Source organism: Manis javanica, unplaced genomic scaffold (genome assembly GCF_040802235.1).
Source record: "Manis javanica isolate MJ-LG unplaced genomic scaffold, MJ_LKY HiC_scaffold_25, whole genome shotgun sequence".
Taxonomy (NCBI): domain Eukaryota; kingdom Metazoa; phylum Chordata; class Mammalia; order Pholidota; family Manidae; genus Manis; species Manis javanica.
The window spans coordinates 1611615-1683703 of NW_027332171.1; the positions used below are offsets into that span (position 1 = coordinate 1611615).

Consider the following 72089-nt stretch of genomic DNA (forward strand, 5'->3'; position numbering starts at 1 on the left):
CAAAAGACATAGAGTGGCACAATACATAATGAAACAAGACCCATTCCAATGCTGCCTACAAGAGACTCATTTCAGACCCACAGACATACACAGAATGAGAGTCAAGGGGTGGAAAAGATATTTCATGCAGATAATAGGGAGAAAAAACCCCCAGGAGTACCAGTACTTGTATCAGACAAAATAGATTTCAAAAGAAAGAAAGTAGAAGAGACAAAGAAGGACATTACATGATGATAAAAAGATCAGTCCATCAAGAGAATATAACTATTATAAATATCTGGGCACACAACATAGGACCACCTAAATATGTGAAACAAATACTAACAGAACTAAAGAAAGAAACAGACCGCAACTCAATCATATTAGGGGACTTTAACATACCACTTACATTAATGGACATGTAAATGAGACAAAAAATAAATAAGGAAACAGAGGCATTAAATAACACATCATATCAGATGGACTTAATTGTTACATACTGAACATTCCACCCAAAAACAGCAGGATACAAAATTTTCTGAAGTGTACATGGAACATTCTCCAGAGTAGACCACATATTAAGACACAAAAAGACCATATAGGCAGATCATATATTAAGACACATACAACAAATAAATTAAAAAATCCTGCAAATGTGTTAAGCATATTTTTAGATCACTATGGTATGAAACTAGAAATAAATTACATGAAGAAAACAAACCCACAAACACATGGAGGCTAAACAACAATGTTTCCATATAATCAATGGACCAGTGAACAAATTAAAACAGAAATCAAGCAATACATGGGTACCAATGAAAACAAAAACTCAACAGTCCAAAATTTGTGGGATACCACAAAAGTGGTTCTATGAGGGAACTACATGGCAATACAGGCCTACCTCAAGAAATGAGAACAATCCCAAATAAGCAGTATAAACTAAGAGTTAAAGAAACTAGAAAAAGAAGCACAAATGAGTCCTAAAGTCAGTAAAAGGAGGGACATAAAAAGATCAGAGCAGAAATGAATAAAATGGAGAAAAATAAAACAATAGAAAAGTCCATGAAACCAAGACCTGGTTCTTTGTGAAGATGAAGAAAATAGACAAACTCCTTCCCAGACTTATGAATGAAAAAAGAGAGGGGACACAAACAAAATCTGAAACAGGAAAGGAATAGTTACAACTGGCACCTCAGAAACATAAGAAATGATTAGAGAATTCTATGAAAAATTATATGAGAACAAATTGGACAACCTAGAACAAACAGACAAATCCTTAATAAAGTACAAACTTCCAAGATTGACCCAGGAAGAAGCACAAAATCTGAACAAACTGATTGCCAATAATGAATGTAAACAGGTAATCAAAAAGCTCCCAAGAAACAGAAGGCCATTATCAGATGGCTTCACAGCTGAATTCTACCCAACAATTAAAGAAGAGCTAATACCTATCCTTCTTAAAGTATTCCAATAAATTGAAGAGGAGGGAATACTTCCAAACTCATTCTATGATTCCAGCATCATTCTAATACCACAACCAGGCAAAGACACTACCAAAAAAAAAAATTATAGATTGATAACCCTGATGAACATAGATGCAAAAATCCTCAACAAAATATTAGCAAACAGAACTCAAAAGTACATCAAAAGGATCATCCATCCTGACCAAGAGGGATTTATTGCAGAGATGCAAGGGTGGGACAGTACTGGTAAATCAATCAATTGCTACACCACATTAACCAAAAGAAGGATAAAAATCACATGATCATCTTAATAGATGCTGAAAAAGCATTGGACAAAATTCAACATCTATTCGTGATAAAAACTCTCAACAAAATGGATATAGAACATACACACCTCAATGTAATAAAGGCCATATATGACAAACCCACAGCCAACACCATACTCAACAGTGAAGAGCTGGAAGCTTTTCATCTAAGATCAGAAACAAAACAAGAATGTCCACTCTCCTCACTTTCATTCAACGTAGTACTGGAGATCCTGGCCATGGCAATAAGATAACACAAAGAGATAAAACATATTCAAACTGGTAAGGAACAAGTTAAACTGTCACTTTTTTCAGACAACATGATATCATACATAGAAAACCCCAAAGACTCCACCAAACCACCATTAGAACTAATAACTGGATTCAGTAAAGTTGCACAATACAAAATTAATACACAGAAATCTGTTGCATTATTGTATACTAAGAGTGAGCTGGCAGAAAGAGAAATCTGGAAAACAATTCCACTTATGATTGCATCATAAAGAATAAAATACCTAGGAATAAGACCAACTAAGGAGGTGAAAGACCTGTGCTCTGAAAACTATAGACACTGATGAAAGAAATTGAAGACACAAATCAATGGAAATACATGCCTTGCTCATGGATAGGAAAAATTCATCCTGTCAAAATAGCCATCCTGCTCAATGCAATTTACAGATTCAATTCAATCCCTATCTAAATGTCAATGGCATTTTTCAATAAACTACAGCAAATAATCCTAAAATTCATGTGAAACTACAAACGACTCCAAATCAGCAAGACAATAGTGAGAAAGAAAAACAACGTTCGAGTATTGCGCTCCCTGACTTCAAGCTATACTACAAAGCTACAGTAATCAAAACAGTATGGTACTGGCACAAGAACAGGTTCATACATCAACGGACCAGAAAAGAAAGCCCAGAAATAACCCCATGCATATGTGGTCAGTTAATGTATGATATAAGAGCCATGAATATATAATGAGGAAAAGACAGCCTCTTCAAACTGGTGTTGGGAAACCTGGACAGCTATGAGAAAGAGAATGAAACTGGATTACTGTCTGACTCCTTTCACAAAAGTAAACTTGAAATGGATTCAAGATCTAAATATAAGACATGAGACCTAAAACTCTTAGAAGAAATCATAAGCAAAAGTCTCTTGAGAATAAACATGAGCAATTATTGTCTGGACCCATCTCCCAAGGCAAGGGAAACAAAAGCAGAAGTGGACAGGTGGGACTACATCAAACTAAAAAGCTTCTGCACAGCAAAGGATGCCAGTAATAAATAAAAAGGCAACCTACATCATGGGAGAATATATTCATAAATGATTTATCTGATGAGTTAACATCCAAAATATATAGAGAATTCGTATGACTCAGCTCCAAATTAATAATAATAATAATAATAATAACTTAATAAATGGGCAGAGGACCTGAACAGATATTTTTCTAAAGAAGAAATACAGATGGCCAATAAACACATGAAAAGATTCTCTATATCCCTAATTATCATGGAAATGCAAAGAAAAAACACAATGATATATCACCTTACCCCAGTTACAATGGCCGCTATCCAAATACAAGAAATAGTAAGTGTCGGCAAGGATGTGGAGAAAAGGGAACAGTCCTACAGTGTTGGTGGGAATGTCAATTGGGGCAGCCACTGTGGAAGGCAATATGTAGGTTCCTTAAAAAACTAAAAACAGAAATACCATATGACCCAGTAACCCCACTTCTAAGAATTTAGCCAAAGGAAACAAAATATCTGATTTTCAATAGATGAATATAATTAAAAGAGAAAGTGGTACATGTATACAGTGCAATATTATTCAGCCATGAAAAGAAGAAATCCTGTTGTTTGTGACAACATAGATCGATCTAAAGGGTATTATGCTAGGTGAAATAAGCTAGGTGGAGAGTGAAATATACCATATGATTTCACTTACATATGGAATCTAAAAAAAACAAAGTGGACAAAATAGCAGTAGACTCTTAGACACTGAGAAATGACTGGTGGTTACCATGGGAGAGTTTGTGGGATGGGGTGGGTGAGGAAGAGAAAGAGACACAGAATCTCAGTCATAATATAAGTTTGTCACAGGGCTGGAAGTGCAGCATAGAGAATATAGTCAGTGGGTCTTTAACATCTTTCTATGTTGACAAGTAGTACCTGCACTAGTTAGGGTGAGTGTTTAGTAATATGTGTAACTGTTGAATCATTGTGATATATATTTGAAACCAATATAATGTTGTATATTAACTATTTTTCAATTAAAAAAGAAAGTGATAAAGAAGGCACCCCATTTACCTCAGTAGGAATGATATTTGGGCAGGGGTTTTGACTTCTATAAGGAAGACAGGTCAAAATATATGTGACCTTGTACACGTCTCAAAAATAGCTGGTAGAGAGGAAGGGAAAATGTGGCTTCCTTGATTCCTGGTGCCACTTTTTTTTTACCTGGGACCCACATGTGATCTGCCTTAGTGCCACTACATTTAATTCAGTGTAAAAAGTCATTTCCATGATAGACTCAAGTAGATAAAATCCTAGATTTTGAGAATAGAGGTTCTGACAAATGTCACATTAGAGAAACCACTAGAAGCTAGGAAGCCATACAGAGTCTTTTCTTCACTGATTTTCTTGATTGAGTTTTGCTGTTAAATGTGTTTATACTTTAATACAAATAAAATAATGTATAAAATTAAATGTCCAGATTAAAAATAATTTAAGAGGAAACACCTTATACCTTTAATCCAGAACAGAGATAGAGAGAGAGCATTAGTGAGAGAGGGAGGAGAGATGGAGATTGCTCTGTTTAGCCCTGAGTAGCCTGCTTCTCTCCTCCTTACTGCTTGAGCCTCCTTGTGGAGTGAATTGTGAAGAAGAGATGGGAGAGAGCAATGGTGGAAGGAAGCGGACATTTTTAAAGGTTGGGGAGATTTTCAAAGCTAGAAAGAAGGTAAAATCGCCACGTTCTGGGCACAGATGGGCCTGGAGCTGCTCCTAGTAGCTTCCCTCAGAAATGATGACTTTGTGGTGAGTCTAAGGAGGGGGGGACCTGAGTCCCAGAAAACTGAACCTCTGTGTTCCTTTTTAGAGCTTCAAGCTTTTGTTTGCTTCTCTCATTTTTATTTTATTTTTTGTTTTTTACTTGTGGTGTGATTGGCATACAACATTATATCCATTTTAGGTGTACGGTATGATTCTATATTTATATGTTACCAAATGATCATCACAGTAAATCTACTTAACTTTGGTCACCATACACAGTTACAGAATTATTTCTCCCTGGGATGAGAACATTCAAGATGTAATCTCTTAGCAACTTTCAAATATGCAATAGAGTATTACTAAGTGTAGTCATCATGCTGTATATTATATCCCCATGACTTATATATTTATTTATTTATTTTTATTTTGGTATCATTAATCTACAATAACATGAGCAACATTATGGTTACTAGACTGCCCACATCATCAAGTCCCCACCACATACTCCATTACAGTCACTGTCCATCACCCTAGTAAGACGCTATAGAATCACTACTTGCCTTCTCTGTGTTGTACAGCCTTCCCTGTGCCCCACCCCTATGTTATGTCTGCTAATCATAATACCCCCTTTTCCTCCTTGTCCCTCCCTTCCCACCCATCCTCCCCAGTCCCTTTCTCTTTGGTAACTGTTAGTCCTTCCTGGGTTCTGTGAGTGTGTTGCTGTTTTGTTCCTTCAGTTTTTGCTTTGTTCCTATGCTCCACAGATAAGTGAAATCATTTGATACTTGCTTTTTTTTCCACCTGGCTTATGTAACTGAGCATAATACCCTCCATGTTGTTGCAAATGGTAGGATTTTTTTTCTCATGGCTGAATAATATTCCATTGTGTATATGTACTACATCTTCTTTATTCATTCATCCATTGATGGACACTTAGGTTGCTTCCATTTCTTGACTATTGTAAATACTGCTGCGATAAATGTAGGGGTGCATATGTCTTTTTCAAAGTGGCTGCTGCATTCGTAGGGTAAATTCCTAGGAGTGGAATTCCTGGGTCAAATGGTATTTCTATTTTGAGTTTTTTGAGGAACTCCATACTGTTTTCCACAATGGTCGAACTAATTTACATTCCCACCAGCAGTATTGGAGGCTTCACCTTTCTACACACATCCTCGCTAACATTTGTTGTTGTTTGTCTTTTGGATGGTGGCCATCCTTACCGGTGTGAGGTAATATCACATTTGTGGTTTTAATTTTGCAGTTCTAAGATGATTAGTGATGTGGAACATCTTTTCATGTGCCTGTTGGCCATCTGAATTTCTTCTTTGGAGAAGTGTCTGTTCAGATCCTCTGCCCATTTTTTAATTGGCTTATTTGCTTTTTGTTTGTTGAGGTGCATGAGCTCTTTATATATTTTGGATGTCAACCCTTTATCGGATCTGTCATTTATGAATATATTCTTCCATACTGTAGGATGTCTTTTTGTTCTACTGATAGTGTCCTGTGCTGTACAGAAGCTTTTCAACTTGATATAGTACCACTTGTTCAGTTTTGCTTTTGTTTCTCTTGCCAGGGGAGATATGTTCATGAAGTTACTCATGTTTATGTCCAAGAGATTTTTGCCTATGTTTTTCTCTAAGAGTTTTATAGTTTCATGATATACATTGAGGTCTTTGATCCATTTTGAATTTACTTTTGTGTATGGGGTTAGAAATGATACAGTTTCATTCTCTTGTATGTAGCTGTCCAGTTTTGAAAACACCAGCTTTTGAAGAGGCTGTCATTTCCCCATTGTATGACCATGGCTCCTTTATTGTGTATTAACTGACCATATATGCGTGGGTTTATATCTGGGCTCTCTAGTCTGTTCCATTGGTCTATGGGTCTGTTCTTGTGCATGTACCAAATTGTCTTGGTTACTGTGGCTTTGTAATAGAGCATGAAGTCAGGGAGCATAATAACCCCCACTTTATTCTTCCTTCTCAGGATTGCTTTGCCTCTGCAGGGTCTTTTGTGGTTCCATATGAATTTTAGAACTATTTGTTCCAGTTCATTGAAGAATGCTGTTGGTATTTTGATAGGGATTGCATTGAATCTGTAGATTGCTTTAGGCAGGATGGTCACTTTGACAATATTAATTCTTCCTAGCCAAGAGCATGGGATGAGTCTCCATTTGTTAGTGTCCTTTTTAATTTCTCTTAGGAATGTCTTGTAGTTTTCAGGGTGTAGGTCTTTCAGTTCCTTGGTTAGGTTTATTCCTAGGTATTTTATTCTTTTTGATGCAATTGTGTATGGAATTATTTTCCTAATTTCTCTTTCTGCTAGCTCATCGTTAGTGTATAGGAAAGCAACAGATTTCTTTGTATTAATTTTGTATCCTACAACGTTCTGAATTCAGACATTAGCTCTTGTAGTTTTGGAGTGGATTCTTTAGGATTTTTTTATATACAATATCATGTCATCTGCAAATAGTGATAGTTTGACTTCTTCTCTACCAAACTGGATGCCTTGTATTTCTTTGTTTTGTCTTATTGTCATAGCTAGGACCTCCAGTACTATGTTGAATAACAGTGGGGAGAGTGGGCATCCCTGTCTTGTTTCTGAACTTAGGTGAAAAGCTTTCAGCTTCTCTCTGTTAAGTATGATGTAGGCTGTGGGTTTGTTATACATGGCCTTTATTATGTTGAGGTACTTGCCCTCTACATCCATTTTGTTGAGAGTTTTTCTTATGAATGGATGTTGAATTTTGTTGAATGCTTTTTCAGCATCTATGGAGATGATCATGTGGTTTTTGTCCTTTTTGTTGATGTGATGGACGATGTTGATGGATTTTTGAATGTAGAACCATCCTTGCATCCCTGAGATGAATCCCACTTGATCGTGGTGTATGATCCTCTTGATGTATTTTTGAATTCGGTTTGCTATTATTTTCTTGAGTATTTTTGCATCTATGTTCATCAGGGATAGTGGTCTGTTTCTTCCTTGGTCAGTCTTGGAAGGTTGTATTTTTCTAGGAAGTTATCAATATCTCATAGGTTTTCCAATTTGTTAGCATGTAGATTTTCATAGTATTCCCTAATAATTCTTTGTATTTCTGTGGGGACTGTCATGATTTTTCCTTTCTCAATTCTGATCCTGTTTATGTGTGTAGATTCTCTTTTTCTCTTAATAAGTCTGCCTAGGGGTTTATCTATTCTGCTAATTTTTTTAAAGAACCAGCTCTTGGTTTATTGATTTTTTCTATTGTTTTATTCTTCTCAGTTTTATTTATTTCTTCTCTGATCTGTATTGTGTCCCTCCTTCTGCTGACCTTGGGCCTCATTTGTTCTTCTTTTTCCAGTTTCAATAATTGTGAGTTTAGACAATTAATTTGAGATTGTTCTTCCTTCTTAAATAGGGATGAATTGCTACATATTTTCCTCTTAGAACTGACTTCTCTGCATCCCACAGAAGTTGGGTCTTTGTGCTGTTGTTGTCATTTGTCTCCATATATTGCTTGATCTGTGTTTTAATTTGGTCATTGATATATTGATTATTTAGGAGCATGTTGTTGAGCCTCCATATGTTTGTGAACCTTTCATTTTCTTTGTACAATTTATTTCTAGTTTTATACCTGTGTGATCTGAGAAGCTGGTTGGTAGAATTTCAATCTTTTTGAATTTACTGTGGCTCTTTTTGTGGCCTAGTATGTCATCTATTCTTGAAAATACTCCATGTATTTTGAGAAGAATGTGTGTTCTGCTGCTTTTGGGTGTAGAGTTCTGTATATGTATGTTAGGTCCATCTGTTCTATTGCATTGTTCAGTACCTCTGTGTCCTTACTTATTTTCTGTCTGGTTGATCTGTCCTTTGGGGTGAGTGGTGTATTGAAGTCTCCGAAAATGAATGAATTGCAATCTATTTCCTCCTTTAGTTCTGTTAGTATTTGTTTCATATATGTTGGTGCTCCTGTGTTGGGTGCATATATATTTATAATGGTTACATCCTCTTGTTGGACTGCCCTTTTTATCATTATGTAATGTCCCTCCTTGTCTCTTGTGACTTTCTTTGTTTTGAAGTCTATTTCGTCTGATACAAGTACTGCAACACCTGCTTTTCTCTCCCTATTGGTTGCATGAACCAACTTTTTCCATCCCTTCACTTTTAGTCTGGGTATATCTTTGGGTTTGAGCTGAGTCACTTGTAAGCAGCATATAGATGGATCTTGCTTTTTTTATCCATTCTATTACTCTGTGTATTTTGACTGATGCATTTAGTACATTTACATTTAGGGTGATTATCAATAGATATGTACTTACTGATATTACAGGCTTTGGATTCATGGTTTCCAAAGGTTCAAGGGTAGCTTCTTTCTATCTAACCATTTAACTTAACTGTCTTATTAAGCTATTATAAACACAGACTGATGATTATTTATTTCTCTCCCTTTTTATTCTTCCTTCTCCATTCTTTATATGCTAGGTTTTTTATTCTGTACTCTTTTGTGTTTCTTTTACCTGCTTTTTGGATAGTTGATTTTATTTTTTGTGTTTAGTCAGTATCTGCTTGTTCTATTTTCTTTGCTGTGATTTAATTTTCTCTGGTGACATCTATTTAACCTCAGCAGTGCTTCCGTCTAGAGAACTCCCTTTAAAATACCCTGTAGAAGTGGTTTGTGGGATGCAAATTCCCTCAACTTTTGCTTGTCTGAAAATCGTTTAATACCTCCTTCAAATTTAAACAATAATCATGCTAGATACAGTGTTCTTGGTTCAAGGCTCTTCTGTTTCATTGCATTAAATATATCATGCCATTCTCTTCTGGCCTGTAAGGTTTCTGTTGAGAAGTCTGATGATAGTCTGATGGGTTTTCCTTTGTAGGTGATCTTTTCTCTCTCTCTGGTTGCCTTTAATACTCTGTCCTTATCTTTGATCTTTACCATTTTAATTATTATATGTCTTAGTGTTGTCCTCCTTGGGTCCCTTGTGTTGGGAAATCTGTGGCCTTCCATCATCTGAGAGACTATTTCCTTTCCCATCTTCAGGAAGTTTTCTGCAATTATTTCTGCAAAGACACTTTGTATCCCTTTTTCTCTCTCTTTTTCTTCTGCTTCCCCTGTAATGCAAATACTGTTCTGTTTGGATTGGTCACACAGTTCTCTTAATATTCTTTAATTCTAGATATCTTTTTATCTCTCTCTGCCTCAGCTTCTCTGTTTTCCTGTTCTCTGATTTCTATTCCACTAACAGTCTCTTGCACCTCATCCAGTCTTCTCTTAAGCCCTTCTTTTAATTGTTGCATTTCTGTTATCTCACTCTGGACTTCATTCCTTAGCTCTTGCATATTTTTCTGCAGTCCCATCACCGTGGTTATGACTTTTATTTTGAATTCTTTTTCAAGAAGATTGGTTATATCTATCTCCCCAGGCCCTCTCTCTGGGGTTGTCTGAATGATTTTTGAGTGGACCAGATTCTTCTTCCTTTTCATGGTGATAGAAGTGGTTTCAGGCAGGTAGCACGCATTTCAGCTGGGAGAACAAAGTCCGTTCCTGCTTGCCGGTTGCTTTGCCCTTCTGCATTGCCTGTGCCGTCTATCCACACACCAGGATGCTGTCTCTGGGATAATATCCTGAGCTGCTGTGGATAGGGTGGCCTTAGGCCTAGCCTAGAGCACTGCAGGTGTTCACGGCCATGCCCGGTGTGATCTCCTGCAAGAACGATGTCCCTTCATGCCTTCTGGACCTTGTTCTGGGTTCCCCTGCCAGTCTCTGGGATAATATCCTGAGCTGCAGTGGGTGGGGCTGCCCTCAGGATATCCTAGCATGCTGTGCGCAGAACTGTGCCCACACAGTGTGCGGGCACACTGTGAATGGTGCCCCTTCATGCCTTCTGGACCTTGCTCAGGCTTCCATTGCCTGTGCTGGTTACCCTTACCCCGAGAGGCAGTCTCTGGGATAATCTCCTGATCTGCCTTAGGCGAGGCGGCCCTCTGGCTAGCCTAGAGCACTCCAGGGGGTTTCAGCCATGCTGCGTGTGCTCTCTAGCAGGAACGGAACCCCTTTGTAGCCTCCAGACCTTGCTCTGGCTTCCTCTGACTGTGTCGGTTACCCACACACTGGGAGCAGACTCTGGGATAATCTCCTGAGCTTCCATGGGCAGGGCAGCCCTCAGGGTAGCCCAGTGCACTGAGAGTGTTGGCAGACATGCCTGGGTGTGCTCTCCTGCAAGAAAGGCACCTTTTCATGCATTTCGTACTTGCTCTGAATTCCTCCGTCTGTTCCGGTTAGCTGTGCAGTGAGAGCAGACTCTGGGTGGTTGATGTGGGTGGGGCTATTCTCTGGCTACTCTTCAGCTGTGACATGTCAGCTGGTATAATTGCAGCACTAGCTTGGGGGAATGAATTACTGGTTGTTACTGCTGTGAGGGGCTTTGGGGCTGCTTTAACCCCCAGGGGGTTAGGGGGCCTGAAGTTCCTCAAGATTCCCAGCCTGTTGGGCTGAGTGTGCTCTGACCATTTTGCCTAGCTATTGAGCCCTTGTACCTTTAAGACGTTTGAAAAGTGCCTGCTTTCCTTTTGTCCCAGGGGAGCTGGCTGTGGGGACCCACTTGCAGTCTCCATCTCGACTTTTACTTTTCCGTTTCTCTAATATCCAATGTATGTCTGTGCTCCCGGTGCAGATTACTAGAGCTGGTTATTTAGCGATCCTGTGCTTCCACTCCCTCCCCACTCTGACCGTTTTCCTCCAGCCAATGAGCTGGGGTGTGGGGAGTGCTCGGGTTCCACTGGGTTTGCCTTTGTATGTTGCCCTTTTCGTAAGATTCTGAGTTCTCACAGATGTAGATGTAGCCCAGCTGTTGTACTGTATGTTCTGGTTTCTCTTTTAGGAATAGTTGTATTTGTAGCATTTTCAAATATATATATAGTTTTATGAGATTTCGCCACCCTACTCAATCTGTGATCTTGAGCCTTTGACTTAGTTATTTTATCACTGGAAATTTGTACCTTTTGTCTACATTTAAATGAGTTCTTCTTTCAAAGAAGGGAAGAAACCATAATTGTGAGAGTGATATTAAGTAGGTATTTTAAATGAAGCATCAGTAACGCGGTATGGTATCTTGAAAAGGCCTCCAATTCAGAACACATAAATTACACCTACTATTAATATTAGACATATTATGTCCTATACACTCTGATAAGTGTTTTATAATCATTATTTTTTCACTTATGCATGGGACTTAATGCCAAGACTCAAAGAGTTATTGTGGTGATCGATTCACGTCAGGTGTTTTAGAAATGCCCGTACGTATATATCTAAAATGAAAGTGCTTTGTAAATAGGAAAGTATTCCCAGACCTATTTTACTGATATGAGGCTCTTTTACCAGCGAGCTGTTTCATGCTTGGCAAGTCCCTTAGCTCCTCTGACTTCCGATTGCTCTCTTGGAAATTGAAGGCATTGGACTCGATGATCCCTACATCATCTCCAGCTCTAATGACTCCAAGTTTGTTAAAAGGAAAACTACCATCATGAGCTCATGATTGGACTATGGGGAGGTAGGGAATGGACCCCAGAGAGATGTGGCAAAGTGGGAATGAAATGAGCAGGGACAGAAACTCCATGACAACCATATCTCTGGAGAACAAGTTCCTGGGGCTTTTATCCCTTTGCTTTTTCTCTTGGCACTACTGCCCTTGACAACACATTTGAGAGAACCCTGTGTGGGCATCTCTCTGGCTGTGAGTGGACAGCCAGTTAGTGTAATGCTCTTGCTTGGAATGTAATAGGGATCACCGGGAAAACTCCTTTGGAAAAGAAATAAGCAATTTAACCTTTGGTGAGAACTCTGTGTTCCTGGGAGATCTGGGTCAAGGTGAGAGGGCAAGATTATAGGGATCAGTGGATTCTGTGCTGTCTCAATAGCCATGTGGTCCTCCTGGTAGGACCTGTGTGGACGAGACTTGTGGTCCTCAGTGTCCCCCGTTCGTCACTCTCCCTCCCTCCACCTCCACACCCTCCACTTAGGACCCATCCTTGGGTTTCTTCTTACCCATGCTATCTGACCTTTAACGAAAAGATTAATATCTTAACCAAAATTTTAGGTATTGCTTTGGACTGAGGGATAAAAATTGAGTCCTCATTCTATAGTTTTTTAAGGACGTGGTCTTGAACTCTGGTACCTTCTCTTTTTTCACCTGTGAATGAGGATAATATGATCATATAGTATCTATTGAGACAATGTGTATCGAACAGAACGCTGAATAAAAAGTACTAATTTAATGAATTTTGGGAGAATTTCCTAAGATGAAAACATGCTTGTCTGTGTTTCCTAACATCATCTATCCCGGAGAACGTTTCATTTAAGTTTTTTGTTTGAGGAATGGGTTTTACAATTATAGCAATTAATATGATATATATTTAAGTATATAGCTTTGATTCATGAGTTCTGTTTATTAACAGGCAAGCTGATCACTGCATAACGACAGGACAGAGTGCTCATGTATATTTCCAGTGGCCTTTTGAAATACTTCAAATAGTTCTCCATTGTCATCTTTGGAGACTCTGGGCTATGCAGGCACTAGTGCAGGTGACACAATCTCAGAGATGCCCCACCCAAGCACAGGCAGAGCTGGTCTGTCTCTCTTAGATTCTTTTACTTACAGTTTTCTTCATTCAGCAGGATCCTGACTTTCTTAACCTAATTTTGTACCCTGCACAACCTTGCCAACTGACCATGTCCTTAGTAGGTCAGATTGGAAAAGTTTTGTATTAACTATATCTACTTAGTAATATCTTCAACATATGAATGTCAATCACCTTTTCTTCTGCAAAATGTCTTGGGAAATGCTGAGCACATGGAAAAAGTGAATCAAAGAGAGTGAGTATGTTCAGATTTTTATCTCTTTTTCTCTAGCTTGCCAAATTTGAACAAGGTAACATTTTCAGGATCAAATTTTTCATAAATAAATAAAACAATCCATAATTCACTTTTTTGGGGGAAATGTACATAGAATACATTTAGTTTATGGGTACTACTGTTATCAGAATATGATACAAAATGAGTAATTTCAGTGTGACTGCTTCATCAAAGGTTGAATTATTTTTCCAGACTTCATCTATCATATTAGTATTTTGGAGATGTGTGTGAGAGGATACAATTTTAAAAGATTTTCATTGCCTCTAACACATCTTGGATAAACAATTGAGAAATTACATGGCAGGACTCTATGCAAAGAGTAGCAGAGAGATTTCAATTTCATCAAACCATAATTGATAAGATATGTGTATTTTTTAAATGTCACACTCAAAACTATCTTTGTGATCTGAGGAGCTAGTTGGCAGAATTTCAGTCTTTTTGAATTTACTGAGATTCTTTTTGTGGCATAGTATGTGGTCCATTCTGGAAAATGCTCCATCTGTATTTGAGAAGAATGTGTATCCTGCTACTTTTGGATGTAGAGTTCTGTACATGTCTGTTAGGTCCATCTTTTCTATTGCATTGTTCAAAAGCTCTATGTCCTTACTTATTTTCTGTCAGATTGATGTGTCTTTTGGGTGAGTGGTGTGTTGATGTCTCCTAGAATGAGTACATTGCATTCTATTTCCTCCTTTATTTCTGTTAGTATTTGTTTCACATATGTTGTTGCTCCTGTGTTAGGTGCAGTTATATTTATAATGGTTACATCTTCTTGTTGTACTGCCCCTTTTATCATGTAATGTCCTTCTTTGTCTCTTGTGACTTTCTTTGCTTTGAAGTCTATTTTGTCTGATACAAGCACTGCAACACCTGCTTTTCTGTCCCTATTAGTTGCATAAACTATCTTTTTCCATCCTTTCACTTTTAGCCTGTGTATATCTTTGGGTTTGAGGTGATTCTCTTGTAAGCAGCATATAGATGGATCTTGCTTTTTTCTCCATTCCATTACTCTGTGTATTTTGACTGGTGCATTTAGTCCATTTACATATAGGATGATTATCTATAGATATGTCCTTATTGATATTACAGGCTTTGGATTCATGGTTTCCAAAGGTTCAAGGGTAGCTTCTTTCTATCTAACCATCTAACTGAACTGTCTTATTAAGCTATTATAAACACAATGTGATGATTCTTTATTTCTCTCCCTTCATATTCTTCCTCCTCCATTCTTTATATGTTAGGTGTGTCAGTCTGTACTCTTTTGTGTTTCCTTTGACTCCTTTTTGGATAGGTGGTTTTATTTTTTACCTTTAGTTTGTTTTGTTCTTAATATTAGAGAACAAATTTCAATCCTTCTATTTTCCATATTATGTTAGCTGTGAGTTTGTGGTATATGGCCTTAATTGTGCTGTGGTATGTTCCTTCGAATATCCAATTTGCTGAAGGTTTTATTTTGTCAACAACGTTTTTTTAGCATCTTTTGAGATGATCATATGATATTTATCTTTTATTGTATTAATGCACTGTATCCAACTTATGGATTTTTATGTTGTGAACCATCCTTGCAAATCAGGGATGAATTCATCTTGATCACGATGTATGATCTTTCTGATATTTTGTTGAATTAAGTTTATTAATATTTTATCAAGAATTTTTGCATCTGTATTCATAAGAGCCATCGGTATATAGTTTTGATTTCTCGTAGTGTCCTTATCTATATTTGATATAAGGATAATGTTAACGTCATATATAGTTTAGCATAAGGCTTGGGGTTAATGTTAGGATTAGCTTTATATCTTTTTTTTTCTTAGTCTAGGAAAGGTTTGTCAATTTGTTTACCTTTAAAACACTACCTTTTAGTTTCTTTACCATTTCTTTCATTATCACCTTTAATCCATTTATTTCCACTGTGATCTTTGTTATCTCCATACTTATGCAAACTTTTGCAAGGCCTGTATTTTCTTATCTATTTCCATGATTTCAGAAGTTAATTTGTTTATGTGAATCTCTTAACTGTACAGATGTACTTTTCTTGATGTGTGGATGCTGAGTTTCAATTTTCAAAAGGTTACAGGAGGTTCTGGTTCAGGTAAGTAGCCCAGGTGGACCCTGAATTCATCTCTTCCCAGAAACACAGAAAATCTACAGTTCCATACAGTGCAATTTTCTCTGAGAGAGAGAGTCATCAGCTAGCTGACTCTTGCATGTTGTGAAAATAAGGAAAAAGCCCATGTTGAGACAGGGAGGACAGATAGAGAGTCAGTCTCCACGGTAACCCCATCCCTGGGCACAGTCATATGCAACTCCCAGATTCTCCTTGAATTGTGAAGTGGTTGATCCAACAGCCAGTGTCCCAACAATGAAGCTTCCTTCTGAGGGATGATGCCCCAATAACTTCTGGGTCTGAAAGTCAACTGGACTTAAATCCACAGGGCCACAAAATTAGAGCATAGAGACATTTCTCACGGATTTTCCCCCAGGTCTTAGTGCAGGGGTAGCATTCAGATACATCCAGTTCCCAGCACCTCAATTAAAAAGACTTATTTGCATATTCTAAAAGCTGCAGACCATGTGTGAGGCTTCTAATTTGACACACACCTCCCAACAGAATGCAATCTTGTCTGGAGACTAGGGCAGTCTGCAGGTGCCAGCTTTGCATAGCCTCCCTGCCCCACTCCAGTTCACCAGTCTCTCCTGGGAAGGAGCTTGTGGACATGTTGCCCCAGTTTTTGTGATTGCTGTTCAGAAAATACATCCCATGTCTGCCTTGCTCTATTTGTTACTGGGGCTTGCACTCATGTGTCGCAGAGGTCTGTAGCACACAAACAAATAGTTCTTCACAGACTGTCATCCCCAGAGCTTAGTGCAGAGGGCATAGAAAGAAACAGCTAACCTCAGTATTTCTCCAAAATAAATCTGCTTACCTACTTTCAAATGCTTCCTGCGTGTCTGGTCCCAATTACCCTGCCTCTAGTTGTTGAAAGAGAACCCTCTCTTTTGGGTCACTGTGGTTTATGCACAGAAAGCAATACAGAGAATATGGAAAAATGAACAGAGGAATATGTCCAAACAGAAGAACAAGATAAAACTCTAGAGACAGACTCACTGAAATAGGGATAAATGATTTACCTGATGAGTAGTTTCATTTATCGTGATAAACATATTCACCAAGGTTAGGAGACTTTACATGAACAAAATGAGCGTTTCAATAAAGGGTTACAAAATACTAGAAATTATCAAATAGAGTCACATAGATGCAGAGTAAAGTAAACTGAAAAATTCAAAAGAGATTCAGCCATACTGGGTAAACTGGAAATAGAATCAATGAAATTGAAGATAGGTCAATGCAATTCATCCTTTTAGAGGAGCAAAAAGAATAAAGGATGAAAAGAATGAAGATGGCTTAAGAGACTATTAGGACACCATCACATAGATCAGTATTTTCATTATAGAAGACTCGGGAGGTGAAGGGAGAGTGAAATGGATGAAAGTTTATTTCAATAAGTAATGGTTGAAAATATCCCCTACCTGGGGGAAGTAATGGACGCCCAGTTCTAGGAATCCCAGAGTAGTCTAAATAATATAAATCCAAAAAGAACCACACTATAGTGTCTTATAAATAAAATATAAAAATATGAGAAGAAAAATGTTCAACTGACTGAGAAAAACACCTTGCTATATACAAGAGATTCTAAGGAAGAATATCTGTATGTTTTCCAGCAGAAATTTTGCAGGCCTAAGAGTGAGTGGCACAATATATTCAATGTGTTGAGAACTATATGCCATCCAAGGATAGTTTGCTGTGATAAGGTGTGTTTCATAATTGAAGGAGCAATAAGAGTTTATCAGACAAGGAAACCTAAAGACTTTACAGACTCTTTTTACAAGAAATTCTAAATGACTCACTTTATGTAGAAATAAAAATATTCTAATTAGTAAGAGGAGACATATGAAAATGTAAACCTCACTGGAACGGTAAAAATAATTAAGTTCAGATATGCTAATGCAATGTGGTGGCATATTACTTATAAATCTAGTATGAAGAGTGAAAGTCAGAAGTAGGAATATAACCATAATCACAATAAAGTGTTAGTAGATACATGAGGTAAAAAACATGTAGGTTTAACATCAAAAACATAAAATGTGGAGGCAGGTGGGTAACAATGTAGTTTCAGTATGCGTTAGAGTTCAAGTTGTTTTCAGCCTCTAATTGTTAGAACTACAATAGATGGTTTATATAAGCCTCATGATAACAAAAAGTCAAAACCTCTAGCAAATACGCAAAGGGAAAAGAATCTAAGAATAAGAGTAGAGAAAACCATTATGTCACTAAGGAGGGGAGCAAGATAAGAAAGAAGCCAAAGGATTACCAAACAGCCAGAAAAGAATGAAAAAAGTGACAATAGTAAGTCCACACCTCTCAATAAGACTTTCACTGAAAAAGGACTAAGTTCTCCAGTGAAACACATCGAATGTCTGAATATATAAATAAACAAAGCCGAGCTCTGTGCTGCTTACCAAAGCCTCATTACTGCTTTGGAGGCACAGACAGACTGAAGGTGAAGGGATGAGAAAGAACTGAATGGAAATGGAAACCAAAAAAAGCAGAGGTAGCTATAGTGACAACAGAAAAAGAAGACATTAAGGCATTGACTGAGAAGGGACAAAGAAGGTCATCATATAATAATAAAATGGTCATCCAACAGGAGGATATAGGATTTGTAAATATTTGTGCACCCAATAGAGGAGAGCGTCAACATAGAAGACAGATATTAACAGAGATGAAGGGAGAGCTAGACAGTAGTACAATAAGAGGAGAGAGCTTCATTACCGCACTTTCAACAGTGGATCGATCATCCAGATGGAATGCCAACAATGAAACACTGGACTTAAATCACATGTTGGGACAGATGGACTTAACAGATATTTTCAAGCATTTCGTCTAAAGGAGGCAGCATAGACATTGTTCTAGAGCGATTCAGAAGCTTCTCCAGGATAGATCATATGTTAGGCCACAAAATATGTCTCCATATATTTAAGAATATTGAAATCATATCAAGCATCCTTTCCAACCACAATGGTAAGAAAGTAGAATTCAAGTAGAAGAAGAAAACTGGAAAAATCATAATGTGAGAAGATCAAACAATATGGTAGTGAACACCAGGATATCAGAGAAGTAATCAAAAGAGATGCAAAGTAATATCCTAGTTGAATTAAATGGAAATACAACATACCAAAGTTTATGGGATGCAGCAAAGCAGTTCTAGTGGGAAGTTCGTAACGATGAATATCTGCATTAAGAAGAAAGGTCATTAAAACAACGTAAGATTATAATGCATGAAACTAGAACTAAGTAATAGAAGGAAGGAAATAAAAAACATAGAATCAAACTAACGGAAAGTAGAAAAGATTAATGAAACTAAGCAGGTGGCTTTTAAACTGATAAATGAGAGAACCATTTAGCAAACTCATTAAGAAAAAAAGACAGGACTGTAATACATACAATTATAAATGAAATGGAAGACATTACAACTGATACCACAGAAATACGAAGCATAAAAAGAGACAACCATAAACAATTATAAAGCGACAAACAGGTCCGTCTAGAAGCAATGGAAAAATGGAAAAACATACAATTCACCAAGACTGAATCATAAGGAAATAAATCTCAACAGATCAGTTATTAAGGAGACTGAGTCAGTAATCAAAAACTTTCTAGAAGCCAATAAGTATCTACAACTAAATGGTTTCACTGTTTAAGTTCTACCAAACATTTAAGGAAGAATTAATGAGAGTGCTTCTTAAAATCTTTCTGAAAGTAGAAGAGGAAGTAACACTTCTAAAGCCATTTATGAGGGCAGCATTTAAATGATACCAGAAATGGACATGGGCAGTAGTAGAAAAGAAAGAAAAGCTCAACATCCCCGTGGACATAGGTGCAAAAAACCCTCATGTACATATTGGCAAACTGAATCCAATAATCCAGTAACAGGTCATATGCCATGATCAGATACAGTACATTGCACCCATGACTTGTTTATAACCAAAAGTTTGTACCTTTGGACTTCATTTAAATAAGCTCCACTTAAAAATTATAAGCAATATTTGTGGGAATGATATTAGGTACATACTTTAACTGAAGGCTTAGCCATGCAGCATAATATGTTGGAAAGGATTCCAATTCAGAGCACCAAAATTATATGTAGCATTAATGGAGGACATGCTGTGTATGACACACTCCAATAAGTGATGAGTAATAATTATCTAACTTCATTATCTCTGTGAAGAGCTACTTAATGAAGTAGCTACGACAATCAGCTGTACTTTATAGGTGCCAGTACTGAGGTCAGGAGAGGTTAATTTGCTCAAGGTAACAAACCAGCAAGTGGAAAGCCAAAATTCAATGCATTGTGGCTGATGCCAATGCTCATGTTGCAACCATCAAAAGTCATGACTCTGTCATGAATTAATTTTATTGTACTCCTTATTGCATCGAGTTTCTCACTTATGCATAGGAAATAATGCCGTGTCTGCCCTACAGGTCTATTGTGATGATTGATTAAGATCAGGTATTTGAGGAAATGTGCATGTGTGTGTATGTGTGTGTAGTTGTGTGTGTAATGGGTGTACTTTATAAACAGTGAGGTATCCAGAGATCTACATTACTGTTCTGAAACTGTTTACCAGATAGCTGTGTCAGGTTCATGAAAGAATTATTTTCCTCTTGCTTAAGGTTCCTCATCTGGAAATTGAAAGTATCAGACTAGGTGATCCCTAGGTACATAGCAGGTCTACTGACTCCAAATTGTTAAAAAAAAATAGTTGCCATCATGAGATCATGATAGGACCACGGGGTATTGGGTGATGGTGTCAGAAGAGAAGTGGCAAAGTGGGGCATGAGATTAGCTGGGACCAAACCTCCGTGACAACCATGTCTCCAGAGAGCAAGTACCTGGGGGCTTTCCTCCCTCTAACTGTCTTTTTTCCTGGCACCTCTACCCTTAACAACACATTTAAGAGGACCCCCAGGTGTGGGCATCTCTCTTGCTGTGAAAAGACAGCCAGTTTATAGACTAAAGCTCCTGTCTTGGAGGGTAATAGGGCTCACTGAGAAAACCCTTTTGGAAAAGAAATAAGCAGCTTCAACCTTTGGTGAAAACTGTGTGTTCCTGAGGGATCTGGGTCAAGGTGAGAGGGTGAGATTGGAGTGATCAGTGGATTCCGTGCTGTCTCAATAGCTGTGGGATCCTCCCGGTAGTACATGTGCAGACGAGGTTTCTGGTCCTCAGCGTCCCCTGTTCGTCAGTCTCCCTCCCCCTCACCTCCACACCCTCCACTTAGGGCTCTTCCTTGGGTTTTCTCCTTATCCATATTGTCTGTCCTTCAGTGAAAAGATTAATAAGCTCTTACCTAACATTTCAGGTATTACTCTGGGGTGAGAGGCAGGTGATGATATCTAATTCTTCAGTTTATTAAGGATGTGATCTTGAACTCTGTTGCCTTCTGTTTTTGTTCCTTTAACTGGGGATAATAAGATCACCTAGAAACTAATAGATGGTGTCTCTAAAGGATAAAAAATTTTAGAAGCTAGTAAAGGAGGACTTAATAAAAAATAGTAATTTACTGAATTATAGGGGAATATCCTAAACTGAAACATTCTTGTCTGTGTCTCAACTTTAACCATCACAAAGACCTGTTTAACATGATTTTTCCCTGGAGAATAATTCTGTTTTTATAATAATGACAATTAACTTGATTTCCATTTAAATTTATAGCTTTGATTCATAATTTCTGAGTAGGGAATGACAAGCTATTTGGTACATAATCATATGACAGGAACTCATGTATCATTTCAGTCCTTTGTAATATTGCAAATAGTTCTGTGTTGTCATCTTTGAAAAGACTGGCATAGTCCGGAGGCACTAGCTGGTGACACGATCTCAGGGATGCCACACCTGAGTGTAGGTAGTGTTGCTCTCTTTTACCTTCTTTCAATTTTGTTTCCTTCATTCAGCAACATTCTGTCTTTTGTAACCCAATTTATACTCTGCACAACCTTCCAAACTGACTGTGACCTTAATAGATAAGCATGGAAGAGTTTTGTGTAGTTTTGTTTTATATCCACATATTAAAATCTCCAGCATATTGACATCAGTCATCTTTTCTACTCCAATGAGTTAGTCATTGCATGGAAAAAGTTAATCAAAGAGAGGGATTCTATTTAGAATATTTCTCCTTTTTTCTAGCTTACCTTATTTTAAGAACATACGTTTTCAGAGTCAATTTTATCATGAGTAAGTAAAACAACCCACCACTCCTGACTCTTTTTGGGCCCGTGACGGGTTAGACAGAATGAATTTAGTTGTGGCTGCCTCTGTTCCCAGAATGTAAAGGAAAGTGAAGAATTTTAGTGCAACTGCTTGATCAAATCTTGAATTATTTTCACAGATTTGATCTATTACGTTGGTATTTTTGGAGATGGTATGTGCAGCAGTCTATATTTTGAAAACATTTTCATAAAATCTAACTCCTCTTGAATAAAACATTTGACAAATGGCATGGCAGCACTCTATTCAAAGAGTAGCAGAAAGATTTCCAAGTTCAATTGCAATGAAGCAAGTAATATATTTTTGCTTCCACATCCAAAACAGCTTCAGAGAACTATTTATTAGTATAGTCAATATGTATTTACTGTTAAATGTAATTATTAGCATATTAGTATACCAGATTCTTATTAAATAAAGCAACTCCACTAGGCCATCTGCTGTACATCATCAATATTATCATTTCAGCTTCGTTTGGTGGTGGTGGAACATAACAAGTGCGATCAGGAGTTGATAATCCATCTGAGTGGGAGATAATGGAGCAATATACGATAGAAATAAAGACAATCATTTATGAACAATATTATTAACATTGTGCTAGAGACATCTGCTTCAGTAATAACTGTATGAAGAGGTCCTGATGTGTCAGTGTTAGTTCTGCCTTGTTTTTCTTTGATAGAGAGGAAAGACAATGGGAATGGTAATTGCTAACATTTATTTAGCCCTTATTGTTTTAAGCCCTTTATGCCTTTGAATCCATGCAGCAACCCCATGAGGTGGTAAGCACAATAGCCCCGTTTGTAGATGAGGCAACTGTTGTACAGAGAGAGTAATAACTTGCTAAGAGTCCTATGCCAGGAAATAAAAGTCAGGAAAGTCTGAAGTCTTTCCTCTCATTCTTTCTCCATCATTTCCCATCTCCCTCTCCCTCTGTCTCTCTGTGCTGACTATTAAAGATTATGGATTTACATATCTTAATAGATTTTCTACTTATAAATATAGAAGTGGTAGACAATTGAAAATACAAGTCTAAAGAAGAAAATCAAAACCATAACACTCATGATTTTGGTATTTGCAGTTCGTTCATGGGTGTGAGTATGTGTGTGTGTGTGTGTGTGTGTGTGTGTGTGTGTGAGAGAGAGAGAGAGAGAGAGAGAGATTATATAAAGCAACTGTTTCCTCTAGTAAGGTGGAACTATTTTGTGCAATCAGCAGCTGTATATGGCAATGTGTATCCTATATTGATTTATGCTTTTTATAGTAAAGGCATTGCTACATTGTCTATTTTATGTTTTGTGACTGTTTTCCCTGTTCAGCAACTATATTTCAAGAGTATTTTACTTAAGTGGGTTTTTCTGCTATAACCAGATTTTAAATTGTTAAATCGTATTTTCTTCCATGTTTTCTGTTTTGGTGTTATATTTGTGATATATCATTCCCATCCCAAGATTACTTAAAGGCTTACCAAGTGTTTATCCTCCTCTATCAGTTGAAATATAACTTAAAAAGAACTACTAACTTAATCATATATTCAATTCTTACTAATATTTACCATTTTTTCTGAAATTTCAGTTGTTATTATGACACTTCTCTATTTTTACAAGAATCATGAATTATCCATGTTTATTAAGCTTTGTAATACCTGAACGTACAAGGCTTTTTATTTATTTCTGGAATATGTTATATTGTACTTTTTTCATTTGTTAAATATTATAGTATACTTGACATACATTATATTAGTTTCAGGTGTGCAGCATAGGGATTCAACAGTTTTATGCTTTATGAAATTCTTACCATGATAAATATGTTTACCACCTGTCACCATACGATTATTGACTCTATTCACGATGCTGTAGTTTTCATTGCATGAATTATTTATTCCATAATTGGAAGTTTGTACCTCTTTATCCCATCACTCATTTCACCTAATCCCCTACCCCTTATGTCAACCACCAGGTTGTCTTCTGTATTTATGGTCTATTCCTGGTTTGGGTCTTGCTTGTTTGTTCATTTCAAATACTTTTCATTATTAATCTTTGTCAAAATTTTCTTGGCTATTCTCAGTGATTCACTCTTTCATCTCAAGGAAGGTATAAAAAGTTATAGAACAGAACCTACAGGTTATATCTATTATGAATCTGTTAGTAGTTCCAAGGAGCTGAGTGTATCAACAAAAAATATGAAATAAACCTATGAAGTACTTGGGCATTGAAATTACCCAGTTGGACTCTTTCTCTGCATCAAGGCCCATCATAGCGTGATGTTGGTTGTCAGCTGACCTAAGGAGACTCAAATTCAAGCAAGCCTGATATGAAATCATTTACCTGGCTTGTGTCTTCATGGCCTAAGGTGATTTGATGTGCTTCTATCCGAGGTCGGAATCTACGTCTGTCTTGAGGTACTGATGCCTGAGGCTGCCTGCAAGGCTGGTGATTTCTCAGGAAACTCCCCAATTGACCCATAAAACTCCAGCACCCCTGGTGTTCCTATCAATGCAGACAACTGTCACTCATGGTTATCTGTAAGCAATCAATGATAATAATAGCCAACACCTATCAAAACAGTTACTACGTACTACACTGTGTGCTGAGCATTTGCATGAAATTTCTCCTGTAACCCTCCCATGAACATGATGGTTCTGGACCTCTCATGGTTCTCACTTATTCTAAGTGTTCAATCTTAGTGTGTTTAAGCCATTGGGACTGGAACACAGAGCAGGAGGGTATCAGAAGGAAAACTCCAACGTCTTAATCTCTAAGTATAGTCCTGTGCTTTTCCTTAGGTAGGAAGATATCCTAAATGATAATATATTGAGTCAGAGTGAGCTATACCAGCATCCCTTTTGTGTACTTTCTATGAAGGCTTCCTAGTACAGTCATTGTATAACCTCATTGGTCACACATGCTGTGCCCCACCAAATTATTATCAGAGTTATAAACTGTGATATAATTACCTGACCAATTTGGATATCAGATACTAAATACACTTGTACAGGTATGAGAAATAATTCCAAAAGGGTAAATGGGGGTAAAATTCCAATATTTCCAGAATCTCTTGCCTGGCATTAGTGCCCCTCCATATCAATAGGTGTTACAAGGGGTGGAGAGAAGCAGTCCATCCCCAGATCACTAGATGACTTCAGAGGGGGTGGAGAGTGAGCACACACATGGACCAGAGAGGTTTGGTGGGACTGCCCAGCCAGGTCATGAGAGACACTGGCGAGCAGAATTAGATGACTGCTTGGAAGCTATAAACAGGTTTCTTCCACTTCATTTCTCCCTTTGACTGATTTTGGCTTCAAAGATCATTTCCTCACGGCTTGGAACATATATTCCCCCTGGAGTTTACATGGTGGCAGTTGGCAGGAACTTTGAAACAGAAATGTGTCTTCATGGGTTCTATGCTTGGCCAGGCTGCCTCTAGAGATGGTAAAGAGAGACACAGAAACCCACTGTGAATGGTGGGGCGCCCCCTTAGCTGTGGAGCGTGCTGCTTCACTCAGAGCCTCATATATGGGGCTTCCATTTGGGAAGCCCCTAGTGGGGCACTTGTCTAAAGCAAAACACCTTCTAAACAGGTGGGGCCTTCCCAGAATTGGGGAAGAGTTGATACACCAGAAGCTGTGGAATTAGTCCTCCATGAGATGGAGATAGAAGACTGCTTAGAGGCCCTCAGTGGCTGTATGGTGGCTGGGATTGTGTGATGTTTGTTTCTCAAGATATTGGAAAGGTTATTGAGGAGTGAGACACGGTGAGGCATGGCTTGGAGGAGCTGGATGATGACCTATGGGAAGCCCTTAAGAAAGAGACCCTTACTGAGCAGTCAGGTTGTGCTAGTGAAGCACACGTCATCAGCGAGGGAGGAGGCAGCAGGAGAACCTGTGCTGCAGGAGGCCGTGGGGGTGCGGGAGGAAGGAGTGGGGCTCTCCTCACTGAGACAGATCAAGGCAGCAGGAACTGGGCGAGGATAAGTGGGTTGGGATGAGGGCAGAATTGTTACTAAGGACACCACCAAAGGCACCAGCCATTCCTGTACTAAAGACCCACCTCGTTGTAATCAAGAAAATAAAATGCAACAGCTGTGTGCTCCTCAGAGGGAGGAGTGGCCCCCTCCCCAGTTTGTGTAGCCCTCCATGCTCAGCCCCTGTACCCAGGATGAGCTGGTATAGGCAGAAGCCCTCAGAACCTGTGCGTACATGGCTTCTGCATCTCTGGAATATGAGGGTGGGAAACATTGTTACGTCGGGTTCTGACATGGATAGACTGGCTTCCCTGATGACTCACCCTTCCCTCCAGCAGTGATTGCAAAGTGCCCGTCACATCTCAGGGAACCAGGCACTTCGTTATTGGCTGACAGCAGCCATCAGGGTGATGGCCTAATCACTTTAGCCTAATCAGGGTGATTAACCATACTTACCCACTAGCTGGAAAACATATGTAGCACTCCAGCACGTGTAATGGCAACGTGGCATGAAAAACATCATCTATATTATGGACCCCAAGGGCCCTGATGAGGAGTTGTTCACTGTAGGAATGAGAAATCTGGTGATCCACACAGCTCCCCTATCTTTCTTTGGGTTCCTAGTGACTATTCTTTCCCCTCCATGCCCACCCAGTAGGGCAACCCATAAGTGAGTCGACCTGTACTTTAACAGATCTGGGATGTTGAAAATGAGAGCATGCAAGGAAGTTTGGGCTATGACTGTAGGAGAGGTGCAAAGGGCCCTGTGAAGTTCTCGAGGACCCAAATCTTGGCTGATTTCATAAAGATGGGGGTAGTGAAAGAAAAAATTGATGGGCAGCCCAACAGGATCTTGTTAAAACTGTGGCACCAATTAAAGCCAAAGAAGCAGTTTCAGCTGCTGAGGTTCAGGGCACAGAAGACAGAGGAAAAGCCCCACATCCAGCCTGGGTCCTTGCAAGACGTGCTGTTGGACAGTACTCAGGCTCTGCCTGGGCCCTTTCCCCACAGGAGGAGGACTGGGCATTGCAGTTTGGCTGGGGTGGGGGGGGGTCAAGGCTCCCACCGTGTGGGAAATGGTGGGGCCACATGTAGAATTAGCAAATCATTGTTTCCCCATGAATGTACAATGTTGCTGGTGGACACAGGAGCTGAATGTTCTCTGATTTATGGGAACCCAGAACATTTTCCTGAGACCTTCGCTGTGATAGATGACTATGGGGAAAGGCATTTGGAGGGAGGAAAGCCCAAATCCTGTTGAAGATAGGGTGTGAACCCCAAAGGAGTGTACTCTGTACATTTCCCCCATCCCCGAATATATTTTGGGGGTGGATATACTTTAGCACCTGTGGTTACAGACCACTGCAGGTCAGCTCAGACTGAGGGAACATGTGGTAAAGGTAGTTCTGAGGGGACATGCTAAGCACCCACCTGTAACTCTGTCTGTACCTTAACAGATGACAAATAGTAACCAGTAAACATTGCCTGGGTTGCACAAGGAATCTGGATGAACTCTACAGAAGCTGGAGAATGGGGGCTTCATAAATCCCACTCAGAGAATTTTTAATTCCCCAGTGTGGCCAGTGAAAATGCTGGACAGCTCATGGCATATGACCTTGGATTACAGGGAATTGAGAAAAGTCACACTGCCTTTGCATGCTGCTGCCCCTCAATAGCAGCTTTTATGGACGCACTAAGTCATGAAATAGGGATATATCATTATGTTGTGAACCTTGGTAATGCTTTCTTCTCTGTTAACATAGCACAGGAAGTCATTTTTAGTTTGCGTTCATGTGGGAAGGCCAGCAGTGGACACTCACTGTCCTTCCACAGAGATACCTCCACATTCCCACCGTTTGTTATGGAATTGTAGCCCAGGACTTGTCTACATGGAAGAAACTGAAAACTGTGTGGCTGTATCACTACATTGATGATATTATACTCATGTCTGATTCTCCTGAAGATTTAGAAGGGGCAGTACCTAGACTGCTGCAACATCTACAGGAGAAAGGATGGGCTGTGAATAGCACCAAGGTTCAGGGACCTGGTTAGTCAGTAAAATTCTTAGGGGTTGCCTGGTTAGGTAAAACCAAAGTTATCCCAGAAGCAGTCATAGAAATGTTCCATGCTTTCCCTAACACCTACCAGTGTGGCAGTATTACAATAGTTTTGGGGTCTTTTGGCTTACTGGAGAGTGTTTATCTCACACATGGCACAACTTCTGAAGCCCTTATACTGGTTGGTGCAAAATGGCATTAGGTGGGACTGGGAAGAAACATGTGCAGCTGCTCTTACTCCTTATAGGAGAGCGGTCAAGGCTGTACAGGTCTTGAGTATAATGGTCTCATCAATGTGCTGTGAGCTAGATGCTCATGTAACCAAAGATGGCTATGGATGGGGCCTTTGAGAGAGGCTTGGATGGACATGTCAACCTATTTGATTCCTTTCACAAGTATGCAAAGGAGCAAAGGCCCAGTACACCTTGATAGAGAAGCAACTGGCTGCTGTGTACCACACCTTGCTGGCTACGGAGCCCATCAACGGAACAGCTCTGATCAAAGTAGTAACTACCTATCCCATCGCAGGGTGCGTCCAAGACTGGAACGAAAGGCTGTAGAGTGGTGTGGCACAGACACCTACATTGGCCAAATGGGACAAATATTTACAGCAGTGTGACAACCTTTCCACTAGACCCTTACATGGAGAGTTCCAATGCTTATTGGGGCCAGTGACATATAACAGTAGCCATTGGAAACCAAGAGTCCTTATCTGGAAGGAAAAGCCCCTATAGCTGAAGGTGCTTGGTACAGAAATTGCTCTAGTCTCAGGCACCCCAAAGTGGAGGGCTGTGGCTTTCCATCCTAAGACTGAGACAATATGGAAGAAGGATGGAGAGGGGAAGAGCAACCAGGGGGCTGTGTTGCAGGCAATATGGTTCATGATTACCCATGAGCCTTCCCCCATAGTTGTCTGCATTGACAGCTGAGCCACCTACAGGGGCTTGTCCCTGTGGCTACCAACATGGTCCCATGCCAACTGGATGGTTGGTCACTGGTTCCTTTGGGAGCAAGAGTTGTGGCAAGACCTATGGGCCTATTGTCAGACTAATACAGTTACTGTATATGATGTGACTGACCATTTGCCCTTTTCATCCCCAAGGAAATATAAAGCAGATACATGGGCCCAGATGTTTTTTTGGCTAGAAGGAAAGTTTGCCTCTGATGTATCCCAATGGTTACATCAGTGTTAGTTGCATGCTGGGCAAAAGACAGTATGGGCTGTAACCCATAGATGGGGCTTGCCACTGACCTTTGAAAAAATCAGCAGAGTATGTAAGGAGTGCCTTGTGTGTTCCTAGAGCGATTTACACTGAGTCTCACAGCAACATGGGACAATAGTAAAGGGGCTAATACCCCTTGTCAGGTGGCAAATAGACTACATTGGGCCTCTGCCCACATCAGAAGGGTACCAAAATGCCACGACTTGTGTGGACACATTACAGGACTGTTGATTGCTCTTCATACACATCGTGCAGATCAGCAAACCACCAAGAGAGGCCTAGAGCATCTCTTTGCAGCCTAAGGCTGGCTGCAGGTCATTGAGAATGATCAAGGCACCCACTTTACTGGACATGCATTTCAAGAATGCGTGCAGCAGTTAGGGACAAAGTGGCAGTTTAATGTACCGTATAACCGTACAATGGCAGGGTTGATAGGGAGGTATAATGGTTTTTAGAAGTCTGGCCCAAGTTCATTCAACAATAGTCTATGGTGCTGTTCAGTTCACTTATGGACAGAGCTATGACCTTAGAATGAGAAGCCCCGAAAAGGAGCCTTGAGCCCTGTGGACATGCTAACGCACATTGCTGCCTCTCCTGTACAACTGTAAGTGCAAACCAAAGAGGAGTGAAGCCAGGATAAGGCCGGCCGAGCAGCATCCTGTTGCCAGCACTACTGCATTAAACCCTGGAGACTCTATTGAGTGGATGTGATCCTGGACATTTCCACACATGGCCAGTGACGACTGGCCTTTCTGGCACCTTTGTAAAAAGGCCTGAAAGCTGGCCTCCTGTGTGTTCCTGCTGTAGCAGCAGAATGGCCCCCAAAGATCACAGTAGTGTGCCCAAAGCATCCACGAGGGAAGAGCATCTTACAGGGAAGTTTTTTTTATCTTATGCCCAGTGCATACACCTCCCAGAGCCCTGTACAGTGACCCATCTGTAACCCTCACAGGGAGCAGGTGAAAGTCTGGTGTACTAGACCAGGACAAGGTCCCTATCCTGCCACTGTCCTACCACGGGTCCACTCTCTGGCATTGATTCTACCTGATGGACAAGATTTGCATATGCTGCTGTCATTCAAACAGGTATCCTATTGCCCCCAAGGTAATTTCTTCTATAATCCCTGTGTCCTTGACCCACTTCCTGGCTGCAGCTGCCATGTGATCATTACTCTGAACTCCCTCCCTGTTCAGCTACTGGCTCCTGTGGGAAGGGCAAGCCAGGGACTTAATGTGTATAGGACTTTGAACCTCACTGAATCCCCTGGCTTGAGGATCATCATGATTTCATTGCCGCTGTTATTGTATGTTATTAGTCTGGTTGCAGTGCTCTAGTTTTCTTGCACACTGGCTGTTACCGATGATGGGGAGCAAGTAGATTGTGAGGTGAGATTTCTGGCAGGTGGACTGTGTGTAAAATTGCAATTATTTCCAGAATCTGTTGCCTGGCCTTAGTGGATTTCCATATTAATAGCTGTTTCCGAGGGGTGGATAGAAGTAGTACATTTCCACATCACTAGGTGATTACAAAGTGGGTGGAGGGTGAGGACCTACCAGGACTGGAGAGGTTTGGTGGTGCCTGGCACCCAGGTCACGAGAAACATGGAGAACAGAAGTAATAAGCAATAAACAGGTTTCTCCCACTTCTTTTCTCCCTTTGAGTGGTTTTGGCTTCAAAGATTACTTGCCCCAGGCTGGCAACATATTTCTCCCCCAGCGGTATAGTAAATGTTTTTATTATGTATAATGGAAGACATTTAAAAAAATGTATCAGGATGACCATGGAGAACAGAAAGGCTATTTTAAATTAAATCTGGATTGATGCCACATATAGTTTTCTTATCAGAAAGCAAGTTATATAATGCATAAATGGAGGTTTTTAAAAAACGATATTTTCTTCAACAATCTCTATGTATAATAAAAACAGAATTTCATTTGTCTTAAAAATTGTTCATCAAATTTTTATATACCTGTTTCAATTCTCATGGGAACTCATGCTTTAATTGAAAACCTGAAGCACTGAACAGGTTTTCCTTGATAATGTGAGGTGAAAATCTGCTGTGTTTCCACCAGAGCAGTGAGCATTTCCCTTTTTCTGGTGCTCAGTGGAGGAAAAAGCTGGCACATAGTAGAATTGTAGTGCTATCACATTTCACTTGAATCAACAGTTCTTTCTCTTGTCTCTTTTCTGATCTTAGGAGCAGCAAGGCTATGATTAGGAAAGGAAATATTACAGAGATCACCTACTTCATCCTCTTGGGGTTTTCAGATTTTCCCAGAATCAAAGCAGTGCTCTTTGTTGTGTTCCTGGTGATCTACGTTACAACTCTGACTTGGAACCTGAGCCTCATCATCTTAATAAGGATGGATTCCCACCTCCACACACCCATGTACTTCTTCCTCAGCAACCTGTCCTTCCTAGACATCTGCTATGTGACCTCCACAGCCCCCAAGATGCTCTCTGACTTCTTCCTGGAACAACATACTATCACCGTTGTGGGCTGTGCTGTTCAGTACTTCTTCTCTGCAACCACGGGACTGAGTGAGTCTTGTGTCATGACAGCCATGGCTTATGACCGCTATGCTGCCATTTGTAATCCACTTCTCTACTCATCAGTCATGTCACCCACCGTCTGTGTTGGGATGTTGCTGGGATCCTATATGGCTGGAATCTCTGGTTCTGTATCCCAACTGTGTGCCATTCTTCAACTCCACTTCTGTGGGCCTAATGTCATCCACCACTTCTTCTGTGACATGCCCCAACTGTTAGTCCTGTCCTGCACTGACACTTTCTCTGCCAAACTCATTCTTGCTATAGTAACAATGATCTTTGCATTAATAAGTGTCCTTGTTATCCTGATATCCTACGTCTATATTGTCATCTCCATTATGAAGATCACTACAGCTAAAGGCAGGTCCAAGGCTTTCAACACCTGTGCTTCTCACCTGACAGCAGTTTCCTTCTTCTATATCTCAAGTAGCTTTGTCTATTTGCGTTCCAGCTCTGGCGGGTCTTCCAAGTTCGACAGATTTGCATCGGTCTTCTACACAGTGGTCACTCCCATGTTGAATCCCTTGATTTACAGTCTGAGGAACAAGGAAATCAAAGATGCCTTGAAGAGGTTGCAGAGGAAAGGAGGTTATTACTGACTTCACTGTTTCTGAGATTTTTTAAAACATATTATCCCTTCAGGATCATCTTAAGTCATAATACTGAGAATATGAATTTACGGTTACAAATTTCACACTACGTTTGGACAAAGAAGGTTTAATTTGCCATAAATTACACACCAAAATGGACCAATACGTGATACAAATCCACACAAACAGAATATTTTTAAGTCTTGCATCTCTATTACATTCATTCTATATGAGGAGTGTTTATTTTTTAATCTGTCCACATCTATTTGTAAACATCAAGGTTTAGAAACATTTGGGCTTTCCTTGATTCTGAGACTGAACCCTTAGTGATACCTAGCACAGGCTCCAGGAGTGTGAAAACCATATCTGCTAAATATTCTAATGCAATGACATGATGGTGATTGATGTTTTTTTCTGTGTCTGACCAGATTTGGAGTAAACAGAGGTAGGGTTTGGGCATTTGGAAAGAAAGAAAGCTATCAAATTGGTCTGATTATGCCTCCTGGAAACAGCAGCCTGAGACAGCTAATGTTTGTGTAAGGCCTCTTTCAGTGCTAACCATCTAATAGATTTTTGGTCACATCCTCATGTCTACCAGCTCTAGTCTATGCAAGGCAGATGTTTCAGCCGTATGGGGTCCCAGAACAATCATAAATTTGGATAGACTGAAGGATGTGGCCCCTCCAGTGCCATTTACTTATGAGTCTAGTGATTTCGTTTCTGGCATTTAGTGTCCAGTGGGGGTTTTGTTTGAGATATATTTGGAAGTCCATATCACAGCCAATAGTAATTTCTGAGAGTTGGCATTCTAACCTCTATTTCCTGCATTACATCCAGAAAATTCAAATTGCTTTACATAGCCAATCATTCACCTTATCAAGTGTTTTCTTATATTTCAGCATCTGTTCATATTTGGTAAGAGGGGCCTTGTGTGAGAGTTCATTGTTATAACAGAGCTACTGAATATTCAATATTGCCAAAATGAAGAATAAACAGGGTAAACTGGCATACATCTCCTATTGTCCATGCTCTTCATTTTATGTTTTAATGATTTATGGTTAAAGGAAATGATATAATAGATGGAGTAGGATGGTTAGAGTTACTTTAATTCTGATATGTTCCTGAAGCCCTTAAATACCAAGGAAGAAAATAGACAGTAGGATAGGCAGGGTTCTCACCTCCGGCCGGGTTATATAAAGCTTCTGGTCTTTGTGGTCGGGTTAAAAGAATAACATATGTAATAGCACCGACTATTGATGTGCCTGATTGATATCGGACTTGAATAAGCTGATACAAAACAGATGTCATTGCAATTACACATTATCCTTGGCAATTCATTTGGTCTTAATGTTGTTTTGCATCTCTGTTTTGATGAGTGATATGTTATTTTATTTAATTAAGGAGTATACGTGAAGAGGTATTTGAAGGTTTACCAAATCTTTCATGAGCTTCCACATGGGCAGAATTGAGAGAAAAGGAATTATTGCACCTCTGGAAAAGTATGTGAGGACTGTCCCCTGCCATGGAAAGAATGCAGTGTGAATTGTGTGGCCCCATGCAGGCATATGTATGGTCTCTGAAGCACTGCTTCTTAAAAATATATACAAATGTGTGACAAGTCTATTTGTAAGGATTCTTGAGGTCTTTCTTAGGAGGCAGACCTCTGTGAGCTTTATAGTAGCATATTGAAAATAATTACTATGCAGTGCATTAGATCTCCAGATTTATTTTTCTTTGAGAGCAAGTGGGTATACTTAATAACATCCCCTCAATTCTCTTGTTCTCAAACTGATTGTAACCACCACTTTATTCTCATTTTTTATGAATTTGACTTTTAAGGTTCCACGTATTAATGATATTGTTCATTAGTGACATTATTCTCTGACTTATCTCACTTGGCATTATGATCCGAAATCCCATCCATGTTGTCACAACCTATAGGATTTACTTACTCCCATAGCTCAATAATATTCCACTGTTTGGGTATTCTATGTCTTCTTCATCCAGTCATTCATTGACAGGAACTTTGGTTTTTTCTTTACCTTGGCTGTTGTGAATAATGCTGCAATAAACATGTGGGTGTGGATATCTTTTAATATCCTGTTTTTATTTCTACTCTATATATAGGCTGAAGCAGAAGTCCTGGGTCATATGGCATTCCCATTGTTGCCCTTTGAGTAACCTCCATAATGTTTTTAATAGTGGCTAAAAGAATTTGTATTCCCAAAAGGAGTATATAAGGGCTCATTTTCTACATGTCCTCACCAACGCATGATATCTCTTGTCTTCTTGACGATGGCCTTTCTAAAGATGTGAGGTGAGTTTCATTTTGGTTTTCCTTTTTCATTTCCCTGGTTGTTTTGTTGTTCAGCATGTTTTCATATACCTGTTGGCCATTTGCTAGTCTTATAGGAAAAATTTCTCTTCAGTTCTTCTGCCCATTTCTTGTTAGCTTGTCTGTTGTTTTGTTACTGAGTTGTATGATTTTTTTGTATTCATCGGGTATCAACCCTTATCTGGTATATAGTTTGCTGATATTTTCTGAGACATGGTTTGCAGATATTTTGTATCATTCTCTGTGCTGCCTTTTCATTCATACTTGATCACTCCTTTTCTTGTGGAGAGGTTCTTTTAATTCGATGTAGTGCAATTTGTTGATTTTCCTTTTCTCCTTGTGCTTTTGGTGCCATGTCATAAAAATCATTGCTAAGACCAATGACAAGGAACTCATTCCCTATATTTTATTCTAGGAATCTTATGGTTTCAGGTCGAACTTTTATTTATTATGGTTGATGTTTGTGAGTGGTGGAAGATAGAAGTCCAATTTCATTTTTATGCATATGGTTATTCCATTTTTACAACACCACTTCTTATAGAGAATAACCTTTCTCATGAGGCATTTTTCCCTTTCTATTCAAATATTACTTGAGTATACATGGAAGGGTTTATTTGTGGACTTAGTTCCATTGGCTTATCTCTTTTAAGGTAGGCCCATATTATTTTGGTTAGCATCGCCTGTGGCATAATTTGAAGTCAGGAATGTGATGCTTCCAGCTCTGTTCTTCTTTTTCAGAACTGCTTTGGCTATTGAGTGTCTTGTGGCTTCATGCAAATTTTAGTATTGTGTTTTCTATTCCTGTGAAAAACACCATTAGAATTTTGAGAGGGATTGTGTTGAATATACAGATGGGTGTGGTTGATTTGGACATTTGAAGACTATTAAATTTTTTCCAGGTATATGGGATATCATTCCATTCGTGTGTTTAATTTCTTTCAGGAATGTATTGTGTTTTTCATAGTAGAGAGCTTTCATGTCTTTGGTTAAGTTTATTACTGAGTGTTTTATTGTTTGTACTGTTATTATAAATGGGGTAATATTTGTTATTTCTTTTCCAGATGTTTTATTGTTAGTGTATAGAAATGCAACTGATTTTCATATGGTGATTTTATATCCTACAACTTACTGAATTTGTTGATTAACTCCAACAGATTTTTGGTTGAGGCTCTAGGATATTTTTTATACATAAATATATATCATGTTCAATAGTGACATTTCCTTCTTCTTTTGTGATTGAGATGTCTTTCATTCCTTTATTTTTCCTGATTGTTCTAGGTAGGACCTTTATTTATTTTGCCTGACTTTTCTATCTAGGTCTTCAAGTTGAAAATGAGTGGTGACTGTAGGCATACTTATTTTGTTCTTAATTTTAGAGTAAAATATTTCAATCTTTCTATTTTTAATATGATGTTAACTATGAGTTTGTTGCATATGGTCTTTAATATGTTGACATATGTTCCTTTTATATCCAGTTTTTTGTTGATTTAATAATGAAAGTGTTGAATTCTGTTAATGCTTTTACAACTTCTTTTCAGATGATCATATGATATTTATCTGTTGTTCTATTAATGCAGTGTACCAAAGTTAATCATTTTTATATGTTGAAACATCCTTGGATCTCAGGGATAAATTCATCTTGATCATAGTGTATGATCTTTTTGATGTGTTGTTGAATTACATTTATTAATATTTTGTTGAGAATTTTTGCATCTATATCATCAGAGCCATTAATGTGTAATTTTGAGGTCTCCCAGCTTCTCTTTGAAGAGTGAAGAGGTTGGACCCAATAGCCAGTGTTACAACATTCAGGAGGCTGAGGGATGAATCCCCAAAACATCTAGATCTGAAATCCAACTGGACTTAAATCCAGAAGACCCACAGGTTAGAGCATAGAGACATTTCTTACTGATTTTCTCCCAGGTCTTAGTGCAGGGGTAGCATTCAGCATATCCAACTACCAGCAACTCAATGAAAAAGAACTGTTTCTATATTGTAAAAGCTGCAGCCCATGTGTGAGGCTTCTAATTTGACACACACCTACCGACAGAAAGTAATCCTCGCTGGACACCATGGAGGTCTGCAAGTGCCATCATTGCATTCCCACACTTTCCCACTCTGGGTCACCAGTCTCTCCTGGGAAGTAACTTCTGCACAAACCTGGTTCCCCAGGTTCTGTGATTGCTGCTCAGAGGTACATACCATGTCATCCTGGCACTATTGGTCATTGGCACTTGCACATGAGTCCCAGAGGACTGAAGCCCACAAAGAAACAGCCCTTAACAGATTATCATCTCCAAAGACTAGTGCAGAGCGAATAGAAAGAAACCCCCAAGTCTTGTATTCCTGCAAAAGAAATCTGTTTATGTACTTCCAAAATGCTTCCTGAGTGTCTGGTTCCAGTCACCCTGTATCAAGTTGTTGAAAGTGATCCTCCCTTTCTGGTCACTAACAGTTCTTGTTATGCCATAAACTACAAGGAGCTTATTGGAAGACCAAAGGCTCCTGGGAAGCCACAAAGGACTGAGGAATAACTATGAGGTAGTGCCTGGAAGGATGATAAGTTTCATCTACACAAGATCACCTTTGTGGATTACAAGAGGTGGCTGTTTTATTTATGCACATAAAACACAGAGAATCAAGAAAAATGAAGAATCTGAGCAATAGGTACCAAACAAACAAAACAAAAAAACATAAAACTCTAGAAATAGGGGGGTGGAGCTAATATGGCAGCATAAGTAGGACAGTGGGAATCTCCTCCCAAAAACGTATATTTTTGAAAATACAGCAAATACAACTAATCCTAAAAGAGAGACCAGAAGACACAGGACAACAGCCAGACTACAACCACACCTGCGAGAACCCAGCACCTGGTGAAAGGGGTAAGATACAAGCCCCAGCTTGGTGGCACCTGAGCGCCCCTCACCCCAGCTCCCGGCAGGAGGAGAGGGGTCAGAGTGGGGAGGGAGAGGGAGCCCAGGACTGCTAAACACCCAGCCCCAGCCATCCGACACACTGCATGTGTGGAGTGCTGGAAACTAGGGAAACGGGACAGCAAGACCTTTGAGCAGGTCCCGAAGCCAGCACCCCTGTGACAAAGAAAAGCGAGTGCTTTTTGAAAGTCTTAAAGGGACAGGGATGCCATAGCTGGACAGAAGCTTCCTGGGTCACAGTCCAGCAGGTGGAAATTCCAGGGAAACCCAGGTGCACTAGCCCCCTGGGCAGCTGCTCTGAGACCCCTCACGGAGGTATGCAGCCAAACAGTCTGCCATTCATTACCCCTCCGGGACCCTGCCATAGCAGAGCAGCAGCCAGAGGCTGGCCATGCCCATAGCAAGGGAACTTCCTCCATACCAGCCGGGTAATTACAGAGACCCAGTCTACACATAATTACCCAACACAAGCCACTAGGGGTCGCAGCTGTCCCAGTAAAGAGGCCAGGAGCAAGTGGAAAGTCTTAGCTCTACGGGCTGACAGAAAGCCAATAGCACACCACTGCACCTATCAACATGGAAAGGCAAAAAATTTGATCCGGACAAGACAAACCAAGACAGCTTCAACATCTGCTACATCTTACCCTGAAAAGGAACCCAGGCAGATAGATTTAACCAGTCTTCCTGAAAAAGAATTCAAAACAAAAGTCATAACCATTTGGATGGACTTGCAGAGAAATATGCAAGAACTAAGGAGGAAGAATACAGAAATGAAACAAGCTCTGGAAGGACTTCAAAACAGAATGGATGAGATGCAAGAGACCATTACTGGACTAGAAAACAGAGAACAGGAATGCAGAGAAGCTGATGCAGAGAGAGATAAAAGGATCTCCAGAAATGAAAGAATTTTAAGAGAACTGAGTGACCAATCGAAATGGAACAATATCCACTTTATCGGGGTACCAGAAGAAGAAGAGAGAGAAAAAGGGATAGAAAGTGTCTTTGAGGAAATAAGTGCTGAAAATTTCCCCAAACTAGTGGAGGAAAAGGTCTCTCAGACCACAGAGGTACACAGAACTCCCATGACAAGGGATCCAAGGAGGGCAACACCAAGACACATAATAATTAAAATGGCAAAGATCAAAGAAAAGGACAAAGTATTAAAGGCAGCCAGAGAGAAAAAAAAGTTCCCCTACAGAGGAAAACCCATTAGGCTATCATCAGACTACTCAACAGAAACCCTACAGGCGAGAAGAGAATGGCATGATATACTTAATGCAATGAAACAGAAGGGCCTCAAACCAAGGATACTGTATCCAGCACGAATATCATTTAAATATGAAGGAGGGATTAAACAATTCCCAGACAAGCAAAAGTTGAGGGAATTTGCCTCCCACAAACCACCTCTACAAGGCATCTTACAGGGACTGCTCTAGATGGGAGCTCTCCTAAAAAGAGCACAGAAGAAAATACCCAACATATGAAGAAGGGAGGAGGAGGAATAAGAAGGCAGAGAAGTAAAGAATCATCAGACTGTGTTTATAATAGCTCAATAAGCGAGTTAAGTTAGACAGTAATATAGTAAAGAAGCTAACCTTGAACCTTTGGTAAGCAAAAACTTAAAGCCTGCAATGACAATAAGTACATACCTTTCAATAATCACCCTAAATGTAAATGGACTGAATGCACCAATCAAAAGACACAGAGTAACAGAATGGATAAAAAAGCAAGAGCCATCCATATGCTGCTTACAAGAGACTCATCTCAAACCGAAAGACATGCACAGACTTAAAGTCAAGAGATGGAAAAAGATATTTCATGCAAACAACAGAGAGAAAAAAGCCGGTGTTGCAATACTAGTATCAGACAAAATAGACTTCAAAAAAAAAAGAAAGTAACAAAAGATAAAGGACATTACATAATGATAAAGGGCTCAGTCCAACAAGAGGACATAACCATTACAAATATATATGCACCCAATATAGGAGCACCAATATATGTGAAACAAATGCTAACAGAATTAAAGGAGAAAATAGAATGCAATGCATTCATTCTGGGAGACTTCAACACACCACTCACTCCAAAGGACAGATTCACCAGACAGAAAATAAGTAAGGACACAGAGGCACTGAACAACACACTAGAACAGATGGACCTAATAGACATCTATAGAACTTTACATCCAAAAGCGACAGGATACACATTCTTCTCAAGTGCACATGGAACATTCTCCAGAATAGACCACATACTAGGCCACAAAAGAGCCTCAGGAGATTCCAAAAGATTGAAATCCTACCAACCAACTTTTCAGACCACAAGGGCATAAAACTAGAAATAAACTGTACAAAGAAAGCAAAAAGGCTCACAAACACATGAAGGCTTAACAAACACGCTCCTAAGTAATCAATGGATCAATGACCAAACCAAAATGGAGATCCAGCAATATATGGAAACAAACAACAACAACACAAAGCCCCAACTACTGTGGGATACAGCAAAAGCCATCTTAAGAGGAAAGTATATAGCAATCCAGGCATATTTAAAGAAGGAAGAACAATCCTAAATGAACGGTCTAATATCACAATTATCAAAATTGGAAAAAGAAGAACAAATGAGGCCTAAGGTCAGCAGAAGGACGGACACAATAAAGATCAGAGAAAAAATAAATAAAATTGAGAAGAATAAAATTAGCAAAATTCAATGAAACCAAGAGCTGGTTCTTTGAGAAAATAAACAAAATAGAGAAACCTCTAGCCAGACTTACTAAGAGGAAAACAGAGTCAACAGAAATCAACAGAATCAGAAACGAGAAAGGAAAAATCAAGACGGACCCCACAGAAATACAAAGAATTATTAGAGACTACTATGAAAACCTATATGCTAACAAGCTGGGAAACCTAGAAGAAATGGACACCTTCCTAGAGCAGAAATGAATAGTTCAAAAATTCATATGAAAACGTCAAAGACCCCAAATAGCTAAAGAAATCCTGAGAAGGAAGAGTAAAGTGGGGGTGATCTCACTCCCCAACTTCAAGTTCTACTACAAAGCCACAGTAATCAAGACAATTTGGTACTGGCACAAGAACAGAGCCACAGAACAATGGAACAGAATAGAGACTCCAAACATTAACCCAAACATATATGATCAATTAATATTCGATAAAGGGGCCATGGACATACAATGGGAAATGACTGTCTCTTCAACAGATGTTGCTGGCAAAACTGGACAGCTATGTGTAAGAGAATGAAACTGGATCACTGTCTAGCCCCATACACAAAAGTAAATTCGAAATGGATCAAAAACTTGAATGTAAGTCATGTAACCATAAAACTCTTAGAAAAAAACATAGGCAAAAATCTCTTAGATATAAACATGAGTGACTTCTTCTTGAACATATCTCCTTGGGCAAGGGCAACAAATGCAAAAATGAACAAATGGGTCTATATCAGGCTGAAAAGCTTCTGTACAGCAAAGGACACTATCAATAGAACAAAAAGACATCCTACAGTATGGGAGAATATATTCGAAAATGACAGATCTGATAAAGGGTTGACTTCCAAAATATATAAAGCACTCACACACCTCAACAAACAAAAAGCAAATAACCCAATTAAAAAATGGGCAGAGGAACTGAAAAGACAGTTCTCTAAAGAAGAAATTCAGGTGGCCAACAGAGACATGAAAAGATGCTCCACATCTCTTGTCATCAGAGAAATGCAAATTAAAACCACAATGAGATATCATCTCACACCAGTAAGGATGGCTACCATCCAAAAGACAAACAACAACAAATGTTGGAGAGGTTGTGGAGAAAGGGGAACCCTCCTACACTGCTGGTGGGAATGTAAATTAGTTCAACCGTTGTGGAAAGCAATATGGAGGTTCCTCAAAATGCTCAAAATAGAAATACCATTGGACCCAGGAATTCCACTTCTAGGAATTTACCCTAAGAATACAGCACTGCAGTTTGAATAAGACAGATGCACCCCTATGTTTATCGCAGCACTATATACAATAGCCAAGATACGGAAGCAACCTAAATGTCCATCAGTAGATGAATGGAAAAAGAAGATGTGGTACATATACACAATAGAATATTACTCAGCCATAAGAAAAAAACAAATCCTACCTTTCCCAACAACATGGATGGTGGTAGAGGGTATTATGCTCAGTGAAATAAGCCAGGGGGAGAAAGACAAGTACCAAATGATTTCACTCATATGTGGAGTATAAGAACAAAGCAAAACTGAAGGAACGAAACAGCAGCAGAAGCACAGAACCCAAGAATGGACTAATAGTTACCAAAGGGAAAGGGAGTGGGGATGATGGGTGGGAAGGGAGGGATAAGGGCGGGATGAAAAGAAAGGGGGCATTACGATTAGCATGTATAGTGTTGGGGGGCACAGGGAGGGCTGTGCAACACAGAGAAGACAAGTAGTGATTTTACAGCATCTTACTATGTTGAAGGACAGTGACTGTTAAGGGGGATGTGGAGGGTACTTGGTGAAGAGGGGAGCCTAGCATAATGTCTTTCATGTAATTGTAGATTAATGATACCAAAAAACTCCCTCTAGAAACAGACCTTACTGAATAGGGACAAGTGACTTGCATGATATGTAATTCACTTATGGAGATAAAAGTGTCCACCAAGGTTAGGAAAATAATGCACGAATGAAATGAGAATTTCAACCAACAGTTACTAAATAGAAGACATTATCAAATAGAATCACATAGATGCAGAATAAGATTTCAAAAATTCAAAACAAATTCAAGAGCATATGGGATAAACTAGAAAAATACTCAATGAAATTGAAGATAGGTCAATGCAATTCATCCTTTTAGATGATCAAAAAGAATAAAGAATGAAAAAAGTGAAGGTAACTTAAGGGACTTAGGGACACCATCAAACAAACACATCAATATTTATATTCTAGAAGTCTCAGAAAGTGAAGAGAAAGTAAAATGGATGAAAGCTTCTTTCAGTAAGTAATGGTTGGAAATATCCCCGACCTGGAGTAAAAACAGACATCCAGAGCTAGGAATCTCAGAGTACTCCAAATAATGTAAATCCAAGAAGAACCATACCACAATGTATTATAAATAAAATATAGTAATATAAAAACAAGGCATCTTAAAACAGAAAGACAAAAACAACTTGTTATGTACAAGAGTACCTGTGGAAGACTATCAGTAAATTTACCAGCAGAAATTTTCCAGGCCTAGGAAGGTGGCACAATATATTCAATGTGGTGCTAAATACCTGCCATCCAAGAACATTATTATTACCTGGATAAGCTGTCCTTCATAGTTGAAGGAGAGGTAGAGAGTTTTCCAGACAAGGAATTCTAAAGATTTCATTATAAGTAGACTGGTTTTGAAAGAGATTCTAAATGGACTTCTTCACATAGAAGTGAAAACTTGCCAATTAGTAATAGGAACCATATGAAAATGTAACTCTCACTGGAAAGGTTAAACTAGTTAACTTCAGATACACTAATGTTATTGCAGTTGTATGTCCCTTATAAATCTAGTATCAAAAATGAAAGACAAAAGTAGAAACACAACTGTAATCATAAAAATCTGTTAGTGGAAACAGAAGATGAAAAAAGATGTAGGTTTTTCCATCAAAAATATAAAGTATGAAGCCAGAAGGGTAACACTGTAGTTTTAGTATGTGTTAGAGCTCAAGTTTTTTTCAGCTTCTAATTGACTGTTTTAACTATAGTAGATGTTTTATATAAGCCTCATGATAACAAAGAGCCAAAATCTCTAGTAAATACACAAAGAAAAAAGAATTTAAGCGTACCCGTAGAGAAAGTCACCAAGGAAGAGAGCAACAAGAGAAGAAAGGAGCCAAATGATTACAAAATAGCCCGAAAACAATGAAAAAAATGACAATTGCAAGTCCACACCTCTCAATAATACTTTAAATGTAACAGGACTTTCTTCAGTGAAACACATTGAATGTAAGAATATATGGAAGAACAAAGCCCAACTGTGTGCTGCTTATTAAAGACTCATTACAGTTTTGGAATCACACACACACTGGAGGTGATGGGATGAAAAAAGATACTGCATGTAAATGGAGACCAAAATAATCAGAGATAGCTATAATTACATCAGAAAAAATAGACTTTTAGGCAGAGATTGAGAAGAGGTAAAGAAGTTTATTATATAATAATAGTAAAGTGGTCAATCCAACAGGAGAATATAAGATTTTAAGTATTTATGTCTCCTATAGAGGAGCACCTAGATACAGAAGATAAGTCTTAACAGAGATGAAGGGAGAGCTAGACAGCAATACAATAAGAGTAGAGAGCTTCATTACCTCACTTTCTACAATGCATCGATCATCCAGATGGACTGCCAGCAATGAAACACAGGACTTAAATCACATGATAGGACAAATGGACTTAATAGATATTTACAAACATTTCATCTAAAGGAAGCAGCATAGACATTGTTCTAGAGTCATTTGGAAGCTTCTCCAGGATAGATCATATGTTAGGGCACAAGACAGATCTTAATCTATCTTTAAGAAGATTGAAATAATATCAAGCATCATTTCCAACCACAATGGTAAGAAAGTAGGATTCAAGTAAATAAAGAAAACTGGAAGATTCATAATATGTAGAGATTAAGCAGGAGGCTATTGAACACCAGGATGTCAGAGAAGTATAAAAAGAGATACAAAGTAATATCCTAGTTGAATGAAATGGAAATACAACATACCAAAGTTTATGGGATGCAGCAAAACAGTTCCAGCAGGAAATTCTTAATGATGAATACCTGCATTAAGAAGAAAGGTCATTCAAACAACCTAACATTAAGAGAAGACAAGTAGTGATTCTACACCATTTTGCTATGCTGATGGACAGTGACTGTAAAGGCGTCTTCTTGGGGGGACCTGGTATAGGGGAGAGCCTAGTAAACATAATATTCTTCATGTAATTGTAGATTAATGATAACAAGAAAAAGGAAAGAAAAGGGGGATTACTCCCTGATAGGATAAAACTAACTGTAAATCAATGATTAAAGCATGCTTTAAATATCCTTAATTTTGATCATTTAAAGGGTGTCATATGATCAGATATGGAAGTACATTTTTTTCATAATATTCCATTCTCTTAAAAAAAAAGCAGTTCCTGTGTAGTGATCTCCAATAAGTTCTTCACAATGATATAAAGGGCATATCGAAGTGTGGGCAAAGGGTTTGTTTGTGTTTATACAGAGTATCAAAGCTTAATTTGGCTACCCAGAAAATGAATTAAGATACGATATGAAGAAGAACTTCCAACATCAACATCCTCTGGAAGAGTCATTCCAGAAGATGAACATCAAAAACTTCAATGAAGACTCCGGCACTGCTGCAGTTGTAGCTGCATTTATCCCACCGGTTCCTGGACTTGCCATTGGAATGAAGAAGGAGATATCTAAGCTGGCCTGTCCATACAGTAAAATTACAAATTTGACTGGATCTATACTGTCGGAACTCAACCAAGAATTAGGAGAAGTGCAAGTTGCAGTGCTCCAAAATCTTGCGACTACAGACTATCTACTGTTAGAAGAACATATGGGATGTGAACAGTTCCCAGGAATGTGTTGTTTTAATTTGCCTGATTTTTCTCAAACTATTGAAATTCAGTTAGACAATATCCATCATATCATTGGTAAGTTTTCACAAATGCCTAGGTGTGCCTAACTGGTTTTCTTGGTTTCACTGGAGATGCCTGGTAATTGTATGTCTGCTTTGGTTATGTAGCTGTATTCCTATTATGTTACTGTATGTGTGCAATTTAATAAGTAGTTTAAAACCTATACATGCTCATGTTACTCTACAAAAAGATATGTCAAAGAAATAATCAATCTTCCCATGTTTTCTTCTGCCTGCTACTTCTATAGCTTTTCTTCTTCCTTCCTAATTACAACCCTTAAGTAGAATTCGTGCCTCATAATGAAATTCCTGAGAATCATAATTCTTCCAAGTGGTAAAGATACCTCAAGACAAATGCTGGGCATAAAAGCCACAGGGCATAAATCTGCAAAGAAATAAAAAGCTAACCTTTTCAAACAATATTGCTTCTCTCTCACTTACCAACTTTACATTTCCCTGTATGGCCCTGGAAGATGACTGGTTAGCCAGAGATGGGTAAGATTCCTCAAGGGAGGAACAACCTAAGACAGGCACAGTCACAGGGGGGCCATCAGGTGAAAAATTGGGGATCAACAGAGGTGAGGCTTAGAACCCCCCCCATATTGAGAGAAATCTTCTGCATCCGTGGATGCTTTGTTGCCCTTGTCTAGCTTGGATTGATACTTAGTCTATAGGCACACACCTGATCATCTACATTTGCCCTCTTACAGCACTAAACTATATTTTCTTCCTTTATCTTGCATCTACCTACCACTTCAGCATTTTATTAAAAATAATAATAATAATAACAACAATAATATGGGAGAAATGTGGGATTCACATATAAATCAAGTATAAAAATCAAACAAATATTCATATTTGACCTCATTGTTTATAGTTCATAATGCGTGATCAAAACCGAAAGTTTCTGTGATGACTGCCCTTGCACTGTTCATCTGGAATTCACTATGTAAGAATTTGTTCACCATGTAAGAACTTGTTCGTTATGCTTCAGAAGATTGGAGACTGTTGAGAACTAGGCTTGGGGTTGATTAATGATTGTGCATTGAGTCCCCTATACAGAATTTTGTTTTTGTTAACAACCATTTGATCAATAAATATGAGAGGAGCCCTCTCAAAAAAAAAAAAAAGAAAAAAAACAGCATAACATTGTGATGCATGGAACTAGAACTAAATAGTAGAAGGAAGGAAATAACAAAGATCAGCATGGAAATATATATAAACAAACTATAGGACATTATAAAAGATTAATGAATATAAGGATGTGGCTTTTAGAATGATAAGCAAACCAGACAAACATTTAGTTTTAGTCATCATGAAAAAAAAAGACAGGACTCTCATACATAAAATCATAAATGAAATGGGAGACATTACAACTAATACCACAGAAATACAAAGCATAAAAAGAGACAACCATGAACAACCATAAACCAACAAACAGGTCCATCTAGGATAAGTGGACAAATGGTAAAAACATACAATTCACCAGGACTGAATCCTGAAGAAACAAATCTCAACAGATCAATTAGTAAGAAGACTGAGTCAGAAATCAAAATCTTCGTAGAAGCCACAAAGTATCTGGAACTAAATGGCTTCACTGGTTAAGTTCTACCAAACATTTAAAGAAGAATTAATTGCAATGCTTCTCTAACTCTTTCTAATAGTAGAAGAAGTAACACTTCTAAACCCATTTTATAAGGGCAGCATTTAAATGACACCAAAAATGGACATGGACAGTAATAGAAAAGAAAGAGAAGTTCAATATCCCAGTGAACATTGGTGCAAAAATCCTCATATAAATATTGGCAAACTGAATTCAGTAATACATTAAAAGGTCATATACCATGATCAGATACAGTACATTGCCCCCCATGACTTATTTATAACTGAAAGTTCGTACCTTTTGAGTTCATTTAAATAAACTCCACTTAAAATTATAAACAATATTTGTGGGAATGATATTAAGTAGATACTGTAACTGAAGGCTTAGCCATGCACCATATGTTGGAAAAGATTCCAATTCAGAACATCAAAATTATATCTAGCATTAATGGAAGACATGCTGTGTATGACACCCTCCAATAAGTGCTGTGTAATCATTATCTAATTTGATTATCTCCATGAAGAGCAGTAATGAAGTAGCTACTACTATCAGCTCTACGTTATATGTGCCAGTACTGAGGTCAGGAGGGGTAAATTTGCTCATGGTCACAAACCAGCAAGTGGAAAGCCAAAATTCAATGCATTGTGGCTGATGCCAATGCTCATGTTGGACCATCGAAAGTCATGATTCTGTCATGAATTAATTTTACTGTACTCATTATTGAGTGGATTTTCTCACTTTTGCCTAGGAAATAATGCCATGTCTGCCCTACAGGTTTGGTGTGATGATTGATTAAGATCAGATATTTGAAAAAATGTGCTTGTGTGTGTGTGTGTGTGTGTGTGCGTGTGTGTGTGTGTGTGTAATGGGTGTGTTTTATAAATTTTTATAAACAGTGAGGTATCCACAGATCTACTTTACTGTGGTGAAGCTGTTTTACCAGCTAGCTGTGTCATGTTCATGGAATATTTTATCTCTTCTTGTTTCAGATTCCTCGTCTGGAAATTGAAGGTATCAGACTAGCTGATCCCTTGGTACATAGCAGGTCTTCTGATCCAACATTCATTAAAAAAATAGTTACTATCATGAGATCATGATAGGACCACGGGGTACTGGGTGATGGTATCAGAAGGGACGTGAAAAAGTGGGGCATGAGATTAGCTGGGAGAAAACCTCCGTGACAGCCATGTCTCCAGAGAGCAAGAACCTGGGGACTTTCCTTCCTCTGACTGTCTTTTCTCCTGACACCTCTGCCCTTAACAACACATTTGAGAGGAATCCCAGGTGTGGGCATCTCTCTCGCTGTGAGTGGACAGCCAGTTTATAGACTAAAGCTCCTGTCTTGCAGTGTAATCTGAGAAAACCCTTTTGGAAAAGAAATAAGCAGTTTCAACCTTTGGCGAGAATTCTGTGTACTTGAGGGATCTGGGTCAAGGTGAGAGGGCGAGATTAGAGGGCTCAGTGGATTCCATGTCCTCTCAATAGCCGTGGGATCCTCCTGGTAGGACTGTGCGGACGAGGTTTGTGGTCCTCAGTGTCCCCGTTTGTCAGTCTCCCTCCCCCTCGCCCCCACACCCTCCACTTAGGGCTCTTCCTTGGGTTTTCTCCTTATCCATGTTGTCTGTCGTTCTGTGGAAAGACTAACCACTTATCTAACATTTCAGGTATTACTCTGGGGCGAGAGGCAGGTGTTGAGCTCTAGTTCTTCAATTTCTTATTTATTTATTTTTGTTTTGGTATCATTTATCTACAATTACAAGAGAAACATTATGGTTACTAGACTCCCCCCATCATCAAGTCCCCACCACAAACCCCATTACAGTCACTGTCCATCAGCGTAGTAAGATGCTGTTGAGTCTCTACTTGTCTTCTCTGTGTTTCACAGCCCTCAACGTGCCCCCACCTACATTATGTCTGCTAATTGTAATACCCCCTTTTCTCCGCTTCTTCCTCCCTTCCCTCCCGTCCTCCCCAGTCCGTTCCGTTTTGGTAACTGTTGTCCATTCTTGGGTTCTGTGTGTCTGCTGCTATTTCATTGCTTCAGTTTTTTCCTTGTTCATATACTCCACATATGAGTGAACTCATTTGATACTTGTCTTTTTCCACCTGGCTGATTTCACTGAGCATAATACCCTCTATCTCCATCCATGTTGTTGCCAATGGTAGACTCTTAGGGATGTGATCTTGAACTCTGTTGCCTTCTGTTTTTTGTCCTTTAATGGGGGATAATAAGATCATCTGTAAACTAATAGATAGTATCTCTGAAACATAAGAAAATTTAGAAGGTAGTAAATGAAGACTTAATCAAAAATAATAAATTACTGAATTATAGGGGAATATCCTAAACTGGAACATTCTTGTCTGTTTCCCAACTTTAACCATTACAAAGACCCTTTTAATGTGATTTTTCCCTGGAGGATTATTCTGTTTTTACAATAATGACAATTAACTTGATGTCCATTTAAATTTATACCTTTGATTCATAATTTCTGAGTAGGGAATGACAAGCTAGTCGCTACATAATCATATGACAGAGAACTCATGTATAATTTCATTCCTCTGAAATATTGCAAATAGTTCTGTTTTTTCATCTTTGAAAAACCTGGCATAGTACGGAGGCACTAGCTGGGTGACACAATCTCAGAGATGCTGCACCTGAGCACAGGTAGTGTTGCCCTCTTTTACCTTCTTTTACTTCTGTTTCCTTCATTCAGCGACATTCCAACTTAACTCTACTTTACTTTGCACAACCTTAAAAACTGACTATGTCCTTAGTTGATAAGAATGGAAGAGTTTTGTATAGTTTTGTTCTATATCCACAAAGTAAAATTCCCAGCATATTGACATCAGTCATCTTTTCTACTCCAATGAATTAGTCAACACTTGGAAAAAAATTAATCAAAGAGAGTGATTATATTTTGAATGTTTTCCCTTTTTCTCTAGCTTACCTTATTTTAAGAACATATGTTTTCAGGGTCAAATTTATCATGAGTAAGTAAAACAACCCACCTCTCCTCACTCTTTGTGGATCCCTGATGCCTTAGACAGAGGGCATTTAGTTGTGGCTGCCTCTGCTCCCAGAATGTAATAAGAAGGTGAAGAATTTTAGTACAACTGCTTAATCAAAGTTTGAATTATTTTCACAGATTCGATCTGTTATGTTAGTATTTTTGGAGATGGTATGTGTGGCAGTCTATATTTTGAAAACATTTTCATTGAATCTTACTCCTCTTGTATAAAACATTTGACAAATGACTTGGCAGCATTCTATTCAAAAAGTAGGAGAAAGATTTCCAAGGTCAATAGAAATGAAGCAAAGTAAGATATTTTTACTTCCACATCCAAAACAGCTTCAAAGAACCATTTATTAGTATACTCAATATGTATTTACTGTTAAATGCAATTATCAGTAATATTAGTAAACCAGAGTCATATTAAATAAACCAGCTCCACTAGGCCATGTACTGTACCTCATCAGTATTATCATTTCAGCTGCGTTGGTGCTGGTGGAGCACAGAAAGTGGCATCAGGAGTTGATGATCCATCTGAGTGTGAGATAATGGAGCAATACAAGATGGAAACAAAGATGATCATTTATTAACAATATTATTGATATTGTGCTAGAGACATCCTCTTCAGTAATAACTATATGAAGAGCTCCTGATGCTTCAGTGTTAGTTCTGCCTTATTTTTCCTTCATAGGGAGGAAAGACAATAGGAATGATAATTGCTTACGTTTATTTAGCCCTTATTGTTTTAAGCCCTTTACGGCATTGAATCCATGCAGCAACCCTATGAGGCGCTAAGCACTACAGCCCTGCTTATACATGAGGCAGCTGTAGCACAGAGAGGGTAATAACTTTCTAAGAGTGCTATGCCAGGAATTAAAAGCCAGGAATGTGTGAAGTCTTCCCTCTGATCCTTTCTCCATCATTTCCCATCTCACTCTCCCTCTGTCTCTCTGTGCTGACTATTAAAGATTGTGGATTTACATATACTAATAGATTTTCTACTTATAAATAAAGGAGTTGTAGACAATGGAAAATACAAGTATAGAGAAGAAAATAAAAATCATAACACTCATTATTTTGGTATTTGTAATTCGTTCATGGGTGTGTGTATGTGTGTGTGTGTGTGTGAGAGAGAGAGAGAGAGAGAGAGAGAGATTGTATAAGCAATTGTTTCCTCTAGTCAGGTGGGACTATTTTGTGCCATCATCAGCAGTATATGACAATGCATAACCTTTATTGATTTATGCTATTTGTACTAAAGTCATTATTACATTGTCCATTTCATGTTTTGTTACTGTTTTCCCTATTCAGCAACTATATTTCAAGAGTGTTTTACATGAGTGGGTTTTTCTGCTCTAACCTGATTTTAAATCGCTAAATCTTATTTTGTTCTATATTTTCTGTTCTGGTGTTTTATTTCAGATATATCATTCCCATCCAAGATTATGTAAATGCTTACCAAGTCTTTATCCTTCTCTATCAGTTGAAATATAACTTAAAAAAACTACTAAGTTTATGACATATTCAATTTTTACTAATATTTACCATTTTTTCTGAAATTTCAGATATTATTATGGCACTTTTCTATTTTTACAAGAATCATGAATTATCCATCTTTATTAAGCTTTTTAATACTTGAACGTACAAGACTTTTTATTTATTTGTTAAATACTTCCATATTTCATTTCTTCCATTTTTTAAAAATTATACTACACTTGACATACAGTATATTAGTTTCAGGTGTGCAGCATAGGGATTCAACAGTTTTACGCTTTATGAAATTCTTACCATGATAAATGTGTTTACCACCTGTCACCATATGATTATTGACTCTATTCACTATGCAGTACTTTTCATACCATGAATTATTTATTCTGTAATTGAAAGTTTGTACCTCTTTATCCCATCACTCATTTCACCTAATCTCCCACCACTTATGTCAACCACCAGGTTGTCTTCTGTATTTATGATCCATTCCTGGTTTGTGTTTTGCTTGTTTGTTCATTTCAAATACTTTTCATATTAATCTTTGTCAAAATTTTCTTGGCTATTCTCAGTGATTCACCCTTTCATCTCAAGGAAGGTAAGAAAAGTTATGGAACAGAACCAACAGGTTATATCTATTATGAATCTGTTAGTAAGTTCTAGGCAGCTGAGTGTTATCAACAAAAAATATGAAATAAACCTATGAAGTACTTGGGCATTGAAATTACCCACTTGGACTCTTTCTCTGCATCAAGGCCCATCATAGCGTGATGTTGGTTGTCAGCTCACCTAAGGAGACTCAAACTCAGGCAAGCCTGATATGAAATCATTTACGTGGCTTGTATCTTCATGGCCTCAGGTGATTTGACGTGCTTCTGTCCGAGGTCGGAATCTACGTCTACCTCGAGGTACTGATGCCTGAGGCTGCCTGCAAGGCTGGTGATCTCTCAGGAAACTCCCCAGATTGACCCATAAAGCTCTAGTACTTCTGGCATTCCTATCAATAGGGACAACAGTCACTCATGGTTATCTGTAAGCAATCAATGATCATAATAGCCAACACCTATCAAAACAGTTACTAGGTACTAGACTGTGTGCTGAGCATTTGTATGAAGTTTCTCCTGTAACCCTCCCAGCAGCAGGATGGTTCTGGATCTCTCATTGTTCTCACTTATTGCAAGTGGTCAATCTTAGTGTGTTTAAGCCATTTGGACCGGTACATAGAGCAAGAGGGTATCAGAAGGAAAACTCGAACGTCTTAATCTCTAACTACATTCCAATGCTATTCCTTATGTATCAAAATACTCTAAATGATAATATATTGGGGTCAACAGTGAGCTATACCAGCTTCCCTTTTGTGTACTTTCTTTGAAGGCTTCCCTAGTACACATATTCTATAACTTCATTGGTCACACATGCTGTGCCCCAACAAAATATTATCAGAGTTACAAACTGTGATATAATTTCCTGACCAATTTGGAGATCAAATTCTAAATACATTTACACAAGTTTGAGAAATTATTACTAAAAGGGTAAATGTGGGTAAAATTCCAATATTCCAGAATCTCTCACTTGGCCTCAGTGCCTCTCCATATCAATAGGTGTTACCAAGGGGTGGAGAGAAGTACTTCATTTCCAGATCACTAGATGACTTCAGAGGAGGTGGAGAGTGAGCGCACACATGGACCAGAGAGGTTTGGTGGGGCCGGGCAGCTGGGTCATGAGAGACATGGGCCACCACAATTAGACGGCCGCTTGGAAGCTATAAACAGGTTTCTTCCACTTCATTTCTCTCTTTTACTGATTCTGGCTTCAAAGATTATTTCCCCCTGGCTTGGAACATGTATTCCCCCTGGAGTTTTCATGGTGGTAGTTGGCAGGAACTTTGAAACAGTAATGTGTATTCATGGGTGTGATACTTGGGCAGGCTGCCCCTAGAGATGTTGGGGAGAGACGCAGAACCCATTGTGAATGGTGGGGAGGCCCCTTAGCTGTGGAGGGTGCAGCTTCACCTGAAGCCACATCTATGGGCCTTCCACATGGGAAGCCCCTAGTAGGGACCTGGTATAGAGGGAAACAACTTCTAAACAGGTGGTGCCTTCTCCAGAAATGGGGAAGAGTTGAGACACCAGAAGCTGTGGAATTAGTCCTCCATGAGATGGAGATAGAAGACTGCTTAGAGGCCCTCAGTGGCTGTGTGGTGGCTGGGATTGTGTGATGTTTGTTTCTCAAGATATTGGAAAGGTTATTGAGGAGAGAGGCACACTTAGGCATTGCTTGGAGGAGCTGGACGATGACCTATGGGACGCCCTTAAGAAAGAGAGACACTTACTGAGCAGTCAGGTTGTGCTCCTGGAACACACCTTCATCAGCGAGGGAGGAGGCCGCAGGAGAACCTGTGGTGCAGGGGGCCATGGGGGTGTGGGAGGAAGGAGTGATGTCCTCAGTTGTTGAGACAGATCAAAGCAGCAGGAGCCTGGGGAGGGTAAGTGGGTTGGAATGAGGGCAGAATTGTTGCCAAGGACACCACCAAAGGCACTAGCCCCTCCTGTATTGAAGGCCCACCTGGTGTTATTAAGTAAATAAAATGCAATAACTGTGTGCTCCTCAGAGGGAGGAGTGGCCCCCTCCCCAGGTTGTGGAGCACTGCATGCTCAGCCCCTGTACCCAGGATGAGGTGGTGGACGTGAGTGTCTGTTACAGGCAGAAGCCCTCGGAACCTCTGCCTACATAGCCTGTATATATCTGGGTTTTGAGGATGGAAAACATTGTTATGTTGGGTTCTGAAATGAGTAGACTCGCTTCCCTGATGACTCATCCTTCTCTATCTCAGTGGTTGCAAACTGCCTGTCACATCTCAGGGAATCAGGCACATCTGGATTGGCTGACAGCAGCCATCAGGGCACTTTGGCCTAATCAGGGTTACTTACCATACTTACCCACTAGCTGGGTAACATATGCAGAGCTCCAGCAGGTACAATGGGAGCTGGGCATGAAAAATATCATCTATAGTATGGACCCCCAGGGCCCTGATGAGGAGTTGTTCACTGTAGGAATGATAAATCTGGTGCTCCACACAGCTTCCCCATCTCTCTTTGGGTCCCTAGTGACTATTCTTGCCGCCGCCCCCCACCCCTGTAGCGCAACCCATAAGTGAGGTTAGCTGTACTTTAGCAGATATGGGGAAGGTTGAAAATAAGAGCATGGAACGAAGTTCGGGCTACGACTGAAAGGAGAGGTGGAAAGCGCCCCGTGAAAGTCTCAAGGACACAGATATTGGTTGGTTTGATAAAGGCAGGGGTAGTGAAAGAAAAATTTGATGGGCAGCCCAAAGGAATCTTGTTAGAACTGTGGCACCAATTAAAGCCAGAGAAGCAGTTTCAGCTGCTGAGGTCCATGACATGAATCCAGAGGCAATGCCCCATGTCCAGCCTGGGTCCTTGCAAGACGTGCTGGGGGACAGTACTCAGGCTCTGCCAGGGACCGTTTCCCCACAGGAGGAGGACTGGGCATTATGGTTTGACTGCGCATGGGGGGGTCAAGGCTCCCACCTTGGGGGACATGGTGGGGCCTGGAGGCCACATGTAGAAATAGCAATTCATTGGTTCCCCATGAATTTACAATATACTCTGGTGCTGGTGGACACAGGAGCTGAATATTCTCTGATTTAAGGGGAAACCAGAGCATTTTCCTGAGGCCCCTGCGGTGATAGATGGCTATGGGGTAAGGCAATTAGAGTGATGAAAGCCCAAATCCCTTTGGATTTAGGGTGTGAACCCCAAAGGAGTGTACTCTGTACATTTCCCCCATCCCTGAATATATTTTGGGGGTGGATATCCTTTAGGGCCTATGGTTACAGACCACTGCAGGTCAGCTCAGACTGAGGGAACATGTGGTAAAGGCAGTTCTGTGGGGACATGCTAAGCACCCACCTGCAGCTCTGCCTGTACCTTAACAGATGACAAATAGTAAGCAGTATACATTGCCTGGGTTTCACAAGGAAACTGGAGGAACTCTACAGGAGTTGAAGAAGGGGGGCTTCATAAAGTTCCCTCATAGACCTTTTAATTCCCCACTGTGGCCGTGGAAATGCCGGACAGCTCATGGCATATGACCTTGGATTACAGGGAATTGAGTAAAGTTAAACTGCCTTTGCATGCTGCTGCCCCTCTATAGCAGCCTTTATGGACACACTGTCATGAAATAGGGACATATCATTATGTTGTTTACCTTGATAATGCTTTCTTCTCTATTGACATAGCACAGGAAGTCAGAAATAGTTTTCCTTCATGTGGGAAGGACAGCAGTGGGGATTCACTCTCCTTCCATGGGGATACCTCCACAGTCCCACCATTTGTCATGGGCTTGTAGCCCAGGACTGGGCCACATGGAAGAGAGCATAAACTGTGCAGCTGTATCACTACATTGATAATATTATGCTCATGTCTGATTCTCTTGAAGATTTAGAAGGAGGAGTTCCTAGACAGCTGTAACTGGAGAAAGGATGGGCTGTGAACAGCACCAAGGTTAAGGAACCTTCTTAGATAGTAAATTTCTTAAAGGTGTATATAGTTGGGTAAAACCAAAGTTATCCCACAAGCAGTCACAGAAAAGTTCCATGCTTTCTCTACCCCTGCAACTGTGGCAGTATTACAAGAGGTTTGGGGATCTTTGGGCTACTGGAGAGGGTTTCTCCCACACTTGGCACAAATTCTGAAGCCCTTATACTGGTTGGTACAAAAAGTCTTCAGGTGGGACCGGGATGAAACCTGTGGAGCTGCTCTTACTGCTTCTAAGTGAGCGATCAAGGCTGTACTGGCCTTGAGTGTAATGGACTCATCAAGGCCCTGTGAGCTAGATGTTCATGTAACCAAATATGGCTGTGGATGGGGCATTTGGCAGTGGCTTGAATGGAAACACCAACCTATTGGATTCTGTTCACAAGTATGGAAAGGAGCAGAGGCCCAGTACACCTTGATAGAGAAGCAACTAGCTGCTGTGTACCACACTTGGCTAGCTATGGAGCCCATCAACGGAACAACTCTGATGAAAGTAATAACTACCTGTCCCATTGCAGGGTGGGTGCAAGACTGGAACTAAAGGCTGTGGAGTGGTGTGGTACAGACACCTACAATGGCCAAATGGGACACATAATTAGAGCAGTGTAGCACACTTTCCACTAGCCCCTGATATGGAGAATTCTGATGCTTGTCTGGGCATATGATAGTAGCCATTGGTATCCAAGAGTCCTCTTCTGGAGGGAAAAGCCCTGTACTTGAAGATGCTTGGTACCCAAATTGCTCCAGTCTCAGGCAACCCCTGAAGTGGAGGGCTGTGTCTTTCCATCCTAAGACTGAGACAGTATGGATGGAGGATGGAGAGGGGAATAGCAGCCAATGGGGTGATGTGTGGGCCGTATGGCTAGTGATCAGCCAGGAGCATTCCCCCATAGTTGTCTGCACTGACAGCTGGGTCGTCTACCAGGGTTGACTGTGTGGCTACTGCCATGGTCCTGTGCCAACTGGATGGTTGGTCACATGCCCCCTTGAGGGCAAGAGTTGTGGCAAGACTTATGGGCCTCTTGTCAGACCAAGACAGTTACTGAATACGATGTGACTGATTATTTGCCTTTGGCATTCCCAGGGAATGATTAAGGAGACACATTGGCCCAGATGTGTTTGTTGGCTAGAAGGAAAGCCTGCCACTGATGTTGTCCAATGGTTACATCAGTGTTTGTTCCATGTGGGGCAAAAGATTATGTGGGATGTATGCTATGACTTGTGTGGACACAGCTACTGGACTGTTGATTGATCTTCCTGCACATCGTGCAGATCAGCAAACCACCAAGGAGGCCTAGAGCATCTCTGCGGCCTTAGGCTGGCTGCAGGTCACTGAGAATGATCAAGGCACCCACTTTAGTGGACATGCATTTCAAGAATGTGTGCAGTAGTTAGGGATAAAGTGACAGTTTAATGTACCATATAACCATACAATGGCAGGGTTGATAGGGAGGTACAATGGTTTTTCAAAGTCTGGCCCAAGTTCATACAACAATAGTCTATGGTGCTGGTCAGTGCACTTACAGGCAGTGCTATGTCATTTGAATGAGAAGCCCCAAAAAGGAGCCTTGAGGTCTGTGGACATGCTAACACACATTGCTGCCTCTCCTGTAAAACTGTATGTGCAAACTAAAGGGGAGTTATTGAAGCCAGGATATGGCCAGCAGAGCAACATCCTGCTGCCATCCCTACTGCACTAAACCCTAGAGACTCTGTTGAGTGGATGTGATTCTGGACATTTCAACATATGGATCAACGATGGTTGGCCTTTCTGGCACCTTGGTGAAAAGGCCTGGAAGCTGGCCTCCTGTGTGTTCCTGGAGTAACAGCAGAGTGACCCCCAAAGATCACATAGTGCACCCAAAACACCCGGGAGGTAAGAGCATCTTACAGGGAAGTTTTGTTTTATCATTATGCCCAGTGCATACACCTCCCAGAGCCCTGTACAGTGACCCATCTGTAACCCTCACAGGGAGGGGGTGTAAGTGTGGTGTACTAGACCAGGACGAGATCCCTTTCCTGACACTGTCCTGTCACGGGACCACTCTCTTGCATGCATCCTCCTGATGGACAAGACTTTCCCAGGCGGGTGTCATTCAAACATGTATCCTATTGCCCTTAAGGTTATTTTCTTCTATAGTTCCTGTGTCCGTGACCGACTTACTGGCTGCAGCTGCTGAGTGATAATTACTCTGAACTCCCTACCTGTTCAGCTACTGGCTCCTGTGGGAAGGGCAAGCCAGGGACTTAATCTGTATGGAACTTTGAACCTAGCTGAATCCTTGAGGATTATCTTGTTTTTATTGCCGCTGTTATTGTACGTTATTAGTCTGGTTACAGTGCTCTAGTTTTCTAGCACACTGGCTGTTACCGATGATGGGGAGCAAGTAGATTGTGAGGTGAGATTTCTGGAAGGGTGGACTGTGTATAACATTGCAATATATCCAGAATGTCTGGCTCGGCCTTAGTGCATTTCCATATCAATAGGTGTTTCCAGGGTGTGGAGAGAAGTGTTCCATCTTCAGATCACTAGGTGATTACAACGGGTGTGGATAGTGAGCACATACCTGGACTGGAGTGGTTAGGTGAGGACTGGCACCCGGGTCACGAGAGACACGGGTGAGCAGAAGTTATAAGCAATAAACAGGTTTATCCCATTTTATTTCTCCCTTTGAGTGGTGTTGGCTTCAAAGGTTATTTGCCTCAGGTAGGCAACATATTTCCCCTTGGAGGTACAGTAAATGTTTTTCTTATGGATACTGGAAAAAATTTTTTAAGAATTTATCAGTATGACCATGGAGAACAGAAGGGCTCTTACAAATTTAACCTGGATTGATGCCACATATGCTTTTCTTATCAGAAAGCAAGTTTTACAATGCATAAAAAGAGGTTTTTTTTAAAAAAACATATTTTCATCACTTATTTCGATGTATAATAATCACAGAATTTCTATTCTTTAAAATATTCTTCATCAAATTTTTAAATACCTCTTTCAATTCTCATGGAAACTCATGTTTTAGTTGAGAACTTGATGCACTGTACAGGTACTCCTAGATAATGTGAGATAAAAGCTGCTGTGTTTCCACCAGAACAGTGAGCATTTCCCTTTTTCTGGTGCTCAGTGGAGGAAAAAGGTGGCACATGTGAGAATTGTAATGCTACCACATTTGACTTGAGTCAGCAATGAATTGTGTTGTCTCTTTTCTGATCTTAGGAGCAGAAAGGCTATGTTTAGGAGAGGAAATATTACAGAGATCACCTACTTCATCCTCTTGGGGTTTTCAGATTTTCCCAGAATCAAAGCAGTGCTCTTTGTTGTGTTCCTGGTGATCTACGTTACAACTCTGACTTGGAACCTGAGCCTCATCATCTTAATAAGGATGGATTCCCACCTCCACACACCCATGTACTTCTTCCTCAGCAACCTGTCCTTCCTAGACATCAGCTATGTGACCTCCACAGCCCCCAAGATGCTCTCTGACTTCTTCCTGGAACAACATACTATCACCGTTGTGGGTTGTGCTGTTCAGTACTTCTTCTCTGCAACCATGGGAGTGAGTGAGTCTTGTCTCATGACAGCCATGGCCTATGACCGCTATGCTGCCATTTGTAATCCACTTCTCTACTCATCAATCATGTCACCCACCCTCTGTGTTGGGATGGTGCTGGGATCCTATGTGGCTGGACTCTCTGCTTCTTCATCCCAGCTGTATGTCATTCTTCAACTCCACTTTTGCGGACCTAATGTCATCCAGCACTTCTTCTGTGACATGCCCCAACTGTTAGTCCTGTCCTGCTCTGACACTTTCTCTGCCAAGCTCCTACTTGCTATCTTAACAATGATCTTTGGGATAATAAATGCCCTTGTTGTCATGATATCCTACGTCTATATTGTCATCTCCATCATGAAGATCACTACAGCTAAAGGCAGGTCCAAGGCTTTCAACACCTGTGCTTCTCACCTGACAGCAGTTTCCTTCTTCTATATCTCAAGTAGCTTTGTCTATTTGATGTCCATCTCTGGTGGGTCTTCTACTTTTGACAGATTCACATCAGTCTTCTACACAGTGGTGATTCCCATGTTGAATCCCTTGATTTACAGTCTGAGGAACAAGGAAATCAAAGATGCCTTGAAGAGGTTGCAGAAGAAGGGAGGCCATTACTGAGTTCACTGATTCTGACATTTTTTAACATATTATTCCTTCAGAATCATCTTAACCCGCAATACTGAACATATGAATCAACCATTACAAATTTCACACTGCCTTCAGACACAGAAGGTTTTATTTGACATAAGTTATACACCAAAATGTACCAATACATGGTACAGATCCACACACACATAAGATTTTTAAGTCTTGGAGCTTCATTACTTTCAGTCTATACGAGGAATGGTCTCATTTTTTATTAATCCTTCCACGTGTATTTGTGAAACATCAAGGTTTAAAAACTTTTGGCCGCTTCTTGATTCTGAAACTGAACCCTGAGAAAAACCTGGCACAGGCTCCAGGAGTGTAAAATCCCTGTCTGATAATTATTCTAATGGAACTACATGATGGTGATTAATGTTTTTTTCTGTGTCTGTTCCGATTTGGAGTAAACAGAGATAGGGTTTGGGCATTAGGACAGAAAGAAAGCTATAAAATTGATCTGATTATGCCTCCTGGAAACAGCAGCCTCAGACAGCTAATATTTGTGTAAGGCCTCTTTCAGTGCTAACCATCTAATACATTTTTGTTCATATCCTCATGTCTACCAGCTCTAGTCTATGGAAGGAGGAAATTCCAACCATATAATATCCCAACAGAATCATAAAGTTGCATAAACCAAAGGATGTGGACACTGCAGTGCCATTTACTTATGAGTCTAGTGATTTAGTTTCTGGCATTTAGTTTCCAGTGGGGGTCTTTGACTGAGATATTTTCAAATTCCATGTCACAGCCAATAGTTGTTTCTGAGAGTTTGCATTCAAACCTCTCTTTCTTTCCTGTATTAAATTCAGAAAATTTACCTTGTTTTAAATAGTCAATGGTTCATCTTATCAAATATATTCTGATATGTCAGCACCGGTTCATGTTTGGTAAGGGGAGCCTAGTGTGAGAGTTCATTGTTATCACAGAGCTACTGAATATTCAATATTGCCAAAAAGAAGAATAAATAGGGTAAACTGGTATACATCTTCTCTTATTGTCCGTGTTCTTCATTTTATGTTTTAATGTTTTATGTTTAAAGGGGGTGATATAATAGATGGCGTAGAATGGTTAGAGTTACTTTAATTCTGATATGTTCCTGAAGCCCTTAAATACCAAGGAAGAAAATAGACAGTAGGATAGGCAGGGTTCTCACCTCCGGCCGGGTTATATAAAGCTTCTGGTCTTCGTGGTCTGTTAAAAAGAATAACATATTTAATAGCACTGACTATTGATTTGCCTGATTGATATTAGACTTGAATAAGCTTATACGAAACAGATGTCATTACAATACATACTATCTTTGGCATGTCATTTGCTCTTAATGTTGTTTGGGTCTCAGTTTGGTGAGTGATATGAGTTATTTTATTTAATAAAGGAATATAAGTGAAGAAGTATTTGAAGGTTTTACCAAATCTTTCATGAGCTTCCACATGGGCAGAATTGAGAGAAGTGAAATTTTTGCACCACTGGGAAAGTATGTGAGGGCTTTCACCCAGCCATGGAGAGAATGCAGTGTGAATAAATCTGTAGGCCCATGCTCTCTGAAGAACTGCTTCTTAAAAATGTATAAAAATGTGTGACAAGTCTGTCTGTAAGGGTTCTTGAGGTCTTGCTCATGAGACAGAACTCTGTGAGGTTTATAGTAGCATATGGAATATAATTACTATGCAGAGCATTAGATCTCCAGATTTATTTGTCTTTGAGTTCAAGTGTGTATACTTTAATAGCATCTCCTCAATTCTCTTGTTCTCAAGCTGCTTGTAACCACCATTTTATTCTCTACGTCTCTGATTATGACTTTTAAGATTCCACATATTAATGATATTGTACATTAGACACATTATTCTCTGGCTTATCTCACCTGGCATAATGATCCCAAATTCCATCCATGTTGTCAGAAATTATAGGATTTCCTTACTCTCATAGCCCTATAATATTCCACTGTTTGTATCTGCTGTGTCTTCTTCACCCATCATCCACTGACAGGCACTTTAGTTTTTTCTGCATCATGGCTCTCGTGAATAATGCTCAGTAAGCATGTGGGTGTGGATATCTTTTAGTATCCTGTTTTTATTTCCACTATATATATAGACCAAAGCAGAATTGCTCTGTCATAAGGCATTCCCATTGCTGCCCTTTGAGTAACCTCTACGCTACTTTTAATAGTGGCTAAAAGAATTTAAATTCCCGAAAGGAGTATATAAGGGCTTATTTTCTACACGTCCTCACCAACGCGTGCCAACCCTTGTCTTCTTGATGATGCCATTCTGAAGGTGTGAGGTGGGTTTCATTTTGGTTTTTTGCATTTCCCACGTTGTTTGTGTTGTTCAGCACATTTGTTATATATGGCTTTTACTATGTTGAGGTATGTTCCTTTATTATCCAATTTTTTGATTGATTTAATAATGAAAGTGTTGTATTCTGTTAATAATTTTTCAACTTCTTTTCAGATGATCGTATGATATTTGTCTTTCTATTAATGCAGTGTATCAAAGTTAATCATTTTTATATATTGAACCATGCTTGCATCTCAGGAATAAATTATTCTTGATCATGATGTATGATATTTTTGATGTGTTGTTGAAATACATTTATTAATATTTTGTTAAGAGTTTTTGCATCTATACCATCAGAGCCATTGGTGTGTAGTTCTGAGTTCTCCCAGCTTCTCTTTGAGTAGTAAAGAAGTTGGACCCAATAGCCAGTGTCCCAACTTTCAAGAGTCTGAGGGATGAAACCCAAAAACATCGAGTTCTGAAATCCAACTGGACTTAAATCCAGGAGACCCACAGATTGGAGGATAGCGACATTTCTCCCCGATTTTCTCCCAGGTCTTAGTAAAGGGACAGCATTCAGAAACATCCAACTTCCAGCATCTCAATGGAAAAGATCTATTTGCTTATTGTAAAAGCTGCAGACCATGTGTGAGGCTTCTAATTTAACACACACCTACAGACAGATTGCCAGCCCTGCTGGAGACCAGGGAGGTCTGCAAGTGTCATCTTCACATTTTCATACTTTCCCACTCCAGGTCACCAGTCTCTCCTGGGAAGGAGCCTGTGCACACACCTGGTGCCCAAGTTTTTGTGATTGCTGCTCAGAGGTACATCCCATGTCAGCCTGGCCCTGTTGGTCATTAGCACTTCCACAAGAGTCCCAGGGATTGCAGCCCACAAGAAAATAGTTCTTAACTGATTATCATCCCCAGGACTAGTGCAGAGGATATAGAAAGAAACACCCAAGTCTAGTATTTCTCCAAAATAAATCTATTTCTGTTCCTTCAAAATGCTTCCTGAGTGTCTGGTACCAGTCACCCTGCATCTAGTTCTTGAAAGAGATCCTCCATTTCAGGTCACTAACAGTTCTTCTTATGCCATGAACTTCAAGAAGCTACTGGGAAGAACAAAGGTTCCTGGGAAACCACAAAGGACTGAGAGATAACTATGAGGTAGGGCCTGGATGGATGATAACTTACATCTACACAAGATAGCATTTGTGGACTACAGGAGGTGGCTCTTTTATTTATTTATGGAACCCAACACAGAGAGTTAAGAAAAATGAAGAAACAGAGCAAACAAACAACGAAAAAAAAGAAGATAAAACTCTAGAAATAGACTTTACTGAAATAGGGAGAAGTGACTGTCCTGATAACCAGTTCACTTATGAAGATAAAGGTATTCCCCAAGGTTAGGAAAATAATGTATGAACAAAATGAGAATTTCAGCAAAGAGTTGCAAAATAAAAGAAATAGAATCACATAGATGCATAGTAAACTGAAAAATTCAAAATAGATTCAATAGCTTATTGGATGAAGTAGAAAAATACTCAATGAAATTGAAGCTAGGTCAATGCAGTTCATCCTTGTAGAAGAGCAAAAGAATAAAGAATGGAAAAAGTGAAGATAGCTTAAGGGACTTGTGGGACACCATCAAACAAACACATCAATATTTGCATTCTAGAAGTCTCAGAGGGGAAGAGAAAGTGAAATGTGTGAAAGCTTATTTCAAGAACTAATGGTTGAAAATATCCCTGACCTGGGGAAAAAACAGACATCCAGATCTAGGAATCTCAGAGTACTCAAAATAATGTAAATTCCAAAAACAACCAAACCAAAATGTATTATAAATAAAACATAAAAATATTAAAACAAGGAATCTTAAAACAGAAAGAGAAAAACAACCTGTTATGTACAAGAGTACCTGTGGAAGACTATCAGTAAATTTTCCAGCAGAAATTTTGCAGGCCTAGGAGAGAATAGTACAATATATTCAATGTGTTGAGAAATATGCCATCCTAGAACAGTCTACAGGATAAGCTGTCCTTCACAGTTGAAGGAGAGATAGAGAGTTTTCCAGACAATGAACCCTAAAGATTTCATTAACAGTCTATTTATTGGTTTTGCAAGAGATTCTAAATGAACTTCTTCACGTAGAAATGAAAACTTGCCAGTGATTAATATGAACCATATGAAAATGTAACTATCACTGGAAAGGTAAAACTAGTTATGTTCAGATACACTAATGTCATTGTAGTGGTATGTACCTTATAAATCCAGTATGAAGAGTGAAAGACAAAATTAAGACACAACTATAAGCACAAAAGTTTGTTACTGGATAGACATGATAAAAAAAGATGTAAGTTTTTGCATCAAAAAGATAAAATGTGGAGTCAGAAGGGTAACACTGTAGTTTTAGTGTGTGTTAGAGCTTAAGTTGTTTGCAGCTTCTAATTGACTGTTATAACTATAACAGATGTTTTATATAAGCCTCATCATAACAAAGAGCCAAAACCTCTAGGAAATACACAAAGAGAAAAGAATTTAAGCATACCAGTACAGAAAATCATTAAATCACTGAGGAAGAGAGCAAAAAGAGAAGAAAAGAATGGAAGGATCACAAAACAGCCAGAAATCAATGAGCAAAGTGATAAGGGTAAGTCCACACCTCTCAATAATACTTTACATGTACCAGGACTTTCTCCAGTGAAACACATTGAATGTCTGAATATATGAAAAAACAAAACCCAACTCTGTGCTGCTTAACAAAGACTCATTACAGCCTTTGAGGCACAGATAGATGGGAGGCGAAGGGATAAGCAAAGAAACTGCATGTAAATGGAGAACAAAGAGAGAGGAGATAGCTATAGTTACAACAGAAAGGACAGACTTCTAGGCAGAGACTGAGAAGAGACAAGAAGGGTATAATATAATAATAATAAAGTGGTCCATCCAGCAGGAGGATATAGCATTTGTCAGTATTTATGTCCCCTATAGAGGAGCACTTAAATAAAGAAGACAGATATTAACAGAGATGAAGGGAGAGCTAGACAGCAATACAATAAGAGCAGAGAGCTTCATCACCCCACTTTCAACAATAGATCGATCATCCAGATGGACTGCCAGCAATGGAACTTTGGAGTTAAGCCACATGTTAGGACAGATGGACTTACAGATATTTACAAGCATTTCATCTAAAGGAGGCAGCATACACATTGTTCTAGAGTTATTTGGAAGCTTCTCCAGGATAGACCATATGTTAGGCCACAAAACAGACCTTGATATATTTAAGAAGATTGAGATCCTATCAAGTATCCTTTCCAACCACAATGGTAAGAATTCAAGTAGAAAAAAAAGCTGAAAGATTCATAATATGAGGTGATTTAACAATATGCTATTGCACATCAGGGGGTCATAGAAGTCATCAAAAGAGACAGAAAGTAATGTCCTAGTTGAATGAAACAGAAATATAACATACCAAAGTTTACGGAATGCAGCAAAGCCATTCTAGATAGGAAGTTCATAATGATGAATACCTCCATTAAGAAGGAAAGTCATTAAAACAACCTAAGATTATAATGTATGTAACTAGAACTAAGTAGTAGAAGGAAGGAAATAACAAAGATCAGAGTAGAAGTACATATAATCAAACTGAAGGATAGTAGGAAACATTAATGAAACTAAGCACTACCTTTTTAAACTGATAAACAAAACAGGCAAACATTTAACTATACTCATCAACAGAAAAAAATACAGGACTGAAATACATAAATTTATAAATGAACGAAAAGACATTCAAAGTGATACCACAGAAATACAAAGCACAATAAGAGACTACCAGGAACAATTATAAACCAACAAACAGGTCCAGCTAGAAGAAATGGACAAATGGTAGAAACACAGAGTTCACCAAGACTGAATCATGAGGAAATAAAAAACCTCAACAAACCAATTAGCAAGAAGATTGAATCAGTCATCAAAAACTTCCTACCAGAATTTCAGAACCAAATGGCTTCACTGGTGGAGTCTATGAAACATTTAAAGAAGAATTATTGAGAATCCTTCTCAAATTCTCCCAAAAAGTAGAAGAGGATGTAACACTTCTATACCCTTTTTATGAGGGCAGCATTTAAATGATACCAAAAATGGACATGGACACTAATATAAAGGAAAGAAAAGTTCAATATCTGAATGAATATAGGTGCAAAAGTCCTCATAAAAATATTGGCAAACTGAATTCAACAATTCTTTTCAAAGGTCATACACCATGACGGAATACAGTACATTGCAACCCATGACTTATTTATAACTAAAAGTTTATACTTTTTGACTCCATTCAAATGAGCACCATTAAAAAAAATGAACCAGGCAATAATTGTAGGAATGATGTTTTATTGATATATTAACTGAGGGATTAGCAATACAGCATTAATATATTGGAAAGAATTCCAATTCAGAATGCCAAAATCATATCTACTATTAATAGGAGGCATGCTGTGTGTGACACATTGCAATAAGTGCTGTGTAATCATTATCTAACTTGATTATTTCTATGAAGAGCAGTAATGCAGTAGCCACTACTATCAGCTCTACTTTATAGGTGCCAGTAGTGAGGCGGGGAGAGGTTAATTTGCTCAAGGTCACAAACCAGCAAGTGGAAAGCCAGAATTCCACCCACCTTGTCTGATACCAGTGTTCATATTGGAACCATCAAAAGTCACATTTCTGTCATGAATTAATTTTATTGTATCCCTTATTGCCTCAGTTTCCTCACTTATGCTTAGAAAATAAGGCCATGTCTGCCCTACAGGTTTGCTGTGATGATTAATTAAGATCAGGTACTGGAAAAAATGTGCGTGTGTGTGTGCGTGTGTGTGTGTGTGTGTGTGTGTGTGTGTGTGTGTGTAATGGGGGTGCTTTATAAACAGTGAGGTACCCACAGATCTACTTTACTGTTCTGAAGCTGTTTTACCAGCTCGCTGGCTGTGTCACGATCGTGGGATATTTCATCTCCTCTTGCTTCAGGTTCCCCATCTGGAAACTTAAGGTATCAAACTAGATGATCCCTAGATACACAGCAGGTCTACTGACCCCACATTCGTTAAAACAAAATCTACCATCATGAGATCATGAGAGGACCACGGGGAACTGGGTGATTATATCAGAAGGCACGGGGCAAATTGGAGCATGAGATTAGCTGGGACAAAACTGCCCTGACAACTATGTCTCCAGAGAGCAAGTACCTGGGGGCTTTTCTCCCTCTAACTGTCTTTTTTCCTGGCACCTGAACAACACATTTAAGAGGACCCTCGGGTGTGGGCATCTCTCTCGCTGTGAGTGGACAACCAGTTTATAGACTAAAGCTCCTGTCTTGGAGGGTAATAGGGCTCACTGAGAAACCCCTTTTGGAAAAGACATAAGCACTTTCAACCTTTGGTGAGAACTGTGTGTTCCTGAGGGATCTGGGTCAAGGTGAGAGGGTGAGATTAGAGGGCTCAGTGGATTCCGTGCTGTCTTGATAGCCGTGGGATCCTCCCGGTAGGACTGTGCGGACGAGGTTTGTGGTCCTCAGTGTCCCCGTTCCTCAGTCTCCCTCCCCCTCTCCCCCACACCCTCCACTTAGGGCTCTTCCTGGGGTTTTCTCCTTATCCATGTGGTCTGTCCTTCAGTGAAAAGATTAATAACCTCTTACCTAACATTTCAGCTGTTACTCTGGGGTGAGAGGCAGGGGTTGAGCTCTAGGTCTTCAGTTTCTTAAGGACGTGATCTTGAACTCTCTTGTCTCTGTTTTTTCACCTGTTAACTGGGATAATAGGATTATTTGGAATATAATAGGCAATACCTCTAAATGCTAACAAATTTTAGAAGTTAGTAAATGAGGACTTAATAAAAATTAATAATTTACTAAATTATAGGGGGATATCCTAAGTTTAAATATGTTTGTTTCCTAACTTTATCCATCCCAAAGACCCTTTTAATATGATTTTTCCTTTGAGGGTACTGCTTTTATAATAATGAAAACTTTATTGCCATTTAAATTTTAGCTTTGATACATAATTTCTGAGTAGGGAAAGACAAGTTAGTTACTACATAATGATATGACAGAGTATTCTGGTATAATTTCATTTCTTTGAAATATTGCAAATAGTTCTCTGTTGTCACCTTTGAGGAGCCTGATATGAAGGCAGTGGCTGGTTGACACAGTCTCAGAGACGCCCCACTGAGCACAGGTAGTGGTGCCCTCTTTCACCTTCTTTTCCTTGTATTTTCCCCATTCAGCGACATCCCGTCTTTCTTAACCCCACAGTATACTCCCCACAACCTTGTAAACTATGTCCTAAAGAGAGAAGGCTGGAAAAGTTTTGTATTAACTCTATCCACATAGTAAAATCTCCAGCATATGTACATCAGTCATCTTTTCTATTCCAACTTTTCATGAGTTAGTGAACACATGGAAAAAATTAATCGAATAGAGTGATTATATTTAGAATGTTTCCCCCCTGTTTTTGGCTTACCAGATATTAAACTATATGTTTTCAGGGTCAGTTTTATCATAAAGAAGTAAAACAACCCACCGCTCCTCACTCTTTTTGGGTCCCTGATGGGTTAGACAGAATGCATTTAGTTGTGGCTGCCTCTGTTCCTGGAATGTAATAAAGTGAGGAATTTTAGTGCAACCTCTTCATCAAAGCTTGAGTTATTTTCACAGATTTGATCTATTATGTTAGTATTTTTGGAGATGGTATGTGTGGCAGTCCATGTTTCCAAAACATTTTCATTGAAACGAACTCCTCTTGGATAAAACATTTGAGAAATGACATGGCAGCACTCTATTCAAAGAGTAGCAGAAAGATTTCCAAGTCCATATAAACACAGTTGAGATGACGCAAAGCAGGATATTTTTACTTCCACATCCAAAACAGCTACAATGAATAATTTATTAGTATAATCAATATGTATTTACTGTTAAATGCAATTACTAATGTGTTACTATAGCCAGATTCTTGTTAAATAAACCAGCTCCACTAGGCCATGTACTGTACCTCATCAGTATTATCATTTCAGCTGCATTGGGTGGTGGTGGAACATAAAAAGTAGCATTAGGAGTTGATAATCCATCTGAGTGGGAGATAATGGAGCAATACACGATGAAAACAAAGATGATCATTCATCAACAATATTCTTGTGTTAGAGAACATCTGTTTCAGTAATAATTATATGAAGAGTCCCTGATGCTTCAGTATTAGCTCTGCCTTATTTTTCTTTCACAGAGAGGAAAGACTGTGGGAATGATAATTGCTAACATTTATTTAGGTCTTACTGTTTTAAACCCTTTATGCTCTTCAATCCTTGCAGCAACCCCATGAGGTGGTAAGCACTATAGCCCCGTGTATACATGAGGCCACTGGAGCACAGAGCGGGTAATAACTGGCTAAGAGTCCTATGCCAGGAAATAAAAGTCAGGAAAGTCTGAAGTCTTCCCTCTCATTCTTTCTCCATCATTTTCCCGCTCTCTCACTCTCCTTCTGTCTCTCTGTGCTAACGATTAAGGATTATGGATTTGTGTATCTTAATAGATTTTCTAACTATAAATGTAGGAGTTGAAGAAAATTGAAAATACAAGTATAAAGAATACCAAAATCATACCACTCATTATTTTGGTATTTGTAATTGGTTCATGGGTGTGTGTGTGTGTGTTAGAGAGAGATTATGTAAAGCGTTTTTTTTCTTCTAGTGAGGTGGAAGTATTTTGTGCAATCATCAGCAATATATGACAATGTGTATCCTTCATTAAGTTATGCTTTTTATATAAAAGACATTACTACATTGTCTTTTTTTTGAGAGGGCATCTCTCATATTTATTGATCAAATGGTTGTTAACAACAATAAAATTCCGTATAGAGGACTCAATGCTCAATGTACAATCATTAATCCACCCCAAGCATAATTCTCGTCAGTCTCCAATCTTTTGAAGCATAATGAACAAGTTCTTACATGGTGAACAAGTTCTTACATAGTGAGTAAGTTCTTAACATGGTGAACAGTACAAGGGCAGTCATCACAGAAACTTTCGGTTTTGATAACATATTATGAACTATAAACAATCAGGTCAAATATGAATATTCGTTTGATTTTTATACTTGATTTATATGTGAATCCCACATTTCTCACTTAATATTATTATTATTATTATTAATTTTTAATAAAATGCTGAAGTAGTAGGTAGATGCAAGATAAAGGTAGAAAACATAGTTTAGTGCTGTAAGAGAGCAAATGTAGATGATCAGGTGGGTGCCTGTAGACTAAGTGTTAATCCAAGCTAGACAAGGGCAATAAAACATCCATGGATGCAGAAGATTTCTCTTAAAACAGGGGGGTGAGGTTCTAAGCCTCACCTCTGTTGATCCCCAATTTCTCACCTGATGGCTCCCCTACGACTGTGCCTGTCTTTGGTTGTTCCTCCCTTGAAGAATCTTACCCGTCTCTGGCTAACCAGTCATCTTCCAGGGCCATACAGGGTAATGTAAAGTTGGTAAGTGAGAGAGAAGCCTTATTGTTTGAAAAGGTTAGCTTTCTACTTCTTTGCATATTGATGCCCTGTGGCTTCTATGCCCAGCATTTGTCTTGAGGTATCTTTACCACTTGGAGGAATTATGATTCTCGGTATACTCGATATGAGGCACGAATTCTATTTAAGGTTGTAATTAGGAAGGAAGAAGAAAAGCTATGGAAGTAGCAGATGGAAGATAACATGGGAAGATTGATTATTTCTTTGACATATCTTCTTGTAGAGTAACTTCAGCATGTATAGGTTTTAAACTACTAATTAAATTGTGTACACACTTTAACTTAATAGGAATACAGTTACATAACCAAAGCAGACCTATAATTACCAGCCACCTCCAGTGAAACCAAGAAAACCAGTTAGGCACCTTAGGCATTTGTGAAAACTTATCTATGATATGGTGGATATTGTCCAGCTGAACTTGAACAGTCTGTGAGAAATCAGACAAATTAAAACAACCCATTCCTGGGGACTGTTCACATCCCATATGTTCTTTTAACAGTAGATAGTCTGTAGTTGTAAGGTTTTGGAGCGCTACAACTTGCACTTCTCCTAATTCTTGGTTGAGTTCCAACAGTATATATTCAGTCAAATTTGTTGTTTTACTGTATGCACAGGCCAGCTTAGATATCTCCTTCTTCATTCCAATGGCAAGTCCAGGAACCGGTGGGATGAATGCAGCTACAACTGCAGCATCACCTGGATCTTTGTTGAGGTTTCTTGATGATCATCTTCTGGTATGACTCTTCCAGAGAGTGCTGATGCTGGAAGTTCTTCTTCATATCGTATCTTAGTTCATTTTCTGGGTCGCCAAATTAGGCTTTGATCCTCTGTATAAACACAAACAGACCCTTTGCCCACACTTTGATATTCCCTTTATACCATTGTGTAGAACTCATTGGAGGTCACAACACAGGAAATGCTTTTTTTTTAAAAGAAAGGAATATTATCATAAAAATGTACCTCCATAGCCAATCATCTGACACCCTTTAAGTGATCAAAATTAAGGATATTTAAAGCATGCATTAATCATTGGTTTACAGTTATTTTTATCCTGTCAGGGAGTAATTCCCCTTTTATTTCTTTTTTTTTTGTTATCATTAATCTACACTTACATGAAGAATATTATGTTTACTA

General features: G+C 39.3%; 2 protein-coding genes across 2 annotated transcripts; both read left to right on the forward strand.

Moving 5' to 3' along the window:
• Positions 1 to 31407: 31407 nt before the first annotated feature.
• Positions 31408 to 32346, forward strand: LOC140847635 (olfactory receptor 5AN1-like). The gene has a single exon (XM_073228352.1). The coding sequence runs from the start codon at positions 31408 to 31410 to the stop codon at positions 32344 to 32346; it is 939 nt and encodes a 312-aa protein (XP_073084453.1).
• Positions 32347 to 59145: 26799 nt separating this feature from the next.
• On the forward strand, positions 59146 to 60084 carry LOC140847636 (olfactory receptor 5AN1-like). The gene has a single exon (XM_073228353.1). The coding sequence runs from the start codon at positions 59146 to 59148 to the stop codon at positions 60082 to 60084; it is 939 nt and encodes a 312-aa protein (XP_073084454.1).
• The last annotated feature ends 12005 nt before the right edge of the window (positions 60085 to 72089 follow it).

Excerpts from the sequence above, each read along its gene's own strand:
- LOC140847635 (XM_073228352.1), top strand. The coding sequence starts at position 31,408 with ATGATTAGGAAAGGAAATATTACAGAGATCACCTACTTCATCCTCTTG.
- LOC140847636 (XM_073228353.1), top strand. The coding sequence starts at position 59,146 with ATGTTTAGGAGAGGAAATATTACAGAGATCACCTACTTCATCCTCTTG.